General features: G+C 33.3%; 1 protein-coding gene and 1 pseudogene across 1 annotated transcript; both read left to right on the top strand.

The window, feature by feature from the left end:
• The first annotated feature begins 29,045 nt into the window (after positions 1 to 29,045).
• Positions 29,046 to 30,450, top strand: LOC149563141 (cytochrome P450 750A1-like). The gene is made up of 2 exons (XM_089823972.1): positions 29,046 to 29,741; positions 29,839 to 30,450. Exons 1-2 carry the CDS (start codon positions 29,046 to 29,048, stop codon positions 30,448 to 30,450), a joined length of 1,308 nt encoding a protein of 435 aa, XP_089680098.1.
• Positions 30,451 to 48,915: 18,465 nt separating this feature from the next.
• LOC149563140 (cytochrome P450 750A1 pseudogene) lies at positions 48,916 to 55,243 on the top strand (annotated as a pseudogene).
• The last annotated feature ends 16,846 nt before the right edge of the window (positions 55,244 to 72,089 follow it).

Raw genomic sequence — 72,089 nt, 5'->3', positions numbered from 1 at the left:
AAAATTGACCAATGCTTCGCAAAAATTGTGCCAACAATTTTGAAAGGTTTTGACCAACGTATTGGTCAAAATTTCAACCAACCAATAAGTTGGTCAAATTTTTGATGAGAAATTTTTTGAAAAATTGGTTGGTCCAAATTTTGACTAACCTGGGTCAAAATTTTGACCATCAAAGGTCAAAAAATGAGCCCAAATGTACTAGTGACAAGGGTATTATACTTATTCTTCTAATTCATTACCTCTAAGAATCATCAAATTTTGAATTATGTTCCACCAATTTAATCCTAAACTTCACCTTATATTTATATCTTACACATTATTAAGTTAGCTTGAATACAACTTAGAATAATTAATATTTATCTTCTAAGTTAGCTAGAACCAACAAACAATTCAATTGAACTCATTATGCTAGAAAACAAAAATCCTTTGTTAGCTGACCCTACACAACAAATACTAACCTAAAGTGATTTTCCTATGTTAACCAAGTGAACTTGGTTAATGTTGCATATTCAAAAAGCTCCTTTGGTAATCAAGTGATCTCAGTTAGCACTAGTTCTATCCAACATTTGCTTCATTAACCGAGTTAGCTTGGTTAACACATAACTTCTGTAAAACTTTACTTTGTCACCTAAGTGAACTTAGTAGACACTATCTTCTAAACTAGGTAAACATTGGAATGCTAGGAAGACTTAGGAAACTCTTTGTAATGCCTGAGTGAGCTCAACATATGTTGACTCTAAATGATATGACATTTTGTGTAACATCAAAGACAATACGCAATTAATCAATTGTATCCAACAATCTCCCTCTTTGACATTAATGAGAACACAACATGTCATAATGCAATGAAATTTTAGAGCAATAATATAGTAAGGAACAAATCCTTAGTTTCATTCTAATTCTTATCCATGAGAATTCCCTCTATCAGTGTGAACTCCCTCTACCTTTAGTTTCTCCCTTTGTCATAAAACATTTGCCTTTGATATCTCCTTCTTTGTCATCTATAGAAATGATAAAATTTCTATGAGATATGAGAGAAAACTTAGCAAACTTCTCCCACTTTGACATGTCATGCAAAAAAAAATGTTAATTAAATATCAATGTACCTCATGTACTAATTCATTTGCAATGTGCCTTTGTCAATACTACATCAATTGATTGATCTTCAACGCACTCTAGTTGATGCATCACTAAACTTCAATGAGCTTTGGATAGGGTAATAACCCCTAGCTTATCTCTTAGATACATAAATGCACCCTTAGGTAATGGCTTGGTGAATATGTCCACAATTTGACCTTTTATATTTACATATTCCAATCTTACTTCTTTATTTTGTACAAATTCTCTCAAAAAATGATATTTTATAAAAATGTGTTATGTTTTGGTATGCATCAATGGATTCTTTGATATATTAATTACACTAGTTTTATCATAGCATATAACCACTAGATACTTGATCTTTATCTTCATACCTGCCAACAGTTGTTAGAACCAAACAATATTAGAACAATTAACTACTGCTGCCACATATTCTACCTCTAATGTGGACTGAGAAATACAATTTTTTCTTTCTTGTCCATGACACTAGTCTTTTATCAAGAAAGAATGTTCCACCATTGGTTCTCTTTCTGTCATCAATACTTCATGCCCATTTAGCATTTGTGAATACTTTTAAATCCAAATTACCTCCTTTTTGGTAACATAAACCATAGTCTTCGTTAACTTTTAGATATCTCATGATTATTTTGATTTCCATCATGTGATTTTCTTTGGGATTTGCTAAGAATCTTGCCATCATACGAATTCCTAATGTAATATTAGGCCTTGTATGCACTATATACTATAATTTTCCAATCATTGATCTATATGTGGTTTGATCAACCTCCTTGGAATAATCATTTTAAGAAAGCTTATGTCTTGTAGACATAGGAGTTACATCTAGTCTTGAGTCTTCCTTTCCAAATTTCTTTAGTATCTCCTTGATATATTTAGATAGTGTAATGTAGATACCATCTTTATTTTGTTGGATTTGTAATCCAACAATTTTTTTTTACCTCTCCAAACATAGACATCTCAATTCTTTACTCATTTCTTCCAAAAATTCCTTGCATAAGTCATCATTTCCTATAAATAAAGTGTCATCCACAAATATTTATGCCAATATAGTCTTCTTGTCTGGTCCTTCTTTGATATACAAAATGATGTTATCATTTATTCTTTGAAAACCAATCTTTAGCAAGTAGTTATGAAGTCTTTCATACCAAGATTTTGGAGCTTCCTTGAGACCATATAATTCTTTGTGTAATTTTTAGACCATATTTCTTTTTCTAGGATCTACAAAACCTTCAGGTTGTTCTATGTAGACTTCCTCATCAAGAATTCCATTCAAGAATGCAGATTTTACATCCATTTGATTAACTTTAAATCCTTTGTGAGATACATATACTAGTAAAGTTCTACCACCTTCGAATCTTGCAATTCACCATAATTAATACCTTCTCTTGAGAATAACCTTTACATACTAACCTTGCTTTGTTTTTTGAAACTTCTCCATCTTCATTTAGCTTGTTTCTGAATGCCCACTTTGTGCCAATTATATTTTTATCCTTAGGTCTTAGAAAAATAGTTCAAGTTTTGTTCTTCTCTATCTATTATATTTCCTCATTCATTGCTTCAATCCAACTTTCATTATCCAAAGCATATTTAACATTTCTAGATTCAAATTTAGCAAGCAAACATGTACCTTTCAATTTGTTTCTTGTCATTGTTCCACTTGACTTGTCTCTAATGATCTAATCAAGTTCATGATGCCTTCTTACATATCTTGCTAGTATAGGTACTTTGAATTTGAAGTTTGTTTCATTGATTTCATCATGATCTTCTATATCAAGCTCATTTCCCACTATTTGTGACTCTGGTTCATTAGACTCAGTTTGTTCTAATAATATCTTGGTAGCTTCTAACTGTGATTCAAGTCCTTCAGACTATGACTTGGGTTACATTGGTTGCAACTTAGTAACTTTTGGAGATTTTAGGGACTTGAGAGGTGAGACCTCCTGACTTTTAGATAGATTTGGAAAAATATCACATTCATAGTAAACAAATCTTCCTTAACCCTCAAGTTCTTTGTTTCTTTCTTCTTCAATCTTTTATACAAACTCATTAATTCTCACATGTCCACTTTCTATGATTTTATAAGTAGACAAATTCAAACATGTTGAGATAATGGGTGTTGCACACATTGCATAATATTGTTATTTTATTATTTTATTTTATTATGTAATGTTGTACCTAGATGGACGTGCAACATGTAAAGATTCCCATGGAATATTCTTGATGAGTTGTATTGTAACATTGTGAAAATATTTCATGTAATTATTTAATATTGGGGGAAAAGAATTAAATGCCCAATATTAAATGTGGGGTCAGTGGGTTAGGTAGCACATGGTTTTAGCACATGGTTTATGTAATACCACTTAGTGGTTTTGTGGGACTTGCTACTATATAAGCAACCACAAGGGTAGTTGTTGTATAGAGAGAGTAAGAGTGACAAGGAGAAGACAAAAGGCAAGAGTCGAGCGGGACAAGGCTTGACAGGTTAGCCAAGGGAGCATTTGTGAAGGTTGGAAGCATGGCATGGGATGTGTGGATTCATGCTTGTTCACATAGTTTGCTCGGTTGTGGCTATGGCCATGAAGGCTTCCATGGTTGTATGGCAATGGTATTTTTGCTGAATAATACATGATGATGGATGCTTTTGGAGGCTGGGTTTTTCCCTCAATGAGGGTTTCCTAGGGTATATCTTGTGTCACATTTTATGGGTATGTTGTCTATTCTCTTGCATGTGGATTTTAATTCCGTGTTTATTTCAGATCTATTATGGGTTATGTGGAAACGGTTATATTCTTTGTTGCCAAGTTTCCTTACAAGTGGTATCAGAGCTATGGTTTTATTATTGTAACCCTAGATTGAATCCATGGGAATGCATGAGAGGATAAAAGAAATGGCAAGATATATGAATGATTTGTTGCAGATCTGAGGACTTTGGATTTGCTGTTATGATGAGATGTTAAAAGATTTGGGCATGTGAAATTGTTGGAAAAAAGTTTTTTTCGGATGTTTCATTTAAATGAGGGTTTTGGGAGGTAGCTTGCAGAAATGACCTCCTGGGTAAAAACAGACCTCACCATTGGATCCGGGTCGACATTTCCATAAATTTTGATATATAATATGCCCTAGTTTGGCCATGTTCAGAGGGAATGAAAGAGTTTTTTCAGTTTCAGCTCATGATGGTCGTCAAATTTAATCCCGTCGGAATTTTCGTCACTGAAAAAAAAAAATAAAAAATGAAAAATTGTACTGAAAATGGTAAAAAGACAGTTTTAGTAAAACGGCCATAACTTTCTCTCAGAATATCGGATTTCAGAGTTCTTACAGGCGTTGGAAAGCTAATTCAGAGCACTACAAGATTTTGTAGGTTTGGTTCTATGATTAAGAGATTTTGTCAGATTTTAAGAGCCCTAAAGTCAGATGTTGTTTATTTTGAGCACGGATTAGGGCATAACTTGGGCATACGGAGTCGGATTTTGGACTTCGAGTAGTCAACGGAAAGCTCTTGGAGAGCTCTACACAATGGTTTAGATTTGGTGCAGGTTTGGCATGATTTATTTATTGATATATTTATCTGAACTATTTATGGTATATTTTGACTATGGTAACATTGTGAGTTTATGGCATTGGAAGATTTAAGTTTTGATGTCATTATATACTCAAGATTGGTCTCATGATGATATGGTTATCACTGTTTTGGTTTGGATATGCATGATGACTTGTTGGGTCTACAAGTTGTGCAGTGTTGTAAGCGGTCTATACTTACAGGTTGCATTTATAGCTTCGTTATGGGTTGTCTTTGCCCATTGATCTTTCATTATTGATGCATATTCAGATTGGTGGCTTGGATTTGGGTTGTCTATGCCCTAAGTCACATGATTTACTATTTTCTTCATGTAGAAGGGATGAGATGTTGTTACCAGGTACAGTCATGGCAGAGGATTGTGGTTGACTATGCTGACAGGTTGGACATATTGAGAGCCAGATGCTCAGTTCATGGATGTGATCATGGTGTCATGGATTTTGGCATGACATGATTGGTTATACAGGTACATCCTTGATGTTCATTAGCTTGGATTTTTGATTCAGTTATGGTGGTATATCTTCTTGGTTGAGGATCATGGTTATTTGGTTCCTTTTGAGGAGCTCATGATGTGCACTTTGAGTTCTTTGATGGTTTGATACCTTGGTTGATTCTCATGGTTAGAGGATATGTTTTCATCATATGTCATGGATAGCTTGGATACACGGTTTAGTGGGAGCTTGTGACAGTGATGGGGTGACAGTGCAGGATTAGTTCCTGGTTTGGTTTATATTTTCTTGATTTGGAGAGGATGCATTTTATGATGCCATAGGTGACTTGGTACCACGGTTGAGTGGGAGTTGCTGGCATTGATATATTTATTGAGTGTTTGCAGATGTTGGAGGTTTGTCTTAGATCCTGTTGCTGCAGAAGCGTCTTTGACATTTGCATGGTGCACTTGTTATCTTCATGGTGTTTGAAGATGGTTAGATCTTGAGGACTCATGGAGTTCTTGGTTATCTTCATGGTATGTGGAGATGGTTCTTCCTAGTATGTGGAGATGGTTTTCTTCATGGTGTGTGGAGATGGTTGCATCTTGAGGACTCATAGGGTTTTTGGCAAAGGTGTGGTTTATGCTTTTATTTGGCATGTTATCCTTGGTGTGAGGATGGTTTCATTATTATGTCATGGTATACTCTTGATACGCGTTTAGAGTTGTGACATGTTATGGTATGTTCATGTGGAGCATGTTATCTCTTTGGTTGAGATGGTAAGATCATGTTGTCATGTTTATGTTCCTGAGGCCATGGTTGGAACTTTGACATTGATCTTGGTTTAGTTTCTTGGTATTGAGTACACTAATCATAAGCTGGATACTTCATGATATTGCTATGTTGCATTTGGAGTTGGCATGAATTGATTGGTTACAGGTGCTCATGGATACTTAGAGACGGTGGTGACGCTGATTTCTCTTGGATTAGAGAAGTATTTGTTGGGATGGTTGATGGTTTCAGCAGGAAGTCCGAGGGGCAGTCACCTGATATGGACTTGAGAGGAGATTGTTCTTAGATGAGTCTTGGTTGGAGACTTGGGTATCTTGATGAGCATTCTCATTCCCCACTCTTGGTCTACTCGGCGGTTTGCTACTTGAGAGGTATAGCCCATGATTTTCTCTCAGTTGCATTATATTTATGTTTGTCTTTCATGGATATGGATCTTGAGCTATGGTACATGAGTTAGTTCTGGAGGGTTCATTTGAGAGATGGTTTAGCATTGGTTATCTCCATGTGCATATGTTGTTATGATGGTTGAGTTTGGGAGATGGTTTTATATTGGGCATTTTTCTTGGATTAGGAATGGTTATTCCTTGGTTTAGGAATGGTTTTATTGAGCTTGATCTTCTTGTGAGAGGCTTACATCCATGATTAGTTATATGGTATGGTTTGGGTGTTGTTGAGGCTTCTTGTTGGGGTTTTATGGAGGAGATCATACTTGCACAGTTTACATCTAGAGGTGTGTGTAGAAGGACATGATACAGGTTATGATTTGCATGGTTTCTCTGGTCTTGTTATCTTCTTGGATGTTTAGTTCATAGTAAACAAATCTTCATTAAACCCTCAAGTTCTTTGTTTCTTTCTTCTTCAATCTTTTATACAAACTCATTAATTCTCACATGTCCACTTTCTATGATTTTATAAGTAGACAAATTCAAACATGTTGAGATAATGGGTGTTGCACACATTGCATAATATTGTTATTTTATTATTTTATTTTATTATGTAATGTTGTACCTAGATGGACGTGCAACATGTAAAGATTCCCATGGAATATTCTTGATGAGTTGTATTGTAACATTGTGAAAATATTTCATGTAATTATTTAATATTGGGGGAAAAGAATTAAATGCCCAATATTAAATGTGGGGTCAGTGGGTTAGGTAGCACATGGTTTTAGCACATGGTTTATGTAATACCACTTAGTGGTTTTGTGGGACTTGCTACTATATAAGCAACCACAAGGGTAGTTGTTGTATAGAGAGAGTAAGAGTGACAAGGAGAAGACAAAAGGCAAGAGTCGAGCGGGACAAGGCTTGACAGGTTAGCCAAGGGAGCATTTGTGAAGGTTGGAAGCATGGCATGGGATGTGTGGATTCATGCTTGTTCACATAGTTTGCTCGGTTGTGGCTATGGCCATGAAGGCTTCCATGGTTGTATGGCAATGGTATTTTTGCTGAATAATACATGATGATGGATGCTTTTGGAGGCTGGGTTTTTCCCTCAATGAGGGTTTCCCAGGGTATATCTTGTGTCACATTTTATGGGTATGTTGTCTATTCTCTTGCATGTGGATTTTAATTCCGTGTTTATTTCAGATCTATTATGGGTTATGTGGAAACGGTTATATTCTTTGTTGCCAAGTTTCCTTACAAAACATGTGTATGCTTTACTTCTGCAGGAGTATCCTAGGAATATGTCTTTATCACATTTGACATCAAATTTACCATTCATAGATTCTTTCAAGATATAACATTTTCTACCAAATACTTTTAAGTAACTTACATTAGGTTTGTAGTCATACCATAGTCCATAAGGAGTTTGATTTGAGTCCTTTTTCAACTATACTCTATTCAAGGTATGCTCTGTAGTACACTGATTGCTTCCTTCTAGTATTTGATTGCAACATTCTTTTCTATCATCAATGTTCTTGCAAAATCCATGATGGATTTGTTCCTTCTTTTAGCTATACCATTTTGTTGAGGTGTACCAAGGGCTGATGCATGTCTCTTAATTCTTTTTTCAATGAAAAAATTATTGAACTGATTGAAAATGAATTCACCACCTTTGTCTGATCTTAAACATTTTAGCTTCTTTCTAGTTTCTTTCTCTACTCTTGTTAGATACCACTTAAATTTTTGAAAGGCTTCAAATTTTTCTTTTAGATACATAAATATCATCATTATAAAATAATCATCAAAAAAAAGAATGAAATTTTTTATCTCTACTATAACTCTCTATTCCAATAGGTCCACATAAGTTTGTATGTACAAGCTCCAAGAATTTTTGAGAATGATATTTTTTGCTTCCGAAACTAGTTTTTCCCATCTTACCAATTTGACAATTTTTGTATAGACCCATATTAGGTTTCCTCAAGCTAGGAATACCTCTTACTTTGTTTTTTTTTCTTATCTTGATTAGGATATCAAATTTTACATGACATAATCTTTTGTGCCATAACCAATTTTCTTCTACTTGAGCAATAAAACATGAACTTTCATTGAGATCTAGATAGAATAGATTACCTATTGTTTATTTACTAGATCCAACCAGATTTAGCTTTTTGTCCAATAGTTTGGCCTTCCCATTCATGAATTCTACCTTGAATCCAATGTTATTCAAGTATGCCACACTTCGTAGAATATGCTTTAGTCCTTCAACCCAATAAATAGTATCACATCTAAGTTCATTGGTTAATGGGATACATCTTTTTCCCTTTATGCAACAAGGTTCATTGTTTCAAAATCTTACACTACCACCATCATAATGTTCCATGTGTTTAAATTTTGTTTCGTCTCTATTCATATGATGTGAGTAGCCATTATCAATAATCTATGTATATTTTTTCCTAACATGAGAGATAAGTGTCATTTTATCTCCTTCATCATCAGATTCATCTTTTACAACAATATATACCTTTTTATCTTCACTATTATTAGAATCTTTAGCCATAAAACAAGATTTCTTACCTTTGCCCTTGTAGTCCTTTTTGTTTTCGAACTCCTTCTTTCTTTTGAACTTATTTTTTTTCTTTTCATCCTTGTTTTCTCTATTTGGGCACCTTGTAACAATGTGACCAACTTCTTCACAAGAAAAATAGATTAGAGGAATCTTACTTTTGTACTTTCCTCTGCCTTTGGAATATTTCCTTACAAGTAGGGCTTCAACAACTTCAAGATTATTGTCTGAACTTTCTTCTTCTTCTTCTTCTTCATTTTCAGGTTTATTGACTTTTTATTTCTTACCTTTTTTCTTGAGTGAAATATTTTCTTCAAATGCACACTCAATACCTTTGGAACTAGGGAGATAGTTATCATAGTTATCCAACTCAAAAGCTTTCAATATTCCAACTAGAGCATCCAAAGTTATATTTTTATTTAGATCACATCTCATTTCTTGAATAGCAGGAACTCTAATTGCATAGATAGAAATAAGGTTTCTAAGTACCTTGTTTACATCTATTTTCTCATCAATGTCTCCTCTAGATACCTTGATTGTGCTCACATTTTCTTTCATTTGCTCAACATATTTTGCAATTTTTTCATCTTCTCTGATCCTCATCTGATCAAACTATCCTTTAAGACATTCGTATTTAGCTGTTCTTACATCATCATCTCCTCCATCGATGAATTTTAGTTTGATCCACATATCATAAGCTTTAGTGCAAATTTTGACTTCATCAAATTCAACATAATTAAGAGTAGAAGCAATGTCAATCATTCTGATTTTATGATTTTTCTTTTCAGCAATATCTTCAACTAACAATGTTCCAATAGGAGTCTTGTATTTATTATCAATATATTTACAACTCAAATCACTAATAGTTACCAAATTTAACCTCATAAGTCCTTTCCATGCAGCAAAGTTATCTCATTTCAATGTAGAGATCTCTCTTTTGTAAGACATTTTGATCTTTAGATTTGGTCCTTAAAACCTTCTCTGGAAGCACCAAAAGCTATAATATCAATTTTTGGAAATATAAGAGTAACTAAGAGGGGAGGGGTAAATTAACTACCACAAAAATAAATCCTAGATCTCTTAGAGGACAATATAAATCAAAACTGAACTTTGTTGTAACTTGGTAAACGCACAAGAAAAATATTGTAACTCGGTAAACACTGAAATAGCTCGGCAAATGCTTAACATGAAAATCTTAAGATAGTATTTATGATTTATATTTATTTAACTATTTTGAAAACATATAAATGAAATAGCATGAACACAATTGACACAAATATTTTAATGCGGAAATCTAATTTACAAAAAACCACCAATTGTAACTAGTTACTGATTTTCAGTCTTTTGAAGTGAGTCATGTTAGGAGCCAACCCTATTAAATGTTACAAAATACACTATTAAGTGTGACCTTATTAGAGAATTTAATCACCCTATTAGGAGTGGCCTTGTTAGAGGTCTTTAGAAAACTTAATAGAAATTCCACCTTGTTAGAGGATTTACAAATAATTGTTAACCTAATTCTATTAAGAGATTTCAAAAATTGCTACAATGGTTAGATAGTAACAATGAGATTACCTAATTCATAGTGTAACTAAATTCCTGATTACAGATTTCAATTCTAGCTTGTATACTTGATCCTTCTTGATCAAACATATCTTTTCATCTCAACAAGGCTATTCTACTTATCCTTCTAATTCACTTCCTCTAAGCATCATCAAATCTTCAATTCTATTCCACACATTCAATCCTTAACTTGACCTTATATTTATATCATACACATTGTCAAGTCAACTTGAATGCAACTTAGAATAATTAATATTCATCTTCTCAATTGACTAGAACCAAAAAATAATTCAATTGAACTGAATATGCCAAAACAAGAAAATCCTTTGTTAGCCAACCCTGCTTGGTAGATACTAACTCAAAGCGATTTTTTTGTGTCAGCCAAGTGAACTCAACTAACACTACATATTCACAAAATTTCCTTTGGTAATTTAGTGAGCTTAGTTAATACTCAACTTTTGTAAGCTTTACTTTGTCGCCTGAGTGAACTCGGTAGACAATGTCTTCTAAACTAGGCAAACTTTGGAATGCTCAATAGACTTAGGAAATTATCTTGAATGCTTGAGTGATCTTGGAGTACACTGATTGGATTTAATATGAAATTTTGTGTAACATCAATGACCATATATAATTAATCAATTGTATCCAATAGTTTCTTGGTTACTCTTTGAAAAGTAAATCTTAGAGATGCTTTAACTATAGAACCAAGACAGTAGTTGAGTGCACAAATGTAAGAATTAATGAGAAGTTTGGAACCAAGGAAAAGATGATAGATTATAATTTAGATGAAGAATTGGATAACTCTAGAATTCTTAGACAGAGTGCTGAAGTTTTTCTTAAGACTAATATTGACTTGCAGAATGACACACAAATTATTGAACAAGGAGAAGAGTAGAGATCTAAAGCTAGAGAAGAGATAAGAATTGAGATATCTACTTCTACCCCAAATAGAAATCTAAAAAGGAATCGCCCTCCAAAGAAGATAATTAGAAGCAAGGACAAAGGAGTAATGACAAGGAATAGATTAAATGAGGAGATATGTTTGATATCTCAAGTTCAACCAAAGTGTGTGGATGAAGTAGTTAAAGATAATCACTAGATCCAAGCAATGAAGGAAGAATTGGATTAGATAATTAAGAATGACACATGGGAATTAGTTCCAAGACCAAAGGACAAGAATGTGATAGGAACTAAATGGGATGAACAAGCAAGGAGAAGTTGTGAGAAACAAGGCCAGACTTGTTTGTAAAGGTTATTCACAACAAGAAGGCATTGATTATGAGGAAACATATGCAGTTGTGGCAAGAATGGAAGCAGTAAGGATGTTTCTAGCTTAATCAAGAAATAAGAAATTCAAATTTTATTAGATGGATTTCAAGTCTACATTTTTAAATGGAGTACTAAAAGACGAAGTCGATACTGAGCAACCTAAAGGTTTTTCTTTGTCAAAAGACAAAAACATGTTATGCAGATTGAAGAAAGATCCTTATGGTATAAAGTAAGCACCAAGAACCTAGTGCGTGAGGTTGGATAGTTACTTGGAAAAGCTTGGATTTTCTAAAGGTACAACAGATAATAACTTGTATCTAAAAGAAATTGAAGATGGTTTATTGATCATTGTAATATATGTTGAATACATCATTTTTGAAGGAAATGATGAAGCTAGTGAAAAAATTGTTGAAAATATGAAGAATGAATTTTAAATGAGCATGATAGGAGAAGTGAAGTTTTTCATAGGATTGCAAATTGTGTAGAGTAATGATGGTATATTCATCTCACAAACTAAGTACCTGAAAGACTTGTTGAAAAGGTTTGGTTTGGAAAGTTATAAACCTATTGGTACACACATGATAACTAGTCATAAGTCATCTAGCAAAGATGAGACACCTGCAATAGAAAAAAAGAAGTATCTAACTCACACAAGACCAGATATAGAAAATGCAATTGGGATAGTAGCTATATTTGAAGCTGATCCTAGAGAATATCATTTTCTAGTTGTAAAAAGAATATTAAAATATCTGAAAGGGACATCTGACTATGGAATTTAGTATGACAGATCAAATGATTTCACACTTTGTGCATATACTGATGTTGATTGGGAAGGTAGTATGGATGATAGAAAGAGAACTAGTGGTGGAGCATTCTTTCTTGGAGGAAGATTGGTTTCTTGGTTAAGGAAGAAGAAAGAATGTCTTTCACAAAGTACAACTGAGGCAGAGTATGTTGCAGCAACAAATAACTATAATCAAGTTACATGTGGATGAAGCAAATATTGAAAGATATTATAATTGAGATTGAAGAACCTATTATCATTTACTATGATATCATAAGTGTAGTGAGTATGTCTAAGAATTCTATATTGCATTCTAAGACTAAACATATATCAATTAAGTATCATGTGCTTGTTGGATATAATTGTTCAGTTGTGTGTTGTCTTTGATGTTACAAAAATGTCATATCAGTTATTAGACAGAGTCTACCGAGCTCAGATGGTAAGTAAAGTGAATTACAGAGTCTACTGAGTGTTTCTGGAAGTTACACTATGAAGATAGTTCTTACCGATCTCACTCAGGTGGTCAAGGATTTTATGGCAGAAGAAAGTTTCTACAGAGTTGAATCGGTCTCCAAAGGATTTTTGCAAAGTTTGCAGTGTTTACCAAGCTTCACTTGGTTAACACTGGAAATCATTTCTAGAGTAGTGTTTACTGAGCTAGATCAGCCAATGAAGGATTTCATTTTTTTAGGAAATAAAATTTATTTTTTTCATGTAATGTTTGCAGCCGAATGATGTATGGTTTATTAGTAAATGTAACCTGTAAAAGAGCCGACTTGACAATTTTTAATGTATAAATAAAAGGTCAAGTTGTGATTTCAAATGTATGGATGAATGAATGAGCAAATATGCAAGCAAGTTAATTGTATGAAGAGGAAGGTGTGAGCGAATTTTGAAGAAGGATTAGATATCCTTGAGGAGCAACAAAGTTGTATTCGATTAGAGAGGATCTAGTGAAGCAAAGCAGAGATCTGTATTAGCAAAGTTTAGTACCATCTCATTTAGGTCACTTATTGCTACTTTCTCACCATTGTAGCAGTAATTCCTAAATCTCTTAATAGAGTTGGTCTAATAAGCATTTTGTAAATCCTCTAACAAGGTGGACAGACTGACTAAATTGTTCTAAAGTCCTCTAGCAAGGCCACTCCTAGTAGGGTGATTAAATCCTCTAACAAGGTCACACCTAACAGTGTGTTTTGTAACCTTTAACAGGGTTGGCTCCTAACAGGGCTCACTTCAGAAGAGTGAAAATTGGTAGCTAGTTACTTGGTCATTTATTCTAGATTGGGTTTCCATGTTAAATATGGTGTCTCTTGTGTTCATATTATTTTCTTTTTCATGCATGTTAATAATTGTGAATGCTTAAAGATTAGTAGCAAGTTAATCTACCGAGTTACAACATTTTCCTGTGTGGCTATTGAGTGATAGTAGTAACCCATTATTTAAGACATATAAGGGATCTATGAAATAATTTTGTGGTAACTGATTCACCCACCCCCCCTGCCCCTCAGTTACTCCATCTATATTTCCAACAATTGGTATCAGAGCTTTTGGTGCTTGCAGGAAGGATTCAAGGATCTAAGCTAAAGATCAAGATGTTTTACATTAGGGAAATTCCAAGGTTTAATAGGGATAAATTTTCAGCATGGCAAGGTCTCATGAGACTCCATTTGGATTCCATTGGAGACACAAGATTGAAATATCTAGATTAAGCATATGTAACTTGTTCTAGTACATTATCTGCTAATGGCATTACTGAGAAGAAGACTCATAACACCATGATGATAGACATTGCATCTACCCTAAGTTATGAAGAATTTGATGATGTGAAGGACTACAAAACTATCTTTGAAATGTGGAACAAGCTGAAAGATATCTATGGAGGTGATGATAATGTGAGAAGAGCCAAAGTAGAAAGTTTAAGAGCTCAATTTGATCAGATGAGGATGAGAGAAGATGAAAACATTGCAAAATATGTTGAAAGAGTCAAAGAAAGTGTTAGTGCAATCAAAGCTTCTAAAAGAGCTATCAAGGAGGAAACAATTATAAGTAAAGTTCTTAAAACATTACTTTCCAGTTATGCAATTAGGGAGTCTACAATTCAAGAAAGAAGATGTGAAGCAAATCATAAGATAAATTTAGAGGCTATAGTTGGAAGATTGACCGCATTTGAGTTAGATAACTATGATAATTGTGTTCTAGCTACCAAGAACATTGAATCAAGATTTGAAGCCAAGCTTTCACTCAAGGAGAAAGGCAAGAAGATAAATGATTCTTAGTTAGAAAGTGAAGAAGAATCAGAACAAAGTTCTAACAGTGATCTTGAGGTGGTTGAAGCTCTACTAGCAAGGAAATATTCTATAGGCAAAGGGAAATACAAAGGTAAGGTTCCTCTAATTTTTTTTTCATGTGAGGAAATTGGACATATTGCTGCTAGGTGCCCAAATAAGCAAAACAAGGATGAGAAGAAAGGTCACAAGTGCAGTGGCAAGAAAGACTTCGAATCATTCAAGGACAAAGGTAAGAAAACATGTTTCGTGGCTAAGGATTCTAATGATTCTGATGAAGAAGAAGATGAAATTGTTTACATTGCTATGAAAGATGAATCTGATAATGATGAAGAAATGACACTTATCTCTCATGTGAGAAAAAATGATACATGGATCATAGATAGTGGTTGCTTTCATCATATGAGTGGTGATAAAACTAAGTTTGAACATTTTCAAGACTATGATGGTGGTAGTGTGAGGTTTGGTAATAATGAACCTTGTTGCATAAAAGGAAGAGGAAGAATCTCACTAACCAAAGAGCTTTTATGTGATAATGCATATTGGGTAGAAGGACTAAAGCACATTATGTTGAGTATGGCACAACTACTCAATAATGGATTCAAAGTGGAATTCATGCATAGAAAAGAAAAAATACTAGATGACAAAGGAAAGTTGATTGGATCAAGCACAAAGACAAAAGGTAGCTTGTTCTATCTTGAACTTGATGAATGTTCATGTTTTATTGCTCAAGTTGAAGAAAGTTGGTTATGGCATAGGAGGTTGTGTCATGTGAACTTTGATAACTTGATGAAAATAAGTAAATTTAGAAAAGTAAGAGGCATTCCTAATATAAAGAAACCTGAGGTTGGTCTATGGAAGAATTGTCAGATTGGTAAGATGGGAAAGACTAGCCTTAAAAGTAAGAACTATCAGTTTGAAGAAGTTTTAGAAATTGTGCATATTGATTTGTGTGGACCTATTGGAATTGAAAGCTATACTAGAAAAAAGTTCTTCATTATTTTGTTGATGATTGCTCAAGAATGACAACTATCATGTATCTGAGAGAGAAATCAAAAGCTTTTGAGAAGTTTAAATGTTATTTGGCTAGAGTAGAAAAGGAAATAGGAAAAAGACTAAGATGTTTGAGGTCAAAAAGAGGTGGTGAATTCATCTCCCATGAGTTCAATAAATTTTTCATTGAAAGAGGGATCAAAAAATAGGTATCAGCTCTTGGAACTCCCAAGAAAAATGGAATAGCTGAAAGGAGGAATAGATCTATCATGGACTGTGCAAGAAACTTAATGATTGAAAAGAGCATTTCTATCAAATACTGGAAGGAAGCTATCAACACTACAATTCATACCTTGAACTGAGTATAGCTAAAGAAGGACTCATTCAAAACCCCCTATGAGTTGTGGTATGGCTTTAAACCCAATGCAAGTTACCTAAAAGTATTTGGAAGCAAATGTTACATTTTGAAAGAATCTTGAAAAGCTAAATTTGATGTGAAGAGTGATGAAGGAATATTTTTGGGATATTCTTACAAGAGTAAAGCATATAGATGCTTGAATTTGTCTACTCACAAAGTCATAGAAAGTGCACATGTGAAAGTTGATGAGTTTGTAGAAAAAAGTGAAGAAGAAAGTAAAAGGGAACCAAAAGACTATAGGAGATTTGTTTTTATTGAACCTGATGCAGTCAGATACACCTGTCAATCAAGAATCTTCTATTCCTGAGTCTTCAGTAACCAAGTTACAGGAATTTCCAACTAATCTATAGGAACCCTAGTCACATTTTGATGCTAGCTAGCCAATGCCTACGGAGTTTGAAGGATCCGAGCAACAGACAAAATAGCTAGAACCTGAAGTTGAAGTGCAAGAGGATGAGAATATAATTCATTTAAAAGGAAAGGAACCAGTATTAGCCAAGTATGTTAGGAGACATCATGCACCAAATCAGGTCATTGGAGACAAATTTGAAGTTTCTATGACAAGAAGTAAGTTGAAAGGTACTTGTTTACTTGTTGATTTTGGACCTAGAAATGTCAAAGATGCATTAGAAAATCAAAGTTGGGTTGAGGCAAAGAATGAAGAGATAGAGCAGATAGAGAAAAACAAAACATGGACTCTTGTACCCAGGCCTAAAGATAAAAGTGTGATTGGAACTAAGTGGGTATTCATAAATAAGTTAAATGAAGATGGCAAGGTGTCAAGGAACAAAGCTAGACTGGTATGCAAAGGATACTCTCAAGAAAAAGAAATAGACTATGGAGAGACTTTTTCTCCGTTTGTAAGATTGGAAGGTGCCAAGACCCTACTTTCATATGCTACATACAAAGGATTTAAAATTTATCAAATGGATGTCAAGTCAGCATTTCTCAATGGTGTACTTGATGAAGAAGCCTACATTAAGCAGCCTAAAGGTTTTGTTGATCCATACAAGAAGGACATGGTCTGCAAATTACACAAAGCATTTAATGGTTTGAAACAAGCCCCTAGAACATGGTATAAAAGATTGCATAACTATCTTATTCAGATTGGTTTAAAAAGAACTAATGATAACAATAGCTTGTATATCAAGGAAGGACTAGATAATAAGATTGTTTTGGCAAAAATATTCATGGATAATACTTTGTTCACAAGAAATGATGATCTATACAAAGAATTTTTAGAGAAAATTAACAAGGAATTTGAGATGTCAATGTTTGGTGAGAACAAACTCTTTGTTGGTCTTCAAATTTAGTAGAGTAAGAATGACATCTACATCACTCAATCTAAATACATCAAGGAGATACTGAAAAAGTTTGGTATGGAAGACTACAAACCAGTTGGGACTCCTATGTGTACTGGATTGAAACTTACCAAGGATGATAAATCAAAGGAGGTAGATCAGACATTGTATAGATCTATGATTGGAAAGTTGCAGTATGTAGTGCATACAAGGCTAGATATTGCCCTTCAGTTGGTATTGTAGCAAGATTTTCAACAAAAGAAAGAGAAAATCATATGATGGCAATGAAAAGGATCATGAGATATTTGAAAGGCACTGAAGATTATGGATTATGGTGCACATTTGGAGGTAATATGGATTTAAAAGTGTTTACTGATGCAGATTGGGTAGGAAATGTTGATGATAGAAAGAGTACAAGTGGAGGAGCCTTCTTTCTTAGAAAGAAGTTGGTTTCTTGCACAAGTAAAAAGAAAAATTGTACATCTCAATCTACAATAGAAGTACAGTATGTTGCAGCAGTAGTAAACTGTTCTAATATTGGAAGGCATGAATGAGGGAATCAAAGGATTTGCTAATATATTTTGTGATAATACAAGTGCAATTAACATATCCAAAAATCTAGTAATGCATTCAAAAACCAAGCACATTGCAATAAAGTATCACTTTGTCAGAGAATTGGTGTGAAACAAGGAGATCAGATTGGAATATGTCCATACAAAAGAACAAATTTATGACATATTCACCAAGCCTTTACCTAAGGATGCATTCTTGTATCTAAAAGGTAAGTTAGGGGTCAATCCCCTATTTGAAGCACACGAAAATGAAGTTTTGGTGATGCATCGACAAGTATCAACTTGAAGATCTTTCAGTTGATGAAGAATAATCAAGAAAATATTGCATATGAATCAATACATTAGGTACATTGCTATTCATTTGTTTTGTGTTGTCTTTGGCATGTGTTGTCAAAGAGGGAGAGTATACTATCATATATTTTTGAAATTTGAATTTTTTTGTGAAGAAGTTTGATGTTTGTAAAGAAGCTATGTAATTCCTTCACAGAGGGAGATTACTATAATTGAGGAGAATGTGAAATGAAATGTAAGAGGGTAAAACATTCTGTCAAGACTTGTTCTCAAATTTCATTCTTCTATGACATGTTGTATTGCCATCAATGCCAAAGAGGGAGATTGTTAGATACAATTGTTCAATTGTGTGTTGTCTTTGATGTTACACAAATTTCATATCAATCATCAGATAGAGTCTACAGAGCTCAGATTGTAAGCAAAGTGAATTACATAGTCTACCAAGCATTTTTGGAAGTTACACTGTGAAGATAGTTCTTACTGAGCTCACTTGGGAACTGAAAGATTTTATGATAGAAGATAGTTTCTACCGAGCTCACAAGGTCAGCAAAGGAAAATTAGTTCTTATCAAGTTCACTTGGTCTCCAAAGGATTTTTGCAAAGTTTGCAGTGTTTACCAAGCTTCCATTGGTTAACACTAGAAATCATTTCTGGAGCAATGTTTACTGAGCTAGGTCAGCCAATGAAGGATTTCATTATTTTAGGAAATAAAGTTTATTTGTTTCATGTAATGTTTGTAGCCGACTAATGTATGGTTTATTGGTAAATGTAGCTTGTAAATGAGCCGACTTGACAGTTTGTAATGTATAAATAAAAGGTCAAGTTGTGATTTCAAATGTATGGATGAAAGAATGAGCTAGTATGTGAGTTAATTGTGTAAAGAGGAAGGTGTGAGGGAATTCTGAAGAAGGATTAGATATCCTTGAGGAGCAACAAAGTTGTATTCGATTAGAGAGGATCTAGTGAAGAGAAGGAGAGATCTATATGTTTAGTTGCATCTCATTTAGGTCACTTATTGTTACTTTCTCACCATTGTAGCAATAATTCCTAGATCTCTTAAAAGAGTTGGTCTAATAGGCATTTTGTAAATCCTCTAACGAGGTGGACAGTTCTACAAAATTGTTCTAAAGTCCTCTAGCAAGGCCACTCCTAGTAGGATGATTAAATCCTCTAACAAGGTCACACCTAATAGTGTGTTTTGTAACCTTTAACAGGGTTGGATCCTAACAGGGCTCACTTCAAAAGAGTGAAAATTGGTAGCTAGTTACTTGGTGGTTTTTCCCATATTGGGTTTCCACATTAAATATGGTGTCTCTTGTGCTCATATTATTTTCTTTTGCATGCATGTTAATAATTGTGAATTCTTAAAGATCAATAACAAGTTAATCTACCAAGTTACAAAATTTTTCTATGTGCTTACTGAGTGACAACAGTAACCAGTTATTTAAGACATCTAAGGGATTTGTGAAATATTTTTGTGGTAAATAATTTACCCCCCTCTTAGTTACTCCATCTATATTTCCAATAGTCCTGAGAGAGAAATTAGTAGAAAAGGAGATTAGATAAGAGTATGTAAGTACCAAAGATCAGATTGCATTTATCTTTATGAAGCCTTTTCCTAAAGGTAGTTTTGAGTACTTAAGAGGTATGTTTGGGGCTATAACCTTACCTACTTCTGAGTAAGAGATGCAGTGAATGCATTAGTCCAACGGTACATACCACTACTATTTGATTGGACTGAATCTTGATGCTTCCTAAATGGTGGAGTATCTGATATGTACGGAGTCGTTGAGGACTCTTGGTATTTGGTATACTGTATTGAATAGTGTCTTTGGACAATCAAGCTAGTTTATGATTTAAGCAATTGAATATAAATTGGTAAAAATTGGTATTGTGAGTGACAACTTTGACATTGATGTCAATGGGGGAGAGATAGGTATGAAAAACTTTTCCAAAGGCATATGGGAAAGTGTTCATGAAAAGTACTCCTAAGTAATGGGGGGCAGACTTAGAAAGATTCATGTAAAGATGTAGAAATATGGACCTATTGTATTGAGAATTATTTAGTGTGAAGTAAAAAATTGATGTAATAAGAAAAGGAGGATGAATAGTGAATTGTTCCAAAGGATTTCATATTTGATTAATGAAGAGGATTTTAGAAGATAAGGACAATATTTAGCAGCAAGAGTTTACTTGGTATTCTTGGAACTTAGATAGTTTTTCATCTATGTTGGCAACAATGCCAAAGGGGGAGATTCTTAGTATGAATGCTAATGATATTAAATTGGGGGAGTATCCTAAGCATTGGAGAGTATTGATATGTTCCATTCATGACTGTGTTTGCCATTGATGTCAACATGGCAATGTTTCTATAGAAGACCAAAAGAATAGTAGTTATGGATCTTATGTTGAAGAGTAACTGAGTAAGGGTTAAGTGATGTGTAGTTAAGGACATATTCCTAAGAGTGTGTTGATGATGTGGTTAAGAGGACAAAGTCAGAATCAAAGATCTATGGCAATTGTGTTTGATTTACTGAGAGCAGCATAGAAACATAGCATTAGTTTGGTAGTTTTTTATGTTTGCATTATATCTTTTAGCCAAGATATAATGAGGTGATGTGAAATCATATAGTGACAAAGGTTAGTTAGTTAAGTATGTCAACAAGTGTGCAAGACCTAGAGTCACACAAGTAAAGTTTTGTATAGACTATGAGCCAATAGTGCTATTGTAATTACAATTAATTATATATCTTATTTTAATTAATTAAGGAAAGCCCTAAGACTGACTCAAGGAATTATTATGAAAATATGGTATAAAGAAAAGATATTTTCCTTATTTATATGTATGCAGAAAATCTACTCAACTGCAAATTGTGAAAGGGATTAGAGTGTTGATTGAATGAGTGTAGGTGATCCAAGGTATTATTGGATGTACAATTTGTGATCTAGTTACAAGATTAGAAGGAGAAAAAGTTTGGTTGAAAAGAAAGAGATAGAGGAAGGAAGAACAATTGACTTTTATTATTTTTCTTTGGCCTTGCTCTTGAAGCTATTTGGGCAGTGAGTCCAACTATCTTCCACAACTCCTAACAGAGTTGGCACAACTCCTAATAGGGTTGGAATCTCCTAAAAAGGATTCCAAGTCTCCTAATAGGGACTCATATGTACTAAATGTTGTAATATAATCCTAACAGGGTCTATTCTCTAACAAGGAATAGTTATATTAGTACATCATCTTGTGGGTACCATCCCAACCAGTGTTTTCCCTTTGATCAATGGTTTCCCCAATTAGTATATCTAGTGTTATTATGTATGAGTATCTTGGTTTGGTTTCAGTTTACATTAATCATATGGTTAAGATTTTTTAAAGTTTTTATTGGTGATATCATCCATATAACTAATTCACCTCCTCCCCCCCCCCCAAGTTATATCAGTGGACTATATATTCTAACAAGAATGACCTTCCAAACTAGTTTAATTAGGGGGTGGTGGAGAAGTCACTTCCGCCCAAGAGTGAGGTGGAAAATAGAATGATGTAAAACCCATGATAATCCAAGATGCCAAAAAATATTTCACGAAAGTTAGAAAGAGTAAGGACAATGGATAAAAAGGTATGAGATAGATTCTTCCTCCTAGTAGCATAGCACACACCTATTGCACATCTGGAAACCATACTTCTTGAGGTTATCAAGGGTGACAAAAATATTATGCATAACTGACTAGGACAAGAAGTTGATTTTGGGGAGAAAGTATGGGTCCCATACATTTTTCCACTCTAGATTTCCCATTTTGCCCACTTGGTAAATATAAGCTGATTTTATGTTGAATTCCCCATTTGATGTTTTGTCCCATATTAATTTTTCCTTCTCTAGGAAGGAGGGAATATGAGTCCCATTTAGAATAATATTTAGACTTTAGCTAAGGCTCTATCCATCCCATCAAATTTATATGCATCAAATTTCTTCCACCCTTTCTTTTTGGAAATAGTGTTTCACCATTTCTCCCATCCCAATCTCCCCACTTCCTTTTAATATGGTGAACTTAGTTTTGATTAACCAACCTTCCCCAATCCATCTATCCTTCTATTATTTGATCTGATTACCATCTCCCAAGGTCCATTGGATGCCCCCTTTCAAATCTTTTCTTAGCTTTGTGATGTTGTTCAATCTCCTTGAACCAATCAACAAACTTTCGCATAAAAGAGTCTAGATAAAAGGACATGAACTCAAATACTTAGTGCTCATAATTTGACACTAAGGGGAAAAATTTTGTGCTAGCCTCCATCCAATCTTCATCATAAGTGCTTTATTTAGATTTCCAATTCTTTTGAGGTTCAAACCTCCTTGGAATTTTGGATTAGAAACCTTGTTCCAACTCACCAAGCTTAACTTCTTCTTCTTCTCTAGCCTCATTCATAAGAAATTTTTCTTTATCTTCTCAATAATATCTATAAACTTACTGGATACCTTAAATAGGGATACCTTGCAAGGAATCTGAGAGTAATTGAAGCTTACTAGCATTACTTAAGACATTCCCCTTCTTAACTTCCAACTTCCTCTGCATTATTTCTAGCACCGTAAATTCTAGAATTGAGGGGTATCTTCCTTGATCATGAGGGCGAGACCCATATAAGTATTATAGAGGGTGGAAACTTCACTTTCCACTTCCCTTGTAATTATTTCTTGATTACCCATCTCCATATTACAAATATATAACTTTCTTTTCTGATAATTGATATGTTTCCTTAACATTTTAGTGTATCCATTTAGTGTCCTTTTCAACATATTTTCCTCTTTTATGGAAGAGATTCCATAAAGAAAGGTGCCATCAAAAAACTTTTAGTGACCCTCAAGGGAAAGATTCATAGCATGCTTAATCCCCATTATTTCATGTCATGCCATTGAAGCTAGAAGGTTCCTACCAAGAATCTCAGGAACCATTATAAACAGTTAAGTAGACAATGGGTCATGCTGTGTAATCCCTTGCTTCACTAGGAAGAAAAGCCCTGGTGAACCATTAGCCAACACTGAGAGGTGGACACTATTGGTTATATCTCTAATCAAGGTGACAAAATTCTCCCAAAATTTGAGTCTTTGAAGATTATTAATAAGAAATTCCCTTCTTACTTTTTCATAAGACTTAGAGATATCAAGTTTCAATGGCATAGTAGAGTTACCACATCTTTCAATGGAGTTTAGGACCTCATGGGAAGTAATGACAATGTCCAAGATTTGTTTCCCAAGAAGAAATCCATTATGGGTTAAGCTAATAATTGTGTTCAGAATTGGTTTCATTCTATTGACTATCACTTTTCAGAAAATATTGTAAATAGTATTACAAAGGCTTGTAGGTTTTCAATCTTCTAGTCTGGAAGGGTTATTAGTTTAAGGAATCAAAACTGAAAAACTCGTGTTAAGTTCTCAAAGGATCTTACATGTCATTATGAAATCCCACATTGCATGAACAAGATCATACTTGATAATCTCCCAAAACTCTCAGATGAACGCTGGGGGAAAATCATCTAGACTAGAGGCATTAAAGGACCCCATGGAAAATACCACCTTCTTAAATTCATCCTCAATTACCTTCCTAACCAAGTCCTAATTAGTACCATTATCAATGATTGAGTGCAGAACTTCTAGGAAGCCAGACTCTATCTAGCGATTAAGTTGAACATTGAGGGGATCGTACATCTCCTAAAAATAACTTGTCATCCATTTCTGTGTATCCTGCTCATCATGAAGCTCTTCATTATCCTTATTGATTAGCTTTTGGATAGTATTTATCTTCTTATGCTTGTAGGCTGACCCATGAAAAAAAGTTGTGTTCCTATCTCCTTCTATTAACCATTGAACCCTAGATCTTTTCTTCCAGATGTAATGTTCCATTTCCTCCTCCATCCCTTTTCTTCTTCATGGGTAGCCATTGAAATCTCACCTTCTTCCATCCTCTCTTGTAATTCTTTTAGTTTTCTCTCAATTTCCTTTTTCTATTTAAAGATATCTCCAAAGGTGTTTTTTCTCCACTTGATAACTTCTCTTCTTATAATTCTCAGCTTCCTTGCTATATGATATATATAGATGATCCTTGTATTCTTGTGCTCAACCATTAGTTGATCTATTCCATAAACTAGGGATGTGAATGCCACATGATTTCTTATTGAAAAGGTTTATTGGAATGCCAAGTGAAGAAGAGCATTGAGTGGTTAGAAATAGATCCCAAGAATTCTTAGAGAGAGTTGTAAGGTAATATTTCCCATTTTTTGATATAAACACTCTATAAAGCCTTATTTAAAGGATATTTTTTCCCATCCTCCTATTAGACTAGGTTTATTGGACTCCTTGTAACTCAATATCCATGAGGTCAATTTCACCTAGGAATCCTTCTAGATCTTGCATACTCTCTAAAACATCATCCAGACCATCATTATTCTCTGTAGGGTATAAGAGGGTGTTGAAATCCACTATGCACATGAAACAAGAATCCTTCTTGTTCTTTATACAATAAGAGGCTTCATCCCAAAGCTGAAGGCATCCAACCCTAGTGTTTAGAGTGTAGAAGTTCAGAAGTGCCCTGTTGTGCCCTTCCTCATTAGAGGAAACCACAAAAAAGTTGGGGTGATAATGGAGCTCCAATACTTCAATTTTATTGGGGTTCCACATAATAGAAACCCCCCCAGAATCACCAATCACTTCACTATAGGCATATTTTTCCCCTACCCACAAATATTTGGAAATTCTCTCAAAGCTATGATTGTTTATCTTAATCTCTTGAATGAGAACTATATCTACGCTATGATCCTTGTTCATAGATTTTAAATTAATTAAAAATTCTTGGGCTATCAAAGCCCTTTATATTCAAAGAGATTAATTTCATTTTTAACCTCTTTGGGTATCCTCCAAGGTCCTTTGTGACCCATTATCTATGTCCTAGGAGGTAGCCTTGTTTCTTGTGGCCCTTGTTGGGAGCCTACCAATCCTTGTTTCTGATCCCACATCTACCTTAGTTTGACCATGCCCCTTTTCTTTGGGCTGTTACCACCCCATATCAATCGCTAAAGGGGTACCCAATCTTAAGGGTTGAGACCTCAGCTCAGAGGTCATTTAAAGCTCAATACATGGGAGATTAATTGTAAGAGTGTCACATGGTAAGGAGAAAATTGACCCACCCCTCTCCTCCAAGTGTTCATCCTCACCTAACTATCCTTTGATTGGGCTTGTGTTATCTTTTTCTTGATACTCTGAGATGATAATATATTAGTATTCTAGTTCATCCTTTCACCCACAAGCTCCATGTGAAATGCACATGCCTCTGAGGGATCACATGGAACATTGTTGACTATCTTACCAACCTGGGGAAATATTGACTCACTAGTCTCCTTTTAAAATTCTCCCTCCTCCAAGAGGTCCCTTGGCTCTTTATAAACATATATCTAGGCCTTATCTCCCTCTCGACTCACTTGCCCCACCAAATCCCTATTCTATGGGGACTACTCTTGGGACATCACCGAGGATTCACCAAGACTCACATTTGGGGCACCTTGTTATTTTGTGGTTTCCAACTCTTTATCATCCCTTTTTTGAGACCCATTTTGCATTTAGAGATCACATGGCCATGTTGTCTACATCTTTGGAAATATAAGTTTACATTCTCATAATTGATAGCTTGTCTCCAACTTGTCCATTTGTAATTTAGAATAGTACAACTTTGGAGCATATTATTAATGACAACATTCACATGAAGTCTAGAAAATCCTAACTATGACATCTTTTGGGTAGTAGCATCCACCTTAAAGAAATGATTGATTGAAACCTTGCTTCATTGGAAGACCTTATCATCCCACAATTCTAATGGTAAGCCTGGGAGGCAAACCCAAACTGGGGCCATTCTCTACAAATCAACACTAGGATTGAAATTAGGCTCGCATTTAGCCACGACAAGATTATATTTCCCGAATCTCTAGGAACTAGTCAAAACCTAGTTTTTGTCCTCTTCATTTATGAATTTAAAGAGGAACATTGCCCCCACCATGACAACAACCATGGCTGATCCTCTTAACGTCAACATGTTAGAGACCCATTTCCTAACCATCTGTATGGTAGGTCTATAGCCTAGAAATCTTCCAACAAGACTTAGAAAAAAGCTTTTGGAAATATTTTCCACAATCATGTTTGGCAATGAAATCTTTCGACCAATCCCTATGACAGACAGTGGGAATATCCCCAGGTGTGGGTCTAAAATCTATTCCCACCATCACTCCTTTCCAACTCAATTTAGGGTTAGTTGCACCCAGTTCTATCCTAGGAACCTTGGGCCCAAAAGATTATAGAAATTTTGGATCCTCTAGCAGATCTAGTGAAGAAGGAGAGATCAACTCCCCTCCACCAAAGGTACACCTGACATCTATGAAATACCCTTTTGACATGACCAACCATAAGTCTGGGAAAACTATCTAGTTGGGGGGGAGTTATCTCATGTAAAAACTACAATTAATATGTAGATTAGAGATGCAGAGCTTCATAACAATCAAAAGTTTCGAGATACTACAAAAAGTACTATGTTACATCTTGTTTTACCTATAATTTAACACATGTTGGCATGCAGACTTGTGGCTACAAATAAATAAAACAAGAGCTTTGATCGATCCCAAGTCCGTACCTTTTTTAAAGAGTGGAAAATAGATTTAGGAAAGAAAATAAATTACCTGAAACATATATTGAAGATGGTTAAAATAAGAATTAATTTAATTAGATCATTTTTTTATTATTAATAGAGAAGGGAGGAACTTATGACCAATGTCAAATGAATACACTTATTTGCATATGTTTTTTTTCATGATTTAATAAATAATAGGATGACTTTTTAGATTTTTAGATGCAACTTATAGAATTCATATCCATTCAACTTTTTTCTGAAAAATGATGTTTTGGAATAGGCTTTCTACTTTTAATAGTACATATATGACAAAAAATTTGTGCATATGAATAAGAGTGTGGTAATGTCTATAGATTTAGCAAATTAGAAGGGAATTATATTTGAGTAAAGGTAAAGATCTTAACAATATAAGATTACATAAGAATATGTACTTATTAGAAGTCAAAATTGTAGGAGTTTTAAAAAGTCAAGTTATTATTATTATTTATTTAAAATGGCAATCATAAGATTTCTTAGCATAAAAATAAGAAATGACAAAATTGGAGTCAATATGGTTTTTTTTTCAAAAAAAAGTAAAGCATCATCAATAGTAATGGCAACCATGAGATATATTAGCATATACTCAAGATAGTACATGACAAAATATGATGAATTCTTTCATATTCTTGAGTAATTCAAAATCAATAAGTGTGATTTTATGCACTAGCTACCATTCATAATATGTTTCAATCAACTTTAAACCAAGTATTTATTGATATAATTTTTTTTTTTTTAAATCATGTTTTGTTGAAATTTCATCAAACTATTACAAGGTTGCAATTAGTCTTCATTTAGATGAAATGATCATTTCATTTTCCTCAGTAAATCCTTGTTGTAGATAGAGTACATAAAATGTAAAAGTGTAGACAAGGGGATGTGGATTGTAAAAATAGCTGCCACATTTTTCAATTTTGTAAAGCTACATAGCACCATCATATTTTTCTTCAAATTTCTTAATGAAAAATGAAAAAGACCACTCGGAAAAAGAGCACGCCCAATAGAAAAATAGAAATTAAAAATTAAAAAAATCAGTTTAATAGATGTAGATTGATAGACTATAGGATAAGTGAAAATTGTGCAATTTTCAAAAAAATGCAAGATGAAAACTATAGTCTCCTGCGTGAACAACAGACACTAATAACAACCTTACTTGAAGAAAATAGACTAATAACAACCTTACTGAAAGAAAATAAATGCCCAAAATATACATTTTGGGAAACATGAAACTGTACGCTAGGGCCACGAGCTAACAGAAACGCCCACTCAAATATCTCCTCTATTACTAATCCCAATCACCTGTTTATCCAAGCCATTAATCATGTGATGACGACATAATTTTTCTTTTTCCTCGCAAAGCACGTCTTAAATCTAACAAGAAAAACGTAATGCCAACACCACCATATTAAAATCTATCTATATTTAATTTTATCGATATAATTACTGTAGTCCAGAGAATAGTCAAAGCCATCTCAGCTGATTAAACATCTGCTGGTGTTTAAAAAATAACTGCTGAACAAACATCTGTCGATATCTGAGCTGATTAAACATCTGTTGATCATTTTAAACAGTAAATAAAAATGGAAATCAAGCTAGTGGATTTGTTTTGTAATCAAACTACAGAATAAATATATTAAAACTAACGCATGATTAAAATGACAGCTATACAGAAAACTTCGAGGAAAATGACACCACCACCACCATCATAAACTCGGCATAGAGAGAGCGTTGCCTGCTTCATTGTTCAGTGAGCCTTTATTCTCTGAGTTTCTTACATCTTTGCTCAATATGGCTTCATTTTCTGAGTTTACTGCAGTAACAGCTACGATATGTGCACTCATTGTTTTCTTGTGGGTTTTGTATAGATTTACTGTGCAAAGGAAAATGGAATTAGAAAAGAGATTGCCCCCTAGTGGACCGTTTGCATGGCCCATTATTGGAAATCTGAACCAGCTGAGAAAGCTTCCACATCGTGATCTTCATCAAATTGCGAAGAAATATGGGCCCATCATGATGTTGAAATTGGGCTCTGTTCCCACTGTTATTGTCTCTTCTTCTGCCATGGCAAAGGAGTTCTTGAAAACCCATGATAATGTTTTCGCAAGCCGGCCTCTTGATGCTCCAGGGAAATACCTTGGATATAACTACAAGGACATGGTGTTTGCCCCTTACGGTCCTTATTGGAGGCACATGAGGAAGCTTTGCGTGGTGGAATTGCTGAGTGCGAAGAGGATCGAGTCATTCAGTTCTATTAGAGAGGAAGTTATGCTTTCAGCTGTTCGTTCAGTTTGGGAGATGTCTGAGCAGGGTAAGAAGGCTGTTAATCTCACCAACATCTTTTCATCGTTTACGCAGGAAGTGATGTGGCGGATCCTTTCTGGTACTAAACTAACTTCAAGCGGAGAAGAGATAAAGAAGCTTGCAACAGAGGTTATAGTTGGAGTAGGAGCTGTCAATATTGGGGACTTCATTCCGTATTTAGACTGGATGGACTTGCAAGGAGTGAAGGGGCGGATGAAAAAGGTGCATGGTCCTGTGGCCCAATTGATAAGAAAGATAATTGAGGAGCATCAGCAGAGCAGGATGAAGTTGGGGGAGGAGGAGGAGAAAAGGGGTGATACAAAAGGCATCATTGACGTGCTCTTAGAAATGGGAAGCCTCGATGGAAGGCCAATCACGAAAGAAAACATTGAAGCCATTGTTTTTGTGTGTATCTATTTCAATCCCAAATGCTCTTTTCTCAATTTTGTTGGTTGGTTCTGTGTTTTTTATTTGATCTAACCAGGATTTCCTATGCTTTTAGGACATGTTCTTGGCCGGAGTTGAAACGACGTCTACTACATTAGAATGGGCAATGAGCGAGATTCTTAGAAACCCTAGCGTGCTCAACAAAATGCAAGAGGAGATTGATTCTGTTGTAGGAAGAGAGGGGAATGTAAGAGAACGTGATTTAGCAAGGATGGAGTACGTGCAGTGCGTGGCGAGGGAGACGCTGAGGTTATATCCTGCATTACCCTTGATGCTTCCTCATGAATCCATACAGGATTGTACCGTTGGTGGGTATTTCATTCCTGGGAAAAGCAGGCTTATCGTGAATGCATGGGCTATTGGAAGAGACCCATCCGTGTGGGAAGATCCTCTGGACTTCAAGCCAGAGAGATTTATGGGTAGAAAGGTTGATGTTGTGAAAGACAAAGAGTATTTCGATATGATTCCGTTTGGAGCGGGAAGGAGAGGATGCCCAGGGGCAACCATGGCTGACGTAAGTATGAATCTTGTTTTGGCTCAGCTTGCCCATTGTTTTGACTGGAGCGTGGATGGAGAGTTAGATATGACGGAACTCTTTGGGGTCACCACTCCCAGGAGTGTTCACCTTCTAGCTCGTCCCACCTTGAGGCTATTTACCAGCCCTTAAATTTTAATTAGAGTGCTCCACAATGATTTCCGTTCGGGATACTAGTCATCAAATAAGATCTTATATACAAAGATTACATCTTCCCACTTATATGTATGATTTCATTTTCGTATCTATATAATTACGAAGCTAGTGATAGTCGACATTCTTGTTATTTTTTATTTTCGTCAACGTATAAATAATATTGATTGGGTTATTTGTGATTGTTAGAATATTTATTTTAACAATCAAATTTCTTATTAGTCTTTATTCACATTTAATTGGGTGATTTTAGTAGTATGGTTAGATTAGTTTGTGGTAATTAAAATATTAGTAGGATGGTTTTTAATTATTTTGTTAAGTGACGTTGGTAGTTGCTTTGATTACAATGGTGTGAAGTTGTTATGTGATTTTTGTATCTAGGTTCAAGGCCCTCTTCTCATGATCAAAATAAAAACCATATCTATATTATCTATTCAAATTCTCACTACTCATACAGACTAATTTTTCTTAAATTTTGATTATTTATTACAACTGAAATATGTTAAAAATGAGCATGTAGCTATCAAACTTGTGATAATTCCGAGGTCAACAATAGATGTCCCAAAAACATCAAACCTAATTTACATTGATAGCTTATTATTTTTGGATTGTATGCCTCTGATGGATACCAATTTTTGTATTTATGATGGAAATATATCATGGAGTAGAGACATTTTTCTCCAATTGAAACTTCAAAATATTACTATCCTACCCACCTTAAGTTTCATTGGGAGACAATTTGTCAAGTTTGTTAGTGCATTGTTGTTCAATCATGAAAACATTAATTTACATCCTAAATGAGTATATTTCAAACAATGGGAATGGAAAAACTACAACCTATTGAAGCGATGGCAAGAACAAATGTAATGTTTTGATTATTAGTTCTTGCCTATGGTAGGTAACTTATGAAATCATTCATGCATTGTTGTTCAATCATGAAAAATGTTAATTTACATCCTAAATGATTATATTTCAGGCAACGGGAATGGAGAAACTACAATCTATTGAAGCAATGGTAAGAACAAATGTAATGTTTTTATTATTACTTCCTACTTATGGTAGGAAACCTGTGAAATCGTTTAGATACAAATTTTCTCATTTGAATTTTCAACCCTCCAATCAAAATACAATATGAAAATTTCTTAGATAGAAATACTATAGTTGATAATTAATTTCCATTTTTAATAATTTTCAAATATGATTTTTCTTTGATCAGAGAAATGAAAAAATCATTTTCATGCAAAAAATAAAATAAAATAATTAGTCTAATGTACATTCATTGCAAGAATCATTTTTTTCAATCCCTTCTAGAATGCTCTTTTCATGTTCCCTCTTTGCAATCCCTTCTAGAAATCTCTTTTCATCCCTTCCAAAATGCTCTATCTAGTTAAAGAATTAAAAGTTGTCTGGTTAGGGAATTGTAGGAATGGATCTTAGAAGACAATTGAGAGAGAGACGAATTAAGACTTTGGATACATAGAATAGAGAGATACAAAAATACATCATTTCAGAGTTTTACTTTGTACCTAAGTTGGAGAACATTACTTTCTTTCCTTTCTAAAATGCTTTGCATAGCTTTCTAATGCTTCCATATTTTACATACTTTGGACTAGGGTAGTGTGCACCTTAATGCTATATTTCTCAAATTGATTGGAATTATCTACTATACATAGATTTTATTTTTTCTTCTATTTTGAAATTTTCAACAGCTCAAAATTTTTGTGCCTTTTTACTGATTGCAATCACTTTGTTTTGTTCTTCACTATTTGAAACCGGAATCAAATCCAAACATTGAGTTTACTGGATTCATTTTATAGTTGGAGAACTTTACTTTCTTTCCTTTCTAAAATGCTTTGCATAGCTTTCTAATGCTTCCATATTTTACATACTTTGGACTAGGGTAGTGTGCACCTTAATGCTATATTTCTCAAATTGATTGGAATTATCTACTAAACATAGATTTTATTTTTTCTTCTATTTTGAAATTTTCAACAACTCAAAAATTTTTGGGCCTTTTTACTGATTGCAATCACTTTGTTTTGTTCTTCACTATTTGAAACCGGAATCAAATCCAAACATTGAGTTTACTGGATTCATTTTATAGTTGATTCACCATTAATAATCATTTACATTGGATAGGGGGAAATGAAAGAAATATTGAGTTGGTTTTTCATTATAGGGCTTATGTTTTTTAAAGGGTGTACCATTTGTTTTATTAGTACAATCCTAATGGAACTCAGTGGGGTAATATTGTAATGGAGCATGTGGTGTCAAATGATCTTATTAATTGGGAATCTCTACAATCTGCCACTATTTGAAATGGTATAATTCGTTGATGGTTTGGCTTTGCAACAACTCCTCAAGACAAGTCTATAATATGGTTGTTCCAAAGAGTGCATCTAATCCATGTCATATCCTGATCATTGTATCATGCCAAAAAAAATTTGCAGCCTTGCAAATTAAACCATATAAGTTAAATATATGAACTTAATAGACTATAAGCTATATGTACAATGGATTCAAGGCCTATAGGTCAAGAGTGACAATGTAAAAGTAGCATTTGTGTAGAAACATCATTCTTTACAAACTATTGTTCAACCAATGCCTTATGCATATTCAAGAATTTCATAATAGAAACATAGTTAATCACCTATACCAAAAAGAAGTTAACCCTATATATAATGAGGGAAATAGAGCATCCATAGCCTTGCATGGAACTAGAATATTTTCTTAGTGTCTTTTGATTTCCTCATAGCCTAGCCAATTTTACCTAGACCTCTCTACATTTCTATAAGCAATCTTATCACTTGTGGTCCACTATATGAGGGAGTAGACTATCTCTCAATAGATAAGGCTAAAGAAACAAGTATCAAAGAGGTCCATATACAAAAGGCTATATATGTATTCAACTTTTTATAGATACTTCAAAGAAAGAAAATGAGGTAGAGACTGAAGCTCCCTCCACCTATATAGAGGTAGAAAAACTCATTCACTTGTCTATCAATACTTTGGTGATGGGAATGCAACATTGTACAGAAACATTAGGGTTGGGGATGCCAAGCCTTATTGTATCAACCATCTATTTCTAGGATAGGATAATAATAAATTTCTAGATGGGGTGGAGAAGACCAAAGAGTCCCATTCATTGTAAGGATGTAGGGGGCACACTTGCCTTGTTTTGCTAAACCTATACAACATAGTGCCTTCAAACTTGTATTAGTGTTCTCTTTAGGGTTTTTCCCTCTTCTAAAACTCTTTTTCTAGTCTTCAAGTTTTTTCGGTCCCTGATGTTCTTCTTGTGTTAGCTCCCCTACAATTATAGGTGTTTAGCCCATTTATTATGCATTACAAACTAACAAAAATATTGCACACTTTCATCTCTCATAGGTGGTTTCCATTTTCTCTAAATAACATTCTTTTTCTACACTTATAACATCCAATTTCTAATAGTTAGGTGCATGTTTGTAGACATATCAAAATATTGAAACACTGGGTACACCAATTGGCTAACAAATGGCTCAAAGAAACACAACCTTCACCATAATTATAGAATATGCACAAACTTTTTTTGTTGAAGAGAGCTTATAAAAATGAAAGGGATTAATACAATTGACAAGTGTAGAGTTCAAATTTCAGAAATCAACACTGAAACTAAACAAGTGTATGGACATATGTCATAGTTTTTTCTTGCAAAGCTACAAAAAACATAGTTTTGTTGTAAAAAGGCCTCTCAAAGCTTCAATAAAGAATGTAGATTGAAAGGGCTAATTTTATTATTTTATAAATCTAAAGAGTGGCATTATTACTTGTTTCAAATTTCTATTTTTGATCAAATATTGGCTATAAGTTGTGCATTGTAATTGATTTTTGAGAATTTGAAATGGTTTGAAGGCATAGGATAGATATCTATAGATTTTCTAATATTTGATGGGAGATTTAGATTTCATCAAATATTATAAGTGGTTAGTGTTGCATAAAATGTATCCATATATGGACATGCAATCAAACATAAGAAATTATGTAAAAATAATAATTACTTTTCTATTTTTAAGTGATAATATTTATTTGAAAAGTAGCAAGGATAAATTATTTTTGAATGTCATACATAAACTTTCATTTAATATACATTCACATAAAGGACAATTAAAAGTTAATTTTCTATTAGAAAAAATATAATTTAATGGAGATATTATTTTGGTTAAGATAAAATGAGAGAATAAAACAAAACAAGTTAAATTTTTATATTATTAGTAAGATAAAAAAATTGTATTAATTATTTTACAATTGTAGTAATTTTAGAAAGTGATAAAATTCAACTGAATATTATATATTAATAATACACAATTATAGTATTTTTTTTACATTTTCAATATTATAAGATTTTATATAAAATTAAGTTGTACATTAATAAGTAATAAATCATTATATTTAATCATATGGACAATATATATCTAATTAATTTTCTAATTACATTGAATAAAATTCAATTAATAGAAGAATATTCAAATTAAATATCACTAAAAGATTCATATTTAAGATTAAAATAAAATGGAGGTTTGGTTGTGAAACTTCATGCATTCATTCATTTAGAAAAAGTTTAATTGATTATTGCTTTTTTTTTATTCAACAAGAATCTATCACCAATATTTATTCTAAGACATACATTTAATTGAAAAAATATAACTAGGTGAAGAAAAACATGGTTCCTTTTATGGTATTTCATATTTACTAAGTTATAATATTTATTTCTCTTTAAATGGCCGAGAGAATTGATGATAATTGATTGTGCTAGACAAAACATGTCCACTGGTGAAAAATTCCAAAAACTCTATTTGCCTAATTATAGCTTCCTAAGAATGTAATTATGAATATTTAAAGTCTCACACTCTATCATTCAATGGCCAAGTAGTGTAACATCACATACCCTATATCTTTAATGCCATATTAATTAGGTTCAAGTCCTTTACAACATAAAAATCCAAATTTCACATTCGATTTTGACATGATGTCATTCAAATTAATCCTCTCTCACACATTTGAAACCATAAAACTTGAAATAAATTTGTAGTAAGTACTTCCATTAATTTGTAGGAATTGAGCACTATCACAACATCATTCTATGAGATGGATATATATATATATATATATATATATATATATATATATCCACCATTAATGAGATAGTTAAAAAAAAATTACATTCATCCTAATAGATGGCACAATGGCCCTTGAAACTCTCTAAATAAAGGCCAAAGAAGTGAATAAATTGGGCTTGGTAGGTTTGTTTTGATCTCATCTCAAACTCCTACTCAACTCCTAGACTACATGATATTTTAGAGATATTTTAAGGAGTTAAAACTTTTAGGCTTTGAGTCTGTACCTTTCATTAAATCAAATTTAAAGACATATTAAAATAATAATTTAGAAAGTACTTTTGCCACATATATGAGTACACATATAACCATAGTTTCAAGGCTTGGGTTTGACAAATTGAAATTGAGGACTCAAATCTTTTAGCCTTGGCCTTTCATTCATCAGTCTTCACCAAATCAACTTTAAAGATAAGATCCTCAAGCTTGTTATTCCAATTTCCATTAATTACATTAGAATCACTATTTAGAGAGTGTCTTGATTATTAAAACTTCTCTTACAAATATATATATATATATAGAACGATAGATAGATAGATATAGATATAGATCGTTGTCATTCCCCTACCAATTCTTACTCCAAAACCCAATACATTTAAGGTAGGAACTTTGACACTTGTGCCCCTTTTTCAAAATATATCATACTTGTATTCTTGTTATAGATACCACTACAAGGTTCTATGTGAGTTAAATATAGAAATTAGATCTATAGGTTAATAATTACATAATTGTTATATAATCAATATATAATTACATATTAACTAATCTTAAGCTATTCAATACTCTTTTTTTTATTAAAGTAGTTAATATATAATTATCTTTTATTTGGAATTTTCTTAGGGTTAGGTTTTTATCAAGATAAGGATTAGATTAAGGATTTAAGGGTTAGAGGTCTATAATTATGATTAGAGGTTGGTACTTATGATTATAGTTTAAATTTTTTTATTGGGGTTTACCATTTAGTATTATGATTTGACATTTATGTTCAAGTTTTCAATTTAGCATTATGATTTAGCTTATGAATTAGGGTTAAGATTAAGAGTTGGGTTTAGAATCAAATTTTTCTTCATTTTTAACTGAGGATATGGTTCCATTAGTATCTTTTCTAAAGATCAAACTTCTACCAAATGAGGGTAGTTGGAAAAAATAGGTTAGTAAAGGACAAAAATCAACCCCTATTAGTGTCGAGGACTGTCCCCACTCACAATGTTGTTACTAAGAAACAAAAGAAGAAAAAAAGTCATTTTTATTTTTTTTCCCATTACATAGGAAATTGAGTAGAGGAAATTGATAAGCATGATACGGGTTGAAATGACTGGTAAAATATTTCATGACCCAAAAGAATACAATAGCATAGGTAGGAGGGAGCACAAATCTATCATACACATTTCTAAGATTTGATCATCTCTTATTTCTCATCATCCTTGAAGAACCTCTTTTTGAAGTGATTCAAAATCACTAAGGCTTTTTGTTCAATGTAATCCCTTTCACATTTAAGCCCAATCACTTTTACAATTATCGTAGGGGTGATGAAAAACTTCAAGTTACCAATCATAATCATACCTTTGTGCCAACAATTGTAAAATCTATAAGACAAAATGTATTTAAATCCTCTCATATGTTTAATGTAGCACCTCATACCATCATTCTAGAAATTATTCCATATTTCAACATTTCACTTCAGTTCTATTATTTCACTTGGCTGATCCTTCTTTAGTACACCTCCCATGATTTTAACCTTACTTCATTCGTATAAATTTTCCTAAATTTCTTTCAAATAATCAATAATGTATGCTAGCTTTCCTCAAATTTTTGCATTATCCCAATTTTGTCTTTGTTTTCACTAAAGCCTTTTCTCAAAGAAACTTTAAGAAAGAAAATATTTTTTATTTTCTTCAAATATACAAAGATGTGATAAAATGTAATCATAGCTAAAAGACACCTCAGAAAATGGTCATCCTTAGACTAAGTGACATGAATTTTGATTTCACTTGCATCCTTCTAGTAGTTAATGTCACTTAGGGAATTTATTGTAATGAATAAAAAATCATAATTGCGATCCCAGTTACCCTTATCAAATCTCATACCCATCCCAATATTAAGAAAAAGATAAGTAACAACTTTATCAGTATATAGCCCTTCCAAAAACCATTATTGATAGATAGTAGGCCACAATCCCCAAGATTTTATTTATATATAAAAAACCATCTCAATTGCAAACCAAAAATCAAAGATGGATATGTATCCTTGGTGTATTCCTTACATAAATTTCTTTCAATAATTTAACAAATTTTAGCACCTATATTTGTTTTTAGAATTTATAACTTTACTCCTGATAATTGCTTGTGAGTATAATCTAAAAATTAAACATGGCAATGATGAAGTTGTTAGAATGAAAATATGTATGATTCATAATCATAAATGAAACTTATCTCCTATTAAATTTATTTTAAAATCAAATGGTACATAAAGAAAAAATTTAAATAATAAAAAATATGTAACTTATTAACATTTAACTTCCTTGAATAATCCATAAAGCATCATTTAATTGATGGTGTATAACTTGACATATGATAGGGAGTGTCTTTTCACAATGGGCCTAGTTTTTGTGAGGTTCATTATCACTAAATATTTTTCTTGTTTAGTGGGTTGTGTTACAATAGCGATAAATTTGGAGAAGGCTTATATTTATTATAGTTTTAACTCCACTAAAAATGTAGCAATCATTATTTGTGACGGGAATGGGAAAGTCGATATTCAATGCAATATTGGGAAGGATATTTTACATCATCCAAGATGGATATACAAATCTTGAAACTAGGTTTCAAAAGAAAATCACAAAAATAATGTGATCTGGTGATCTAATTATTATTGTAACTTAATTGCTATAACACCTAAGTGGCCTTTATTCAATTGGGGTTTTCATAACTTCAAACATCATTTCTTAGAGTGTAAGGGCTCGACTCTATTTTTCAACATTTTGATGAAGGAAATGGCTACTGATCTTAAGGAAGGGGAAGAAGAGTTAGTTGTGGTCCTTGATGATGGAAAAGTCATGGAGCGAGCTAATTTGATGATTGAAGCATCAAGAATTGAGAGAGCTATTTAGAAAGACAAAGCGTTGTGGTCTCATTTGAAGGAAAGAGGTTTCATCCCCTTCATCAAAAGTATTGAGGGCCATGACAAGATGGTCACTTCGTAGTTCATCAACTCCTAGAAGAAGCAAGTGGTCACCATTGATGGGATCTCCTTTGAGATCACTAAAGAGTTGATAGGTAATGGAGGAAGCAACCAAGAGTTAAAGACAAGACAAGCCTCAGGAACTTATTTTTCTCTAACAAAGCCCCTGTCTTCTTCCACAGTGGTTTTGCAAGGGACAAGCTTCCTGACCTATAGGCTATGGTCTACTATGTCATAATGTACTATGTTATTATGAAGGACAGAGTCAAGGTCTTTTATTACTGTCATTTTCCTAGTTTGAATCACTTTCAAAACAAAGATTATATTTCCCTCCCTTTTCTTGTTACATTCCATTGAGGTTTGTGTGTGGAATATTAGAAAGAAAAACTTGGATTTTTCATCTTTTTAAATTTTGTAAAGGCGTACACCCTCAAACTCTAAGCCCTAGCTCATCTACCTTGAAAATTACTACCCAAAGTTTTTCCCCCCATTCCATTAAGGGCTTCGCTACCTTGCTTGAGGAGATTAAGAATTAAAAGATTGAAATCCTTGATGTTGATAGCTAATGCAGAAGCATTCTAAGTTGCCTTGAAATTCTACTCATTTTGTTCATTCTAGTAGTTTTAATCAAGTTTCAGTATTAACCAGCAGTGTTAATTGAGTTTCAATACTAAGCTACAGTATTAATCAACTTTCAGTATTAACTAGCAATTTTAACTGAGTTTTAGTGATAACCAAGTTCTAGTGTTGATCAAGAGTTAATTCATGTGGTAAGTAATGCCTATGTTTTGTGATCAACAACTTAGATGAAGAGGTAAAATATGGAAGCATCTAGAAAACTTTTTATTAAACTCTTTAAATATAGAATATTTTAACCTAGATGATATGGTGATTAGAAGAAAGATGCAAATAGTGTGATAGACAAGGACTAATATGTGAATAGTGAACTGAAGGATCAATATCAAATTAGAAGTCAAGTAGAAGTGTTTTGTTATCTCTAGTACAACAAGTGACCTAATTGGTGCAGTGAATAGGAAGAAAATCTTTTCCAAATTAGAAGAGAGGATCAATTTGCAAAGAGAAGACTCAAAATCATCTCATAGAAGAAACTGAGAGTCAAGTACTAAATTAGTTCTAATCAACTTGAATTAGGGTAAATCTCTTAACAGGTCATTGTAAATCTGCTAACAGCCTCCTTACTTTACTATAAGTGTTAAATCCTATAACAAGATGAGACCTAATAGTTTCAAAAGATTTTAATAGGACAAATCCCTCATATGGTAGATCATATATTATGGTGAAACATTGTAGCCCTAATAGGTTAACTTTATTACTACAATAGGGAAGATTTATGGGTGTCATCACCACCCTAGTTTTACCTTCACCTTGGAGGGTTTATGGGTAACCAAATATTGTGTTATGTATTTATTTTCATGCATGTGATAGATTAGATTTACATGTTACAACAAGTTTAATCTTACAAGTTTTACATGCATAAGACAACTAGTGAATGTGTGAATGAATTGATGAAAAAATAAAGTGTTTAAGATTATGATTCACCCTCGCTCCCCCCTCTCTTAGTATCTTGTTATCTTGTTTATACTTTCCCCAATCAAAAAAATAGTAGTGTTAACTAAGCTTCAATAAATTAACCAGTAGTGTTAACCGAGTTTTAGTGTTAACTAGCAGTGTAAACAGAGTTCCACTGTTAATCAAGTTCTAGTGTTAATCAAGTTCTAATGTTGATTGAGTGTTCCTTCATGTGTCAAGTGAACCTAATATTTTCTAATGGTTTGTTCCTTTTTTGACCATCTTTTGTAATTGGTTCTTAGTTTGAGCTGACTAATATGCATTTAATTTTGATAATGAATTTAATGATAGGATCTTGTCTTGGGATGTGTGCAAACCATTTTAGGATTTTTCTTTCTTTTATGTAATGATCTAAAATCTTCTATATGCCATTTTGCTAGGTATAAGTAAGGGCATTTTGTTAGAGTTAGATGGGTTTGAGAGAGTTTAGAGGAGATGTGCCTAGAATTGCAAATTTGAAGTTGGATCATAGAGTTTAAAGTTATATTTTGTATCTAGTGATAACCTAAAGGGCCTTATAGCTGCGTATGTATGCTGATAATTTGATGTATCAATAAAATCATCTCTCTCTCTCTCTCTCTCTCTCTCTCTCTCTCTCTCTCTCTCTCTCTCTCTCTCTCTCTCTCTCTTCCCCCCCCCCCCCCTCTCTCTCTCCCTCCTTAGCATTTTTCTCTATGTGTGTGCTTCCATTGTGTTTACTCCAAGAAGGTGTCTGTATAGTTAGGTGTGCCTTTGGCTCTAATTCTTTCTATCCCTTCTTGTGTTAGGTAGTATCAAAGGTTGAGGCTTTTCCTTGTAGAGATTGGATCATGTAAAACCCTAAGTTGAATTTTGCTGTATGGTGCCATATCTGCTGATTTGACCTATAACTTTTGGGGGGTTATGATCTTGCAAGAACTTGTTTGTAAAGATGGTTTGAGGTAGAGGAAATGTTGACACTCCTATTATGGACATGTTGAGATAAATTATAGCCAGATTATATGTTGTAGAGATAGCTCAGAGGAAAGGAACACATCTTGATTATGTGAGTGATGATGAAGCAATGGCACTAAACCGTAGTCAACAACCTGAAGAAGATCAAGATGATAAAAGATTGTTGAGAGTGTTATCGAGGGCACATTTAAGTCCTATTATAGAAGATGTTCCTTATGATGGAAAATTGAAAACCAATATTATGTTGGATTGGATCTCTGATATGGAGAATTTCTTTGAGTTTGAAGGCACTCTTAGTAATAGGAAGGTGAAAAATTGAAGTCACTAGATTGAAAGGTCATGCCTCACTATGGTGGGAATATTTGCAAATTGATAGACAAATAAGAAGAAAGGAGAAGGTCAAGACTTGGCTGAAAATGGTGAAAAAGGTGAAGAAGTTCCTTCTTTCTGATTACCAAGTCAGCTTTGTTGAGAAAGATGCAAAATTTGAGACATAAGGACATGACTATGAAGGAGTATATTGAGGAATTCTATAGATTGGACATCAGATTTAGACATGTGGATGATGAGGTTGAGAAAATTGCAAGGTGTCTAAATGGATTAAGCTATTGAATTTAAGATGAGATTAGTTTTGTGAAATTAGAAATTGTGGAAGAAGCATATGTGTTGAAAGCAAAGGAGATCTTGATAGAGAAACATTAACAAAGACAAAGAGGTAGAGGTGGTAGATTCCAAAGAGGCAGAGGTAGATTTTATGGAGAAGATGATAGGTCTAACATTTTTTGTGCAAGTTAAGAGAAAATCTGAATGGAAAAGTGAGTATAAAGGCAAGATCGAATGGAAAGGTAGTAATTCTTACCAAGAAGTTACTAGCTCTTATTGAGCAAGAGGTAATTCTTATCCTAGAGGTGGTTTTTGTGGTAATTATTTTAGATGTGGTAAAGAAGGACATATATCCTTTGAGTGTAGATACTCTAGTGACAATGAACAAGGTAATAGAAGTTCTATGATTCAAGGACATATTGAGGGATCAACATGTAGACGTAAGGTTGACGAAAATCTGATTGTGAGAAGAAATTTGTGTAGTAAGGGAATTAATAAGGAACCTATCTAACGAGAAGTATTTTTGAGACTAGATGTAAGATGGTTGGAAAATACCACAAAATGATAATTGATGGTGGAAGTTCAAAAAATTTGGCATCAAAGTTGCTTGCTACAAAGTTCCAATTGTATAGGCCGAAGCATCCTAAACCCTATCATGTTTCATAGATCAAGATGAGCATAAGATATTGGTAAGTGAACAATGTGTTATGAAGTTCAAGATTGGAAATTAATTTGATGAAGTTCTGTGTGATGTTATGCCTATGGATTGTTGTCATATTATGTTGGGTAGACCTTAGTGATATGATAGATATGCTATGCATGATAGAACATCAAATCAATATACTCTTTCGGTGAATGGAAGAAAACAAGTATTGTTGCCTTTGATTCAAAGTACATATGAGGTTAATTTTACTACTATTAGAGTTTGTGTGGTTAATGGGAAGAAATATGAAAAGGAAATGAAGAAGAATAAAATCTATTTTTCCATAATTCCTAGAGGATCGAGTTGTGCTAGTAGTAAGCGACTGACATAAAATAGTAATGACTGAGTAACAGATAGTATTAACCAAGTGTGAGAGGATGGTAGTAATTGAGTGACAATATAAATTTCAAGGTTGTTGAATTCATATAACCTACTATATTAGCATCTAAGAAGAATGGAGAATAAAGAATGTGTATTGATTCCAAAGCTATTAATAGGATCATAGTGAAATATATATTTCATATGCCAAGGATGGATGACATAATGGATTGTTTGAGTGGAGAAAAGTATTTTACCAAGATTAATTTGAAGAGTGGTTATCATCATATCAGAATTAGAGAAGGTGGTCAATAGAAGACTCCTTTCAAGACAAAATATGGTTTGGATAAATGGTTGGTAATGCCTTTTGGTTTAACTAATGCGCCTAGTACTTTCATGAGGTCGATGAATGAAGTTCTCAAGAAAATTTTAGATAATTTTGTGATTGTTTATTGAATGATATTCAGATATTTAGTTAGACTAAAGAATAACATCTTGAGCATGTTAGAAAAGTATTGCAAAGATTGAAAGGGGTGAAATTGTTGATTAACTTTTAAAAAATGTTCCTTTATTTAAGAAGAGATTATTTATTTGGGATTTGTGATTCCATTTGATGGTTTGAGAATGGATCCCAAGAATGTTAAAGCAATTTTGGAATTTCCTACACCTGAGAATGTGGGTGAGGTAAGCTCATTTCATGGTTTGGCTAGTTTCTACAAGAAGTTTATAAAGAATTTTAGTTATGTTTGTAATGCTCTAATAGAGACAATGAGAGGAGACGAAAATGATTTTAAGTGGAAACATGGGGCAGATAAGACTTTGGGCCCCCTTAGGTTTTTTTTCCTACTAGACTAGTATTATGACCAATTTGTATTTGATGGCAAAGTTTATGTGTAATGTTAATATTTTTGATATTTTTCATTGTTTTTACCTTACTACTATGCTTATGGGGAGTGTTTTGAAATTTAGAAATAGGGTTGGATAATTTTATTGTAAAGACTACCAACTAATCTTCTGACCATTGTTTGTGCTCGGTCAACCCCCATTTTGGCTTTTTCTTAATTTCAAAAACTTCCTTGATATCAGCTAAATTTAACATGTTTCTTTTAATAATATAGGTAATAAACCAATTTCACATAAAAAATTAATATCTTAAATATACCTATATTAGCAAGATTATCTACTTCTCCATCACCTTCCCTATAAATATCTTTTATGATTGTTTCCTCAAATTGATCAATGATGACTAGGGCATTCATTAGTTTAACATTAAGGATCTGATTTGGGCTCTCTCTTTTTCTAAACATATTTAGGATAATTTGTAGGTTTCTTTCAAGAGATAATTTATTAATACCTATACCTATACTTAGAGTTCAAACCTTCTATTAGAGCATCTAATTTAGCTAATTTATTAGACATTACTCCTAAAGGTTTGGCATGTTTATTTAGACATGACTAATTATCTAAATAAATAACACATCATAAGCCTATTTTTCCTTGGTTACCTCTAGGGGCCCCATCAAAATTTTTCTTTGACCACCCTGTAGAAGGAGGTTCTCATTTACATTCTTTCCAACTGATCTTTTTTAAAATTTTATGTATATTATTGGTCAATTTATTATATTAAACCATCTTTTATGCATATTTGGATCCCAGTCTTAAATCAAACCTTCTTTCTTAAATGATTTTCTAATAGTATTGTTAGCTACCTCAATAATACAAGCCTTCAATTTAATAAAAAGGAAGTTAGATTCATATTTTCATTACAAAAGATTATTCTATTCGTTTGTTTCCATAGTTGTATGGAAAGAGATATTTTCATAAATTACTACAAACCTTAGAGTATCCATGTTTTGATTAACTTTATTAAAAAAAAAAAAGAAGGATTATTAGAGAACGTGGTTTTTCAATTTAATTTCTTACATTACCAATACCATTTTTTTAAAGAAAAGATATAGTTATAAAGTAAGTGTTCAATTGTGTTAGAATATTTTTCACATAGTGGGCATCTCAATGGACCCTTAAACCCCATTTTGGTAAATTAGTGGTTATAATTCTCTTTTTAAGAGAAACCCAAAGAAAAATGCTTTATTGTAGAAGACATGCTGAATCCAAACATAAATTAAGAGGTATGTTGATATTATCCCAATTTTTAGAATTTATTATATTTTCATATCTTAGTTTGATTTTATAATTTCCATCCTTCAAAACCCCCCATATTAACCTATCTCTCCTATCTTTGTGATTTACTTATCTACTATTTAAGAGTTTTTAAAAATGATCTCTTCTTGTGATGAAAGAATATTTTCATCTGTGGATTTTTATTGCCATCCTCCATATTAATTGTCTTTGATTTTAATTTTATTGTCACTTACATTCATACCCCAAAGGGTACAAAGAGTAACTTTGAGGTTAATTGGAAGATTTGTATTATTTAGAGAATAAAGTCCATCTCAAGAATATTCACAAAATAAAGCATGATGCCCTAAAACAACATCCTAGGTTAATTTATTAGTTATTAATGGATGTCAATAATTCAACATGAAGTTCCAAATTCTAGAGCCTTTTGGAGGATTTTTAGTTCAATATAAAGATAAACGATTATTCTTTTTAAAGTATTTATGATATAAAATTTTGGCTGATTTACTATTCATTTCTTTGAACATTCCCTAGATAATTTTGTGATTCCTAGCCCTCCATATTCTTTAGTTCTACAATTTTTCCCATTTTATCAAAGCTTATTTTTTCTTATCTCCAGTGCCTTGCCAAAATAAAAGCTTAAGTTTGATTCTAATTTTCTTTTTATAGCTTTTGGTAAAGAAAGACATGAAATATTGTATATAGGGATAGCTAAAAGAATTTTTTTAATCATAGTCATCCTACCTACTTTTGAAAACCATTTTCCTTTCCAACTTCCCATATTTTTATATATTGTTTCTAGAATAGTATCCCATGATTTACCATCTCTAGTGCCTTTTTCAAGTTGGATAAAAAGATATTTGGATGGAAAGGTTAATTTTATTACTATAATGAGGGGTTTATGTTGCTATTTTTGGTAACTTAATTTTGCGATGTGAAGTTCTAAGATGATGTATAATAGATAATGTGTCATAGTTATACCTAGATTCCTGATCAAATGGGGTAATATTTTTTATAGACTATGAAAGAGGACAGGTGAAAATGTATAGAAGGATCTATTAGTAATCACTTTGATTTAATTTTAAACATCCAATTAGGTACCCTTACATTAATTAATAATTTGACTTCATTGGAATCCAAAAAACGTGTTTCTATACCTAGAATGTCTCCTATCGAATTCCCAATATACTTTAATATTTGGTTATGAAGAAGCTGTATTGGAAGGTTTTTGATTGCTACCAATGTCATGACAATTTTATGATTTATATTGGCAATACTAAAATTGGGTTTCCATTTATAATGTTTAAACAATACCCTTCAAAAAATTGCATTGGTCTATAAAGGAGATCATTCCTAATACTTCTATTTACACAATGTAGGTATATTGAACTATTAGAAATAGTGGTAATACTTAACTATTCACCAAGGGTTTGCTTAAGCCACTTAACAATGTTTGGGATTTACATACCTAGTTCATTCCAAAGAGAAAAGAAGCCAAAGGATTTTACAATTTTGGTAGTACTCTTCCATAAATTTATTGTTGATGATAATTATATCTTATAAATTGGTGTTGTCTTCTTCTCAATTTATCCTTCCTACTAGTAGGTATTTTGTTGTTATTTTGTTTCTATCATCATGATTGATCCTATCCATCCCAATATCCATTAATTGTGGTGCAGGAGTGAAAGATTTTCTTTCTATTATTTTGATGGCCTACTTATGGTTTCTATACCTCTCCTTTGGTTCCTTGTATGTGGATCTATCCTTGCTCAATAGATTTTATAAGAGTTTACTTGAATTACTAACCATAACCCTTGGATTGGGCACATTGTTCTTTGAGTTTACCTTATAGATTGGTGTTGTCTTCTTCTCAGTTTACCCTTCCTATTGGTAGTTATTTTGTTTCTATCATCATGATTGATCATATGCATCCCACTATCCATTAATTGTGGTGCAGGAGTGAATGATTTTCTTTCTATTATTTTAATGGCCTCCTTATAGTCTCTATACCTCTCCTTTTGTTCCTTGTATGTGGATCTATCCTTGTTCATTAGATTTTGTAAGAGGTTACCTAAATTGCTAACTGTAACCCTTGAACTATGTATGCTATTCTTTGAGTTTAATGGGATTAAGTTTGCTTGTGTTGCTATGAAGTATATAGGTTTTATTTATTTCTATAATTGGATTTGTCTTTCTGTTTTAGACAATCTTCCATCCCTCTTTTTTATTCTTTATTATTGATTGGCTCCAAAGGATTTTAAGGGGATTGTAAATACCTAAGCTATATTTTTGGGGTTGTGGTCCGAGATGAGTGCCTAAGAGAATTTGAGTTGATTTCCCTATTTACATGCCTCTCATAGCTTCCTTCCCCTATCTGCACACAGTTTTATTAGTGCATCAAAGTTTTTCAGGTGCACAAGATCGATGGTGTCGCTATTTTCTTCCACCTAGGCTCTACATAGTAACAACTAGTGTTTGTAGTGAAAGGTGCAAGTACCTATAGTTTCTAGTTATTCCTACCATATCCTACACCTTTAGGGTTTGATGCTCCCTCTTTTTTCATTTGTTTTGATATATATTTGAAGTTTGCATGATTCACTTTTTTTCTTTCCCTAGTTCACAAAAGAAAACTATACTAAGATCATATCCAAATCATAGTCCCTTTAACTAAAAGGTACCACCTATAAATCTAGAAGTAGAAATTTTTGGTTACTGTGTCCACATAGCTTGTCTTGCCACAATGTTTAAAATGCACAAGAAGTTTATTTGCAAGTATTATTGTTGTAGAAGAGGTGCATAGGTTCATTCCTTATTTTAAACTGTAATAATAATGCTTTAGCTAGGCTTGACTCATCAGTTCAAAAATGACGATATCATTAGAATGCAATTTTATTAATGTAAATTATCATCATTTTTTCTATTAGCATTGTCTGCTAATATTATTTACTCATAACTTAAATCATAGAACTATCTATTAGAATTTATGATCAATTGATAGTATATTTTAATTAATTAAATATTAATAACATTAATGTGAATGAATATTAAATAATATAATGTTAATAAATAGTAGTGATTGATTGCAAGTTTCAAGCAATTCTAATTAAGTTGTAATAATTTCTATTTTATTGACTAGATTATTGTGATCACATAACCAATTGCAAATGAATAGATTATTATGATCCCATCCCAACCATAGATCATGTGCTCATGATGACTAATTTTATTAAATTATAGCAACTAATATTTTATAGATTAGATCATTGTGATCACATAGCCCAAACCATACAAAAGAATCAATCCGTGGGATTCGCTTTGCAATTACCTAGAAAAGTCCAATATATTGTCTATAAAGTATACTAAAACTAAGCCTTTAATTATGTGACGGCGACATGGGCCTAGTTTCTTTAAACATGTTTCACGCACAACCATATTAAGTTTTAACTATATCTATTATTTTTCTATATAAACACAGTGGTCAACAGAGGAATCAAGCTATCTGAGCTGATGAAATATCTGTTGATCATTAATCCAACTAAATTAAAGAGCTACAGCATTCGTTTTGGAATCAAATCACTGGAAATGTTGAATAGCGTGCATACTGAACAGCAAATTATATTGTAAACAAGTATATTAAAACTAGCGCATGCACGAGAAAACTACAAGCTAGACCGCATTTTACTGGCATTGTCGCATCTATCTTGAATCAATCAAATAAATTGATAGCAACACTATCACAAACTTAGCATAAATAGATCAGTGAGAGAATTTCTTGCATCTATGTTCAGTATGCTTTCTTTCTCTGAGTTTCTTGCATCTTCGTTTACTATGGATTCCTTCTCTGAAAATTCAACAGCAACTACCGTATGTGCTTTCGTTGTTTTCTTGTGGGTTTTGTATAGATTTACTGTGCAAAGGAAGAATGAATCAGGATTGAGACAGAGATTGCCACCTGGACCGTTTGCATGGCCTGTGATAGGAAATCTGAACCAGCTAAGAAAGCTTCCTCATCGTGACCTTCACGAACTTGCGAAGAAATATGGACCCATCATGCTGTTGAAATTTGGTTCTGTTCCCACTATTGTTGTCTCTTCTTCTGCCATGGCAAAGGAGTTCTTGAAAACCCATGATGTAGTTTTTGCAAGCCGACCTCCAACTGCTGCAGCAAAATACCTCTTTTACAATGACAAGGATATGATATTTGCCACTTACGGGCCTTATTGGAGACACATGAGGAAGCTATGCGTGGTAGAATTGCTGAATGAGAAAAGGATCGAGTCGTTCAGATGTATAAGAGAGGAAGAAATGCTTCTCCTTGTTCGTTCAGTGTGGGAAAAGTCTGAGCAGGGAAGGAAGCCGGTTAATCTCACCCGATTGTTTGCATCGTTTACCCAGGCAGTCATGTGGCGGATCTTGGCGGGTACGAGAATATCTCTTGACGGTGACACCAACGAGGGTGGTCATGCTGAAGAGTTAAAGATGATGGCTACAGAGGCCGTGGTTACAATTGGACTTATCAATATCGGGGATTTCATTCATTTCTTGGACTGGATGGACTTTCAAGGAGTGAAGGGGCGCATGAAAAAGGTGCACAAGTGCTTCGATCGGGTGGTGAGTAAAATAATAGAGGAGCACCAACAGCAGAAGGGGCAGCGGCAGTCTGATACAAAAGACATCATTGACCTGCTCTTGGAGATGGAGAACCTTGATGGAGTTCCAATCGAAGAAGAATGTGAAAAATCAAACTATTGCAGTCACTGATTATTAATCTCCTATCACAAATGATTATTAAACTGCTGAAAATAAATTTCCAGCTAATATCGAAAAATAACACAACTGCAACTTCACTTAAAATACAGAAAGAAATGCGCAATAGAATCAACACAATATTTTCAGACAAATTGTCCCTGGAAAAACCCCTAAGGGAAAACCAGTTCTACAGATGAGAAATTATATTAAACTTCAGCAAATCAAGAGATACAAAATTCCTTGCCTCACACTGGCAGAACTCCGACAACCTCCTAATTTCTTCCACTGATATTTCTCACTGCTATCCCTGCGCTAACACTGCGCCCTTGCTAACACTGCAAGACTGTTTGCTAACACTGCAAACTGCTTCTCCAAAAGCTTCCTTGCTAACACTGCAAGACTGTTTGCTAACACTGCAAACTGCTTCTCCAAAAGCTTCCTTGCTAACACTGCAAGACTGTTTGCTAACACTGCAAACTGCTTCTCCAAAAGCTTCCTTGCTAATACTGCAAGACTGTTTGCTAACACTGCAAACTGCTTCTCCAAAAGCTTCCTGCCTTACTCTCCAAATGCCCCCTAGACCCCTTTTTATACTACTCTCGTTGGTAAACCAACGACCAAGATTAAAACAAACCAACGGCTGAGATTAAGACAACTCAACAGCCAATAATAGAATTGGTTGCAAGGTGTCCAAAAGGGAATCTCTAATATTAGTAAATAATAACCATTTACTAATTTTTGGCAAGTGGACAAAAAGCTGTCCAAACCACCCATAAATACAACCGCTATTCATAGATAAGGACGAACAGCTGTCCAAGCTACCCATAAATAGTGCTGCTATTTTCGGGTCAGAAATAACAGCTGTCCAACTAACAATAATTAACACTCCCTCTTAGCGAGGAAGTTGTTCTGCATGACACCCATCTTATCTCTGAAGAAGATAAATTTGGCCTTTCCCAAAGCCTTCGTCAGAATGTCTGCTACCTGCTCATCTGTAAATATGTATTGTAGTCGAACAATTTTCTTCAATCTGCACACGTGGGTCTCTTTGCTGTGTGCTACAAAGCCTTCTGGTTGTTCTATGTATACCTCCTCCTTCAACTCACCATTGAGGAATGCTGTCTTGACATCCATTTGATGGATCTGCCATCCCATCTGTGCTGCAAGTGAGATTACAACTCGTATAGAAGTATACCTGGCAACTGGAGCAAATGTCTCCTCATAGTCTATTCCCTCCTTCTGAGAGAACCCCTTTGCCACAAACCTAGCCTTGTATTTCTCGATGCTACCATCTGCACCGTGCTTTATCTTATAAATCCAGCGTGATCCAACTACAGCCCTATCTGTTGGTCTAGGTACTACCTCCCACACATCATTCTGCATTATTGAAGAATATTCCTCAACCATAGCATCTCGCCATACCTGTTGTTCTGCAACTTCCTGATAGCTAGAAGGCTCACTATCTACCAACTGACTAACATAGTCATTGAACTTGGCTGGTTGTCTTCGCTGTCTAGTACTCTTCCTAGGAGCTCCCACAAACTCCTGAGTATCCCTTTGTGCACAATCTCTGATGAAGTGATATCTGATATCTATATGTTTAGACCTATCATGAAACACTGGATTTTCAGACAACTTGATGCAACTCTGATTGTCACAATGTATCACAGTAGTCTCAACCTTCTGACCAAACAAGGCTACTAACAACTTTCGAAGCCATATAGCTTCACATGTCGCCATGCTAGCTGCTATGTATTCTGCTTCTGCTGAACTTAGAGCCACAGACTTCTGCTTCCTGCTGAACCAAGATACAACTCCTGATCCCAAGCTGAAACAACACCCTGAAGTGCTCCTTTTGTCTGTTGTACTTCCTGCCCAATCTGCGTCAGTATAGCCTATCAACCTGATACCTTCACCTCGAACATATCTGATTCCATACTCGACTGTACCACACAAGTAACGTAGCACATGCTTAGCCGCTCTCCAATGCTATATCTGGTCTAGTGTTGACCAAATACATAAGCGAACCAATCAACTGTCTATATAAAGTGGGATCTACATCTTTCTCCTTAGATGTATCGTCATGCTCTGTGCTCACATCCAGAACACCTGTCACTGTCTCATGAAGCAATCTAAGTGCTCCATGATGAATATGGCCCAACCTCCTATGCCATAGCTCTCCAAGATCTCTAGGATTATTGTTGCTCATAAGTGCCTTAGGAGTATCAAACTACAATCTATAAAGGCGACCACTCCTAACTCCAATACTTATGGGTGATTTCCAATCCTTGTGCTTAATCAACACATGTGTCCCTCTAAAGAGTACATTATACCCCCTATCCCGAAGAACAGATACAAAAATCAAATTCATACCTAAGCCCGACACATATAACACATCATGAAGAGGAATTATCTTTCCATTCTCCCTCTGAAACTGAACAGTCCCTTTCCCAACAGAGTTGAGTTTGGACAAGTTTCCCATAGAAATCTGGATGTTGGTGTCCTCCTCCTTGTAACTGGAGAAGTACTCTCTAACTCCTGTCATATGAAATGACGCCCCACTATCTATATACCAAACACACTATGAGGTTGAGCTAACCATACAAGCTATGAGTGCAAACTCATCTTCCATTCTGCTGGAGAGTTCTTCTGCACTTGCTGAAGCTGCCACCTGCTTCTTACCCTTTTTCTTCTCTGGGCAATCACTGACATAGTGGCCAAACTCGTGACATCCAAAGCACTTGACCTTAGAAAGGTCCTTCTTCTTCTGTTCACTTTGTGAATTTGATCCTTTGCTAGATCCCTTCTTTGCTTTCCCTTTACCCGCCAGGGCAACGTTCTCTTGTTCCACCTCATTTTTCTGACTCTTGTTGGCTTCATTGACAAGAATTAGTCTAAACTCCTCCTGAGTGAAATCAGTCCATAGTCGATCCCAACTCGGTAAAGTATCTCGTCCACTGACAACTTGAAAAAAGACACTCCATTGTTTAGTAAACCCATTTAGGGCTATTCTCACTAGCTCATCATCACTAGGGCTATCTCCAACAGCTGCTAACTCATCCTTGACAAGTCTGAGCCTAGTGAGGTAACTTGTGATGTCTTCTCCCTGATTCATCCGGGTATTCTTTAGCTTCTCTCTGAGAATCAACTTCCTGTTAGTGGTAGCATTCTAGTACAGATTTAGAATGGCGTCCCACATCTTCTTTGATGTATCTAGCTCCGAGATATGTGGAACAATATGATCCTTGACACCATCAAGGATAATCCTCCTCACTTTGGCATCGTCCTTCCTATATGCTGCAAGCCGTGTTGCATCCGTTGGTACAGGTACACCACTAGTAGCATAATCCTTGATACCATTCTCTTCCAACAATAAAGAAATTCTGGCCTTCCAGACACCAAAATTTGAGGCACCATCCAATCTATCCTGATCTCTCAAACCAGCTGAAGCCATCTCAAGGGTTTAAAGCAATTATAAATCTAAAGAGATCAAAATTTCTTTCCTAGGGCAAAACTCTTCTACCCTTAACAATGCTCTGATACCATGTGAAAAATCAAACTATTGCAGTCACTGATTATTAATCTCCTATCACAAATGATTATTAAACTGCTGAAAATAAATTTCCAGCTAATATCGAAAAATAACACAACTGCAACTTCACTTAAATTACAGAAAGAAATGCGCAATAGAATCAACACAATATTTTCAGACAAATTGTCCCTGGAAAAACCCCTAAGGGAAAACCAGTTCTACAGATGAGAAATTATATTAAACTTCAGCAAATCAAGAGATACAAAATTTCTTGCCTCACACTGGCAGAACTCCGACAACCTCCTAATTTCTTCCGCTGATATTTCTCACTGCTATCCCTGCGCTAACACTGCGCCCTTGCTAACACTGCAAGACTGTTTGCTAACACTGCAAACTGCTTCTCCAAAAGCTTCCTTGCTAACACTGCAAGACTGTTTGCTAACACTGCAAACTGCTTCTCCAAAAGCTTCCTTGCTAACACTGCAAGACTGTTTGCTAACACTGCAAACTGCTTCTCCAAAAGCTTCCTTGCTAATACTGCAAGACTGTTTGCTAACACTGCAAACTGCTTCTCCAAAAGCTTCCTGCCTTACTCTCCAAATGCCCCCTAGACCCCCTTTTATACTACTCTCATTGCTAAACCAACGACCGAGATTAAAACAAACCAACGACTGAGATTAAGACAACTCAACAGCCAATAATAGAATTGGTTGCAAGGTGTCCAAAAGGGAATCTCTAAAATTAGTAAATAATAACCATTTACTAATTTTTGGCAAGTGGACAAACAGCTGTCCAAACCACCCATAAATACAACTGCTATTCATAGATAAGGACGAACAGCTGTCCAAGCTACCCATAAATAGTGCTGCTATTTCCGGGTCAGAAATAACAGCTGTCCAACTAACAATAATTAACAAAGAAAACATCAAAGCCATCGTTTTTGTACGTTATATTTACTTCTATATAGTTATATTGTGTCATAGATTTTAATATCAATGTGATCAATCGTCAGGATAGGTGTGAAGGAAAACAAAATCTGTTTTCTTGTGTTCTGATGGACGACCTGAACATCACACACTTGATTCCTAAATTAAAGCTGTTGAATAGTTGAAGTTGACTTTTTTTTTCTTGATGTTTGGGACTGGCCCTGTTTTGATAATGGATCGTATTATATGATACCAAATATTGATATTAAAAACTATCATACAATATACATTGATATATGGATTATAGAAATCTAATATGAGAAATACATTTTCACAAGACATGTTCTTGGTTGAAATTGAAACGACGGCTACCGCGTCAGAATGGGCAATGAGTGCCATTCTGAAGTGGCCCGTTGTGGCCAAGAAAATGCAAGATGAAATTGAATCAGTGGTAGGCAGAGAGAGGACTGTGCTTGAGAGTGATATAGGAAGCATGGAATACTTGCATTGTGTTATAAAGGAAGCGGTGAGGTTGTACGCGCCCGTGCCCTTGATGGTACCGCACGAATCAATACAAGATTGTACAGTTGGTGGGTGCTTCATTCCTGCAAGAAGCGGGCTTGTTGTGAATCTTTGGGCTATTGGAAGAGATCCCTCATCGTGGAAAGATCCTTTAGAATTCAGGCCAGAGAGATTTATGGGTAAAAATGTTGATCTTGTGAAGGACAAGGACTTTTTTGATATGTTGCCATTTGGGGCAGGAAGGAGAGGATGCCCAGGGACAGCCATGGCCGTAGCGAATATGAATCTTCTGTTGGCTCAGCTGGTTCATTATTTTGAATGGAGCGTGGAAGGAGATGTGGATATGACGAAAGTCTTTGGAGCCGCCATGCCCAGGAGTGTCAACATCCTTGCTCAACCTACACTCAGAATGGCAACCTGCCCTTGAATTCAAAACAATATCTACCATCTCCTTGTGCAAGTTTTTATATTTAGGATATGAACTCTCCCGTGTGGTCTAGTGATACACTCTAGTGTTTGATGTTTCTGCAAGTTCCCTGGTGTTTCTCGTGATTGAATTTTATTAGTTTGTGGAAGTTCCCAACGTTTCCCAATAATAAATATTGTATGGGATCGATGGCTAATCATATTTTAATTTTATGTTGATGCTCAGCAGAATATAACTTCTTTTTTTTGGAGGGGACAGTGGAATATAAGTTTCCTTATTAGTGTTGGTTTTGATCATATTGATATATATGAATATTGTATGTGTGAATTGTTTTCTATATTTTGTTTTTATTATCTTGATATTTGTAAAATATAAAGTTTTTAAAATTTTAGCTTTTAAAAGTATAATTTATGGACATGGTAGATTACTAGGTATGATGTGAAAAGTTTATTAGAAAAGCTCTATGAATTTATTTAAAATATTATTTTATAAATTAATAATTAATTAATCATATTCTTTAATAGGATTTTATTTATATTTTATATAAATTTAGTTAAAGTATCATATAACTAATGTAAATGTGTATTGATTTATCATTTTTAATTAAACTAGTAGTTGTGTATTTGTGTACATGCAATGAAGAACTGATCAAAGTATATTCTTTTGTGTGATGATAAAAAATGGAAAAATAAATTATCATTGAAATGATTAAAAATGAAAAAAAATCACAAACTCGTTTCCATAGTGAAATTTATTGTAGATTAATTATGATTAATTTCTTTGAACAATCATATCTGTAGATCAGGTAAAGTTGAAATGTGAGTGTCTTAATATTAAAATCAATTTATGAGAAATATTTAGTTTAGCTTTCAATATAAAGATGAAATGCCTTAAATCATTTTTTTTTATCAATATAACTTGTACGAAGTCATATAACCCATCGAAAAAGATAATTGTTGTCTGTCCAGAGTTTGAAGCTTTTTAAGTTTCAAAATTCAAAATAAAATATATTGATATTTAAAATTGCACATTCAATCAAAGAAGAGAATCTCATGAAGTCTTTGAATGTCCACTAAAGATCATAGTTGACTAAAAATAGAAACAAGATACAATAGGAGGGGGAAGTGGTAGATAGTAGTACTATTTCAAATGACCAGAATGATAAAGGAGAAAAGACCAATTTCCTTTTGAATAGGTTATATTAATTCTTGAAAGGAAATATCTATACACATAGATTGTGTTCTTCCTATGATATCTTTATCTTTGAGAAGTCCATATCTAGGTGTTGCCTAAGTTTAGAGAAAATATAGTCAAATTTATAAATAAAGGAAGCTCCAAAACCAAGAAACAAAGTTTGATTTGAATGATGAAAAATAAAATTAGAAAGACCAAAAGAAATTTTAACATGTAAAAATTTCATATCACCATTGAAAATGGGACTAACAAACTAATTTAGCTTAATAGTTTTATAAAGATTGAAGACTTCAAAGCTAGCACAAATATTGTGGCACTAATTAGACATGGCTCACCCCTATGAGTGTTGACCCTAAAGGAACTTGTTTATTAGTGCAAAATACTTAGTCATTTATGAGGCAATGTTGGTCGATCATCATTGCGACCAAGTCACTATACAGGCTGAGCTATCAAGTAGCATAGTGAATAAGTTTAGTGTGTGCTAAGTGCACACAAGTGTCACCAAGAAATCTATAACCATCGAGTATTTTAGTAGTTTTGAAGTGATTCAAGAGGTAACATGTGCCAAGAAATTCAAAAAGGAAGATACAGTTATGGCCAAGTCAAGTTCATGCCATAAGAACATATTAAAGAATAAGCAAAGCCAAGTGCTAGAAGCAATATGAGCCAAGTAATACAAATTTTGTATTTGAGTTTGAAATGACAAAACTCATATGTAAACCATTTTTCTAAGTTGGAAGTGTGTATTTATGATCAAGGAGTTAATCATGGAGGTAATTATGCATGTAAATGCAGATCATTAATCCTTATGTTGTGTATTCAACCAATAAGTAAAATGGAATGACTAAGCAAAAAAATGAATAATCTTAATCATTGAACAAGATCTAGAAACTTTGTTAGATGGTTATAAAAGGAGGCTTTAAACCAAAATTTTGTGTTGTTGAGTTGTTAGAGAGAGGATTGCACAGTTGAAGGTGAATCAAAGGTTGAAGGACTAATGTGAAAGAGCAATGCAGAGGAGAGATATAGTATATTTATCACATAGAGGTGATTACATATTGGAAAGAGAAGATCTATCATCAACAATCAAGTGAAAACTAAAGGATCATGGCATTGATTATATTCTAACCATTAAATATTAGACAAATCTCTTAACAGAGTGGTCCTAAGAGGCCTATTATAAATCTCCTAACAGAGTGCTCACTTTATTGTGATGTAAAAATCCTTTAATCAAGGTAGACTTAATAGTCTTGTAAGCTTTTAGCAGGGTAGATCCCTTACAAGGTAGTGTTGAAAAAAAATTGTTTGAAGTGTGGAACCTATCATGGAACAATCATTATTTTGTCACTAATGTCAAACCTTCTACTTCCTAGTGAGGCAATTGTTTTTTGGCCTGAATGTTATCATTATATTGATTGATGAAAATGATTTGAAAAGGAAGGATAACAAGAGTACCTAGAGAAAGGTTGAGTTATATGGTGTATAAAAGGAACACTAAGACCAAGTAAGACATTGATGATACAGTGTATTGTTGCTCTACTTAAGGCTAAAGTGAATGGTAACTTTAGCTAAGCTAAGAAAAAGTGTTTTCATAAAAAGTGCCTACCAAGATTGGCTGAGTAAATAGTGTAAGCTAAGAAAAAATCAGTAGCTTCTAAGTGTCAGAAAATATATTATGTCCTGAGTGTTAGTAAAACTTAATCAGTGCCGAGCATTAGGAAATAATAGTATAGTGACCAAGTGAGGAAGACTTAGTAGATGCTGAGCAACCTAGTCTTGGTCAAGCATTAGAAGAGTGTTATTATTGAGTGAATAGTATAGATGCTGAGTGATAGAAAAATGTATTAAATCAAAGATTTGATAGATCTAAGATGATAAAGTTGATTTCTGGAATTATGTGAAGCTTGTGGAAGATAAGCTTGATGAGCTGGAGGCGCAAAATTCAAGATAAACTATTTTGAGGTGAATCTAAGGAGGATTGTAAGAGAAGTTTTTAGAGGGGACAAAATGGAAAGAGGGAGGATTTGATGAATCTGACCTAACCCTAAGATGGATGTTTGTGATTGAGCTAAAAAAGATCATAATTCTCCTTATAAGGGAGTACAAGGTCAGAAGCAATTGTTGTCATTTGTGAGAACCTAATGAAGACAAGGAGTCTAGGTTGTTGCTTCATATGGTGGCCAAATAGAAGAGACTATAATTGGCATACAAAGAATGAAGGCTTAAGAGGATGAATGTTTGAAGGGTGAACAAGTTGTTAGAGAAGATGAAGAGTATGAATGCCAAGAAGAATGGAGGACTAAACCAGAGATCTATAATCTACAAGTGAGTTGTTTTATGTTATTAGATCAAGTCATATTGATACTTTCTAAGAACTGTAGATCAATCTAGATAAATCCTTCAGATTAAGGTTGACCTAATAGTAATTTGTAAATCCTTTAACTAACTGAAATTCTAATGGAATCTTCTAAAGTCCTCTAACAAGGCTCACTCCTAATAGGGTGATAGAAATCCTCTAAACAAGTCATATTTAATAGTGTGCATTGTAACCATTAACACGATTGGCCTTTCATAGGGCATCACTTTAGAAGAGTAAAAATTGGTAGCATATTACTAGTGGTTTTTCCCAAATTGGTTTTCCACGTAAAATCCTTGTGTCAAAATGTGTGATTGATTTTGTGGTGTTTAAGGTTTACATTTCTACAAAGTTATTTTGACCTAGGACAATGACCTATTAAGTTAAGGTACTAGATGATATAATGGATGCATGGATGATAAGGATATATAGATATGAATTTGTTAAGTGATGAAAATTTTTATTTGTACATCTAGACCTTGGATAATTTATTCACACCCCCCCCCCCCCCTCCCTCTCAGTTATTCTAAATATTCTAACAATTAGTATCAGAGTATTTGGTGTTTGAGGAAACAATTTGAAGGTGCTAGAAGCTAATGATCAAGATGTCCAAAAGGGAAGTACCCAAGATTAACAGGGAAACATTTCTTGAATGGAAAATTTTGATGAAGATACATCTAGGAGGACTTGCAGACTACGCATAATCTACCATTACCACTAAACATGTTAACCCTAATGGAGCCCCTAGTGCTAATGATCTGAAAAAAAAAGAAAGGACACAATTAGGCAATGTTAGAGATTGCATTTGCCCTAAACTACTTAGATTTTGATGATGTTGAAGGATGCGATTCTTCTAAGAAGATGTGGGATGTTATAGAAAATATCTATAGAGGAGACAAGAATGTGCTAAGAGCCAAATTTGAAAGTCTTAGAGGTAAGTTAAATGAAATAAGAATGCAAGAAGGTGAGAATATATTCAATATTGTGCAAGAGTTAAAGAAGGTGTTAATGCTATATAAGAGGAGAAACTGGTATTATTGAGGATGAGAATGTGATTACCAAAGTATTAAGAACCCTATTGGGTATCTATACTATTAGAACTTCTTTTCCATACAAGAATTAAGATGTACTCCTGGTAATGATTTGACCCTCGAAGGACTAATGGGTAGACTCGTTGTTTTTGAGCTTTCTAATTTTGATAATTTCAAAAATGAAAATGTTGAATTTTCTTTCAAAGTTGAATTGTCCCTAAAAAAGCCGAAAGAAAAGAAAAAGAAAAAGGTGAAACATGTTTCTAGTGACAATGATACAGATGAAGATGATGTAGAAGAGCTTGAAGCACTGATAGCTAGGATATTTCATAGAGGCAAGGGAAAATAAAAAGGTAAGTTACAGGTATCATATGTTTCAATTGTAATGAGGTTGATCATATTCTTGCAAGGTGTCTTGAGAAGAAGAACAATAGGAGTGGAGACAAATACAGAGGTTAAAGAGATGAGAACAACAAAGATTATAAATGTAAAGGAAAGAAGGCATTCTACATTGTTGAAGACTAATCCGATGAAGAATCATATGATCATCATGATGAAGTTGTCTATGTTGAAATGAAGGATGATTTTGATGAAGATGAGGCAACTACATTAGTGCCTTATGTGAATAAGAGTGATAGATGGATCATTGATAGTGGTTGTTTGGTAGAAGCAAGAAGTTGGGTCCCAATTTCATGGAAGTCTATGGATTGAGATCGCGCTCTTTTAGAAACGGGTTCCTATTTTTAAAAAATGGGTACCCATTTTAGGCTTGAGTGCTCAATCCAAAATTTAAAAAACGGGCACCCATTTTAAAAAAAAATTGGGTACCCATTTTTGAAAGCATAAAAAAATTATATTTTTTAGAAACGAGTACTTGTTTCTAAAAAATCAAAAAAAAATTCGGGAGGAATTTTATGTGCCAATTTGAAATTTTCAAAATGGGTACCCATTTTTAAAATTTAAATAATAGGTGCCTACTTCTTAGAACATTGGGTGGGATATTTTCCTCCTACCTTAGATTTTCGTTCAGGATAGGCTTGGTGAGACCAAGCCTATGCCTTGACCTCTCAAGATTTGGCTAAGACATTAAACTGACAAATTCATGCCTTTCCATAATTTTTAGAGGGTCTTCCTGATCAAATTTTTTAATGAAACAAAAACCCATTAGAGCTCTCACAATCTTAATTTTAGAAATATAAATATTATAGTGTTATGATTTTATTTACTATTTTTGCATTCTTTTTAATGAAAGGTGGTACCGAAGTGTAAAATAGTGAAGTTCACTAAAACTTTAATAACTTTTTTATTTTATAATTTTTCTTAAATTAATTTATATATCATCAATCTACATACAATTTTTTTAAGGTTAAAAAAAAGAATTTTTGAAAAAATTGAAATTTTGATCAAATTATGGTGTCTGTACACAAGAGGTTTAAAATTTACATTTATAGCCCTTTAAAAGGATTTATGAAAATTCATTTATTTGTGTCAAATTATTGTGTTTGTACATGAGTGTGGTATGGTCCTAAAACATGCATTTTGAAAAAGTGGTTTTTAAAGATCCATACCAAAAACAAAATCTATCATATGGGTACACAAATAAATTAAATATTCAAAAAGTAGATTCTTAGCACTAAATTTTTTATTTTTGAAATTATTTTATATTCAATTTCTAAATGCATCAAATTTTGACATCAATTGACAAGAAATTTCAAGAATAGGAAAAACACTTCCACATTTTGCCCAAATGTGACACCCAACTTCTTGCACCTACCCTGACATTCTAATCACATTACCAGAGAAAAAAATTAAGTTCAATTCTCTTGGCCATTATGATCAAAATAGTGTTAGATTTGGTAATGATGCACCTTGTCTTATAAAAGGGAAATGATCAATAACACTGATAGATAAGATCATGTGTGACAATGCTTACTATGTGGAAGGACTAAATTGTAATCTTTTGAGTGTGTCAAAATTGAATAGTTATGGATGTAAGCTTGAATTTTGAAACAAAAATGCTAAGATCTATGATGCCGATGGTGAACTAATTGAAAATGGTGATCGGAATAGAGGTAATCTATTTTATCTTGACATGAATGATGCTACTTGTCGTGTTGTACAATTTGATGATGTGTGGCTATGGAACAAAACTCTATGTCATGTAAATTTTGATAATTTGGACAGTATAAGTAAGATGAAGAGATTCAAAGGCTTGCCAAAATTGAGGAAACTAGATAATGTGATTTATAAACAATGTTAGTTAGGCAAGATGACAAAGTCTAGTTTTAAGAGTAAGACTCATACTTCAAATGTAATTTTGGAATTAGTTCATACTGATCTATGTAGGTCAATTAATGTGTAAAGCTAAAAAGGTGAAAAATACTTCATGCTATTTGTTGATGATTATTCTAGAATGATGATTGTTATGTTTCTAAAAGAGAAGTCTGATACTTTCCAAATTTTTAAGTGGTACTTGGATAGAGCTAAGAAAGAGACTTGTAAGAGTCTAAAGTGTCTGAGATCTGACAGAGGTGAAGAGTTTATATCTAATGAATTTGAGATTTTCTGTAATGATAGATGAATCAAGAGAAAAACCTCTGCACCTAGGTGCTCTCCACAAAATGGGATTGCTGAAAGGAGGAACAGATCTATCATGGACTATGCTATAACACTGATGATGGATAGGAATGTTTCTTTGAAAAACTAGAGAGAAGCTATTAGTATAGCTATCTATACCTTGAACAAAATACAAGTGAAGAAAGTTACAAGAATTACACATTTTGAGTTATGGTATGGATACTCACCCAATGTCAAATAGTTTAAGGTATTTGGAAGAAAATGTTACATTCTACAGGACAATTGGAATGGAAAATTTGATGCTAAAAGTAAAGAAAGAATATTCTTTGGTTATTCCACAAGAAGCAAAGCTTATAAGTTTTTAAATACTAGCATTAACAAAATTGTAGAAAATGCAAAATGTAAGATTTGATGAGTATACAGATATACATGAAGATGAAAGAAAGAAGGAACTTGTCAATTACAAGACATTTGTATACTACTATGAACACATGACTACTAATGATTTTTTAATTCAAGTTGCTAATCAACCATAATTAGTGACTACTTAGTCAGATCAAATGGATGCTAAGTTGTATTCATAAGCTGAGTTGTAGATTAATGCCTAGAATAGTTTACAAGAGATAAACATCTAGTAAAAGCGGAAACCTATGTCACCTTTTATAAAGAAAAAGGATATTAGAATGCATCTATTCAACTTTAATGGCATAAATAATGGGGTTTGTGTTTAGAATTTGAAGATGATGTAAACTAATGAAATGTTTATAATTAGATGAATTTTATGCATATAATTTTTACAAAATTTTTGAGTAAGAATTCATTCTATTTTTTAAATTTTGAAGTCCCTTCTTTAACTAGAAAATATATAGAGTGCAGTTCCCATCAAATAAGTACATGCAAATCATCTTTTTTGTTCTGATTTGAAAACATCTTATATATGACATGCAAAGCTAGGGAACAAAAAATGAAGTGATTATTTTTTATGTATATTTTCTTTGTTATAAGTACTCAAGGTCAACCTTATAAGAATCTAATAATTTTTCTTCCCGTCAAAACTTCCCTATCAAATCTACACCTATTTGAAAAAAAATTATATATTCCTAAGGAGGATTCTCTCCTCTAGAGAAAAATATTAATTTTAAATTTTTTTGATATGATTTACTATTTTTTTCCTTTTTTTAGGAAGCATCTTTTGAAATGTTAAAATATTGAATTATAATATTTTCAAATTATAGCATACTATAAATCATCAAAACACTCTAAAATTTATATAATGATGATATTAAATTTGAGATCTATAAAAGGGTATTTTTAGTTTTTGAAAAAAAATGCTCGTGTTAATAGAGAAATGAGATTTGAGCAAAACATGTTTTGGTATCCTAAAAGGTGAGACACATATGTTCTTTTACACAATGCCAAGCTACCTGGAAGAGATGTAGATAGTGAATCTGAGAGTGATTTTCCTAAAAGATCTACTATTTAAGAAAGAAGAATAGAACCAAGATTATCAAAGTATGTCAAAAGACATCACCCTATTCAGAAAATCATTAGTGGAAGAGAAGTTGGACCAATGACAAGGAATAGACTAAAAAATGATACATGCTTTTTAAGCATACATGAACCTAGAATTGTGAAGGATGCATTAGAAAATGAAGATTGCATTAAATCCATTAAAGAAGAGATTTATCAGATTTAGAAGAACAAATTTTGGTCACTTGTGCCTAGACTAGAGAATAAGAATGTTGTTGGAACCAAATGGATGTTTAGAAAAAAATTGGATGAGAATGGTGAAGTAACTAGCTATAAGGAAATGCTAGTTTGGAAAGGTTATGCTCAAGAAGGAATTGACTATGGAAAGATATTTTCCCCTGTTGCTAGATTGGAAGGACTAAAAACTTTTCTTACTTACTCTACATACAAAGTTTTCAAATTTTATCAAATGAATGTTGAGTCATCATTTTTGAATGGTATACTAGAAGAAGAGGTTTACATTGAACAACCTAAATGAATTTTGATTCTGACAATAGCATGGTATGTAGATTGCATAAAGCTTTATATGGTTTAAAGAAAGCTCCTAGAGCATGGTATGAAAGATTACATAATAATCTTGTGAAGATTTGTTTTGAGAAGTTTGATGACAACAACAACCTATACTTGAAGAATAAAGGAGGTTAAGGTATTTTATTGGCAGATTTTTTTTTAATGATATCATATTTGGAGGACAAAATGCATTGTGTAAGATATTTGTTGATGTAATGATGAAAGAATTTGAGATACCTATGTTTGGAGAGATTAAATTCTTTGTTGGTTTGCAAGTCTATCAAATGAAATATGGTATATATATTACTTACTCTAAGTATGTGAAAGATATCTTAAAGACTTTTGGTTTGGAAGATTCACAACTAATTGGCACACCTAATATGACAAGACACAAACTGTCCAAAAATGATGATTATGTTGAAGTTAGTCAAACATTGTATAGGTCTATGATTGGTAAATTGCAATATGTAGTGCATAGCAAACTTGATAATGCACTAGTTGTTGGAATTGTTGCAAGGTTTTCTATAAATCCTAAAGAGAATAACTTAATGGTGGTCTAGAGAACAATGAGATATCTTAAAAAGGGACATAAGACTATGGTCTATACTATAAGAAAAATGATAAGTTTGAACTGAGAGCCTATATAGATGTTGATTGGGCTAGAAACATTGATGACAGAAAGAGTATAAGTGGTGGAGCATTTTTCTTAGGAAAGAAACTAGTTACCTAGACTAGTAAGAAAAAAAAATGTATTTCATAATCTATTGTTGAAGCTAAATATGAAGCTATTGATGTGAATTGTAAAAATTTGGTGTGGATTAAATAGTTACTTAATGGTATGAAAGAGGAACTCATTAAATCCATGGTAATCTATTGTTACAATACAAGTGCTATAAACATTTCTAAAAACCTTGTGATGCATACAAAGACAGAACACATAGCTATCAAATATCATTATTTGAGAGAATTGGTTTAGGGCAAAGAAGTGAGAATGGAGTATGTGAATACAAAGGAACAAATGGCTTATATATTCACTAAAGCCTTACCTAAGGATGCACATGAGTATAGAAGAGGTAAACTAGGGGTGATACCCCTATTTAAAGCTACTTGAGAAGAAAGAGAAGTGCCCTGTATCAACTAAGTTGAATGTCATATTTTAAAACTTGGTGTAGTGGATCTTACTTTAGGATCTTCATAAAGTAATCAAGGAGATGAAACAGAAGATCAATCGCAAGCAAGGTGACAGAGGGAGAACCTAAATTGATAACATCTATATGTTGAGATGATAAGTCTTTGAAATTGTTATTGAAGAGGGAGAGATATGTATTGAAGAGATATAGGGAGATATACACACAGAGTGAGATATACTAAGATCTACATTGAAAAGCAAAAGAGGGAGATAGACACTATCAAGGAGATATGAAAGGAAGTTAGTAAGTTGGAGATATAGGTGATAAGGGAGATATAAGAGATATACATTGGTATCTACATGAAACATCTTAAGAAAAAAATACTGCTAATAGAAGATAGAGGGAGAGATAAATTGAAGAAAAATTGACAAACTTTACATTACCCTATACAAAGGAAGGACGTATACTAATAGAGGGAGAGTTTCAAAAATATTAAGTTTCTTTTTCGTATTATTGTTTTGTTTGGTTTTTCATCAATGCCAAAGAGGGATATTATAGAGAAAAGATTGTTTGAAGTGTGGAACCTATCATGGAATAATCATTATTTTGTCATTGATGTCAAACCTACTACTTGCTAGTGAGACAACTGCTTTTTGGTCTGAATGATATCATTTGATTGATTGATGAAGAGGATTTGAAAAGGAAGGATAAAAAGAGTACCTAGAGAAAGGTTGAGTTATATGGTGTATAAAAGGAACACTAAGACCAAGTAAGACATTGATGATATAGTGTATTGGTGATCTAATTAGGGCTAAAGTGAATGGTAACTTTAGCTAAGCCAAGAAGAAGTGTTTTCATTAAAAAATATTTGCCAAGCCTAGTCTAGTAAATAGTGTAAGCTAAGAAAATTTAGTTCAAGCCAAGGAGAAATTAGTAGGTCCCAAATCTCATAAAATATAATATGTGCGGATCATTAGTAAAACTTAATGAATGTCAAGCATCAATAAATAATAGTAGTGACCAACTGAGGAAGACTTAGTAGATGTTGAGCAACCTAGTATTTTCTAAGCATCTGAAGAATGTTATTACCAAGTGAATAATATAGATAACAAGTCAAAAATAATCTGTTAAATTGAAGATTTGATAGATCTGGGCCAAAAAAGTTGATTTCTTGAATTATGTGAAGTTTGTAGAAGATAAACTTGATGAGCTAGAGGCATAGAATTCAAGATAAATTGTTTTGAAAAAAATCTAAGGAGGATTGTAAGAGAAAATTCTAAAGGGAACAAAATGGAAAGAGGGAGGATTTGATGAATCTAACCTAACCCTAATATGGAGTATTGTGATTGAATTGCAAAAGACCATAATTCTCTTTATAAGGGAATACAAGGTCATAAGCAATTGTTGTCATGTGTAAGAACCTAAGGAAGACAAGGAGTCTATGGTGTTGCTTTAGATGGTGGAAAAATAGAAGAGACTATAATTTTCATACAAAGCATGATGGCTTAAGAGGATGAATGTTTGAACGATGAAGACGTTGTCAGAGATGAAGAGTATGAATGCCAATTACAATGGATGATTGAATGAGAGATTTTTATTCTACAAGCGAGTTGTATTATGCTTTTGAAGCATTAGATAGCAGTCAAAAAGATGGGGGGCAGGTATCAAAGTACAAATAAAGGCTGAAGGTTAGTTGAAGGTTACCTCCTAGTTAACTGACTGATACCAAATTTAAGCTCCAAGAAACACATAATGTCCATAATAGAATCAATAGTACTATTGGTCCTTAAACTAATATGCAAAAAAGACCAAGAAATAATTGAGCAACACTTAAACACATCAGTCCTATTAGTACCAATAAATGACATAAGTATAAAAAGTAGAACCCTATAGGGTACCAAGTTCATAGTCATGAGTAGCATAACAACAAAAATAGACACCAGACACAAGTTTACCTACCCTCATTCTATCCATGATCATGTTCTTTTCCTTTAGGTACATTCTTATTCACATCCCCCCCCTCCACCTTGAGATAGGCTTCAGCCAATCCTCCACCAAGAAGCCATAAATGGATCGGGTTGTTTCACTTTCCTTGCCTAGGTCCTCCTCTTTATTCACCTACAAAAAGTAAAGGGTGGGGGCCATGGAATGCATGAATTTTGTGGAAAATTCTCACAAAGTATCAAATTTTTGGTAGATACTAGTTTGATTGTCTATCAGGTCCCTCATAGACTACTCAAGCCTATCCATTCTAGTCTTACTATGGTTCTATCTGTGGCTATTCTTGCCTTTCTTCCCTCCACATTTAGGAGTTTCTTTCCTGGGGGATTTGATGTCTTCCCTCCCACTTCTATCTGGTGTAGCTTTGAGTGTATCATAGATATGAGAAGGGCTAAGAGTATAGAGGATAGGCTTGTATTATGTTATCAGATCAAGTATTGTTGTTACTTTCTAACAATTTTTTCAGTTTGGATAAATCCTTTGGATTTAGTTTGACCTAATAGTCATTTGTAAATCCTTTAACTTGGTCACATTCTAATGGAATGTTCTAAAGTCCTCTAACAAGGCTCACTCCTAACAAGGTGATTGAAATCCTCTATCTAGGTCACATTTAACAGTGTGTATTATAACCTTTAATAGGGTTGGCCTTTCACAAGGCATCACTCTAGAAGAATAAAAATTGTTAGCATGTTACTCGTGTTTTTTTCCGAAATTTGGTTTCCACATAAAATCCTTGTGTTGAAATGTGTGATTGATTTTGTGGTGTTTAATATTTACATTTATGTAAAGTTATTTTGACTTAAGACAGTGACCTACTAAGTTAAGGTATTAGATGATCTAATGGATTCATGCATGATAAGGATATATGGATATGAATTTTTAAAGTGCTCAAAACTTTTATTTGTAAATCTAGACATTGGATAATTGACTCATCTCCCCTCCCCCTAACTCTCAGTTATTCTAAATATTCCAATAGGTAGATCCTCAGAAGTGATCAAACTTTGTACCCTTAATAGGCACACTTTATTGCTCTAGTAGTGAGGACTTTGTGGTTGTCATCCCCACGACAATTTTACTCTCACCTTGTAGGGTTTATGTATTAGGTCACATATATTGTTATGTGTTGATTATGTGTTTGTGTTATTATTCATGTTATTAGATGCTAGATCTGATATTACATGTTGATATATGATGATGCATGGTAAAGGTTAATGTTGAGATGTGTGGTATATTAAGTTTGAATGTGATTCATTTTTGAAATGGTAAACTTTTTAAAATATATTTATTTACAATATAATTGACTATTTAGTGGAGAGATGAAGCTCTAAAATTAATTTAAAATTTGAGATCAAAGTCACTTCCTTTATAATTAGGAAAATTATGCCACCATTGAACCCATTTATTTACCTCCCTTGTGAAAATATCTCATTCATATATTTGTAATTTTGAAAGATTCATTCTCAAAATAATTAACTTTACAATATATATACCTTTTAACCAAACCAAATTTTGGAATAAAAATCCATTATACAACATTATTCTTTTTAATAACTCACCACTTTGATATCTCAACCTCTTGAATCCTAAATAACATGCACACATCGACATAACATAAATTTTTGATGTAACAATCTATTAGTAATATAATCTAGTGTAACAATTCACTAGTTTAGCTCCTCATAGTTTCTCAATTTATTGAAGCCTTTTACTCAAATATTACCTCATCTATATAAATTATTTTATTAAATGAATGAATATGATCAAACAAATTTTCACTTCTAATTCTCTCAAATATGAAATATTTGGACATTTTGTCGCTCTCAAGGATAGCGTGGTCAACTTTTTTGAAGTGGAAAACATAACTTAAATGAGTTAATTCAAAATTGTCTAGTTGGAAAACCATTTTTTCATAATAAAAAAAAGCCAATATTATCACGATTGGGATTCTTGATGTTGTCATCTTGGAGGTGAGGGACACTAGATTGTAAAATGATTTCTGCCATCTCAAGGTAGTTTCTCATTTTTATATGGTGCTCGCATGAGAAGGATTTTCCTCTTTTATTATATATTGTCCTTTGGCACCTTCATTTTTGGTTATTTTTAAATTAAAAGAAAACTAGTTTTTATAGGGAATGAAAACTAAAGGTACAATTGTAATAGAATAAATAAACATATACAATCAACAACCACCAATAAACTAGGTGTAAAGAAAACACTAAATTGTCCAAAACCAAGAGTACAAATAATAGGGACCTACAACCCATCACAAGCTCTAGAATGTTGACTAGATTTTTATTCTTAAAAATTAATTCATCATTTATATTCTTCACCTTGTATTAAAAATTACCTCTAGAGGAGTAATCTCCTTGTGCTTGCTCCTTAATAGAGTAATAAGTCATACTAAGTTCTCTCATTCATCTTGCCAATCGAAACATCTGCATCACTACCTAGTCCATACTCTTCAGATATTTTTTATGGGTGAATTAATATGAACTCAAGGTGAATTAGGAAAACCTTTAGTGACAGAATGTATCACCTCTTCCTAATCATTTGATTAGACCAAGATTTTAGTAAACTTGTCCACGAAATTATTTATTATAGCTACAACTACCTTAATTTATTCCAAGATTTGTTTAGGGTATCCTTAAATGTATTAATACTCTACTTATGACCAAATTTTAGATCATTTATACCTTTAAAAGTGTTTGAATACTTTCCATGATGCTATCCATGCTCTAAGTAGTAGATCAAGATTTTTCCATTTAAATAGCTTGTTTCCTACATAACCCATGAAAATATAACCCTAAAGCTCCCCAAAAAATAGATCCCTTCTCCATTGGGGTACATTTCCCCATTTTACTATCCATATCCACACAAGTTCCATTTTCTAATTTTGTGTTTACGCTTTGAAGAGAACGGGTAGGAAAAGAGTAAATTAACAAACTATGTCATTGTTTTGGATAAGTAGAGGTTTATGGCTAGAACAGGTTATATATCAACTAATTTTGGTTGAAATTGTACTAGTGGAATGAAAGTGTATCTCATGGGGCATTAAGTAGCATTGGCATGGAATGGTGATGTTGGCTGAAACTAGCCAAACCAAACTAGTTTTCATTGAACCACTTCTAGTCATAAATGTAAATATTATATATATCAAAATATTGTATTTAGAAACTTGATTGGATTTTCAAAAACTTATGAAGCAAGGGAGAGCTAAGAGGATTTTCTGCCATAAGCATTATGTAAGTTTTTTTATATGATGATTTAAATATTATTTTTGTAACTTTATGTTTGTATATTAAAAGACCTCAAAATATGGATGAAGAGCCTAGAGAATACAAACATGGTGATAGAGCCACTATCAACAAAAATACAACTCACAGACCCATAGTTAGTAGACTATACATTCATAATTAATGCAAACAATATTTATAGTTTACAACGGGGAGAAAATGTGACTCAAGATCTATAAAGCATTTACCACTTCACATTCAAACCTAATTCACCACACAACTCAACCTTAACCTTTACCATGTACCATCATATATCAACATGTAATATCATATTTAGAACATCTAATAACATGAATAACACATAAACACATGATCAACACATAACACTAGATGTGATAATGTAGAAACCCTCCAAGGTGAAGGTAAAAATATGGTTAGTATGACATCATAAAGTCTTCACTACTACAATAGTAAAGTGTTCCTGTTAGGGCTACAAAGTTTTATCACTTGTAATTATCCACCCTATGAGGTGTCTTCCCTACTAAGATCTTGAAAGATTGTTAAGTCTACCTTGATTAAAGAATTTTTACATCACAATAAAGTGAGCACTCTTCTAGGAGATTTACAATAGGCTTGTTAGGACCACTCCATTAAGAGATTAACTTCATACAATTGTTAGAATGTAATCAATACCATGATCCCTTGGTTTTCACTTGAATTTTGATGACACATCTTCTCTTTCCAATATGTAATCACCTGTACGTGACAAATATACTATATCTCTCCTTTGTACTACTTTATCTCCTTAGTCCTTCAACCTTTGATTCACCTGCAACTATACAATCCTCTCCCTAGCAACTTCAACAAAAAAAATCTGGTTTAAACCCTTCTTTTATAACCATTTGAAAAAGCTTCAAGATCTTGATCAACTATTAGGATTCATCCTTTTTTTTGCTTAGTGATTCCATTTTTATGATTGGTTGAATACATAACATAGGGATTAGTGATTTGCAATTATAGACATATTTACCTCTATGATTAACTCGTTGATCATAAAAACACATTTATAGCTCAGAAAAATGGTTTAAATATTTGTTTTTGGCATTAAAAAATCAAATAAAAAATATAGATTACTCAGCTCATATAAAATTTGGTGCTCAACTCTACTTGTTCTTTCATGTTGTCCCTCAACATGAACTTCATTTGTCCATAACTAAATCTTCCTTCTAAATTTCTCGGTGCATGTTGCCTCCTAAATCACTTAGCAAGAACTAAAATACTTGA

Source organism: Cupressus sempervirens, chromosome 4, assembly GCF_028749045.1.
Source record: "Cupressus sempervirens isolate cs-2001-9-10 chromosome 4, ASM2874904v1, whole genome shotgun sequence".
NCBI classification, from domain to species: Eukaryota; Viridiplantae; Streptophyta; class Pinopsida; order Cupressales; family Cupressaceae; genus Cupressus; species Cupressus sempervirens.
The sequence above is the reverse complement of the archived record's forward strand: the minus strand, read 5'-3'. Positions and strand labels throughout refer to the sequence as shown.

Coding starts and splice junctions, on each gene's coding strand:
- LOC149563141 (XM_089823972.1), top strand. CDS start 29,046: ATGATGTTGAAATTGGGCTCTGTTCCCACTGTTATTGTCTCTTCTTCT. Junction 29,742..29,838: donor ACATTGAAGCCATTGTTTTT/GTGTGTATCTAT, acceptor CTATGCTTTTAG/GACATGTTCTTGGCCGGAGT.